This window comes from Oncorhynchus kisutch, unplaced genomic scaffold (genome assembly GCF_002021735.2).
Source record: "Oncorhynchus kisutch isolate 150728-3 unplaced genomic scaffold, Okis_V2 scaffold2951, whole genome shotgun sequence".
In the NCBI taxonomy this organism is placed as follows: Eukaryota; Metazoa; Chordata; class Actinopteri; order Salmoniformes; family Salmonidae; genus Oncorhynchus; species Oncorhynchus kisutch.
In genome coordinates this window covers 133238-205326 of record NW_022264896.1, presented here as the reverse complement: position 1 = coordinate 205326, position 72089 = coordinate 133238, and the positions used below count along the sequence as shown (strand labels likewise).

General features: G+C 44.4%; 2 protein-coding genes across 3 annotated transcripts; one reads left to right on the top strand and one right to left on the bottom strand.

Annotated features, from left to right (window-relative positions):
- The first annotated feature begins 13516 nt into the window (after positions 1-13516).
- On the top strand, positions 13517-50295 carry LOC109877569 (cadherin-related family member 5-like). Its single transcript, XM_031820047.1, has 13 exons — positions 13517-14206; positions 14615-15075; positions 15803-15892; positions 16977-17063; positions 17256-17360; positions 18735-18920; positions 30924-31014; positions 34032-34129; positions 42315-42521; positions 42824-42937; positions 44606-44672; positions 45530-45690; positions 48103-50295. Exons 2-13 carry the CDS (start codon positions 15010-15012, stop codon positions 48691-48693), a joined length of 1863 nt encoding a protein of 620 aa, XP_031675907.1. The 5' UTR covers positions 13517-14206; positions 14615-15009; the 3' UTR covers positions 48694-50295.
- Positions 50296-51264: 969 nt separating this feature from the next.
- LOC116371137 (cathepsin D-like) lies at positions 51265-66528 on the bottom strand. 2 transcript variants are annotated; one of them, XM_031820048.1, is made up of 9 exons: positions 66343-66528; positions 64425-64587; positions 57254-57377; positions 56155-56273; positions 55047-55246; positions 54619-54741; positions 54064-54208; positions 53135-53233; positions 51265-52011 (listed from the first exon to the last, which is right to left on the bottom strand). In XM_031820048.1, exons 1-9 carry the CDS (start codon positions 66402-66404, stop codon positions 51850-51852), a joined length of 1197 nt encoding a protein of 398 aa, XP_031675908.1. In that variant the 5' UTR covers positions 66405-66528; the 3' UTR covers positions 51265-51849. The 2 variants fall into 2 exon arrangements, with proteins under 2 accessions (XP_031675908.1, XP_031675909.1); XM_031820049.1 differs by lacking the exons at positions 51265-52011; positions 53135-53233 and adding an exon at positions 53857-53976 and having other exon boundaries at positions 54021-54208; positions 66343-66521.
- Positions 66529-72089: the final 5561 nt, after the last annotated feature.

The window sequence follows — 72089 nt, the reverse complement described above, 5'->3', positions numbered from 1 at the left end:
TGTGCTGTAGGCTACAGTCAGAGACAGCAGAAGGATTTTTTTTTAACAGGAGGCGCAGGATATTTTTTGTTGTTGCCTGATTTAGATATGTTTCTGCTTATAATTTCCAGCATGTTGGTAGGCTATTTGTTAGTCAACTTGTCTGTAATTAGATGCAGCTTCTCTTCTGTCATTTATAAATGGACCTAGAAGAATAAATAAACCCTTTTGCTCACCAGACTAATGTGATCGATAGATCGATAGAATGCATGCTTCAATACAGTTGACATCGGTAAAGTTTTCTCCGTCATCTCTGATTCTTTCTCGGAGCAAAGACCTTTAGGGACCAGCGATAAAATGCAATAATTCTTTTAAAAAACGGGAAAGTTTATCAGTTTCACCGGTTGTAAGGAAATAGAAATATGTGAAAACGACCCAACATGTTTCTGATAAGATTTCAGTTTGGTTTAGATGCATATTTTATGTGTTTGAAATAGTATGAGGTTTAATGATGCTGATAAAGACAGCACCTTCACCTTTAGAGACGGTCCCTAACCTCGCTATCAGGTTTTATGATGCTGATAAAGACAGCACCTTCACCTTTAGAGACGGTCCCTAACCACGCTATCAGGTTTAATGATGCTGATAAAGACAGCACCTTCACCTTTAGAGACGGTCCCTAACCTCGCTATCAGGTTTTATGATGCTAATAAAGACAGCACCTTCACCTTTAGAGACGGTCCCTAACCACGTTATCAGGTTTTATGATGCTGATAAAGACAGCACCTTCACCTTTAGAGACGGTCCCTAACCACGCTATCAGGTTTTATGATGCTGATAAAGACAGCACCTTCACCTTTAGAGACGGTCCCTAACCTCGCTATCAGGTTTTATGATGCTGATAAAGACAGCACCTTCACCTTTAGAGACGGTCCCTAACCTCGCTATCAGGTTTAATGATGCTGATAAAGACAGCACCTTCACCTTTAGAGACGGTCCCTAACCTCGCTATCAGGTTTTATGATGCTGATAAAGACAGCACCTTCACCTTTAGAGACGGTCCCTAACCTCGCTATCAGGTTTTATGATGCTGATAAAGACAGCACCTTCACCTTTAGAGACGGTCCCTAACCACGTTATCAGGTTTTATGATGCTGATAAAGACAGCACCTTCACCTTTAGAGACGGTCCCTAACCACGCTATCAGGTTTTATGATGCTGATAAAGACAGCACCTTCACCTTTAGAGACGGTCCCTAACCACGTTATCAGGTTTTACGATACTGATAAAGACAGCACCTTTTCCTTTAGAGATGGTCCCTAACCTCGCTATCAGGTTTTATGATGCTGAAAAAGACAGCACCTTCACCTTTAGAGACGGTCCCTAACCATGCTATCAGGTTTTATGATGCTGATAAAGACAGCATCTCTACAGATGTTCCACTGTATGGCCAAAGGTATGTGGACACCCCTTGAAATGACTGGATTTGGCTATTTCAGCCACACCCATTGCTGACAGTTGTATAAAATCGAACACACAGCCATGCAATCTCCATAGACAAACATTGGCAGTAGAATGGGCATTACTGAAGAGCTCAGTGACTTTCAACGTGGTACTGTCATACAAGTCAGTTCGTCAAATTTCTGCCATGCTAGAGCTGTTGTTGTTGTGAAGTGGAAATGTCTAGGAGCAACAACGGCTCAACCGTGAAGTGGTAGGCCACACGCGCTGACAGGACAGGACCGCCGAGTGCTGAAGCACCATAGCTCGTAAAAATCACCTGTCCTTGGTTGCAACACTCACCACCGACTGCCTCTGGAAGCAATGTCAGCACAATAACTGTTTGTCGAGAGCTTCATGAAAAGGGTTTCCATAGCTGAGCAGCCACACACAAGCCTAAGATCACCATGCGCAATGCCAAATGTTGGCTGGAGTGGTGTAAATCTTCACCATCATTGGACTCTGGAGCAGTGGAAACGCGCTCTGTGGAATGACGAATCTGGTAGTCCGATGGACGAATCAGGGTTTGGCGGATGCCAAGAGAACGCTACCTGCCCGAATGCATAGTGTCAACTGTAAAGTTTGGTGGACGAGGAATAATGGTTAGGGGCTGTTTTTCATGGTTCGAGCTAGCCCCCCCCCCCTCCCTCCCAGGATACAATGATATTATAGACGATTCTGTGCTTCCAACTTAGTGGCAACAGTTTGGGGAAGGCCGTGTCTTGTTTCAGCATGACAATACCCCCGTGCTTAAAGCGAGGGGAGTACAGACGTACAGAAATGGTTTGTTGAGTAGTGGCCATGTAGTTTATCTAACTATGTATTTGTATGCTGAGTTTTCACATACGGTCAAGATGCTGAAAGAAAGAAATCATATTTCTCCACTCCTCTTCCCAAGTCAAAATATAGCTTACATTTGGTGTAAGCCTCTCGTTTTACTGCAAGAAATGCTGCAGGAGTTAATATTCAGGCTATGCGAGAGTTTATAGACCTACAATCAGTGTCCAGATTTCAGTTTTTCATTTAACCCATCAGAACAGTAGACTACAGTTTCCTTGACACGCCATAGGCCTAATCGAAGTCCCCATCGTGTAACTGTCGAATTTGTATAGCGCCTCACAATCATCACACATAACACTGCCTCACAATCATCACACATAACACTGCCTCACAATCATCACACATAACACTGCCTCACAATCATCACACATAACACTGCCTCACAATCATCACACATAACACTGCCTCACAATCATCACACATAACACTGCTAGCTGGGAAAATAATGTACAATGTACGTAATAAACCCTTGGAATTGACTGATGTCTGGGGGACTTTCAGCAGCTTCTACAGCCGTCACCTCAGCTGCCTCAATATTATTTTCTTCATTAATATATTATTAGTAGTATTAGTATTATTATTATTATTATTATTATTATTATTAGTATTATTATTAGTATTATTATTATTATTAGTAGTAGTATTAGTAATATTAGTAGTATTAGTATTATTATTATTATTATTATTAGTATTATTATTAGTATTATTATTAGTATTATTATTATTATTATTATTATTAGTATTATTATTAGTATTATTAGTATTATTATTAGTATTATTATTATTATTATTATTATTATTATTATTATTTGTAGTATTATTAGTATTATTATTAGTATTATTAGTACTATTATTAGTATTATTATTATTATTATTATTATTATTATTAGTAGTATTATTAGTAGTATTATTAGTATTATTATTAGTATTATTATTAGTATTATTATTAGTATTATAATTAGTATTATTATTAGTATTATTATTATTAGTATTATTATTAGTATTATTAGTATTATTATTAGTATTAGTATTATTATTAGTATTATTATTATTATTATTAGTATTAGTATTATTATTAGTATTATTATTAGTATTATTATTAGTATTATAATTAGTATTATTATTAGTATTATTATTAGTATTATAATTAGTAGTATTATTAGTATTATTATTATTAGTATTATTATTAGTATTATTAGTATTATTATTAGTATTAGTATTATTATTAGTATTATTATTAGTAGTATTTGTTGTTTTTGCGTTGAATAATTCATTTTCTAACCTTGAATGTGAAGTTCATTCTGTTTCTTTTTGTTGTTGTCATTGAAGCTAATACCGGTAGACGGGAGGGGGGGGGGTGTTCCTGTGTTGGGGAGGGGGGGGGGTGTTCCTGTGTTGGGGAGGGAGGGGGGTGTTCCTGTGTTGGGGAGGGAGGGGGGTGTTCCTGTGTTGGGGAGGGAGGGGGGTGTTCCTGTGTTGGGAAGGGAGGGGGGTGTTCCTGTGTTGGGGAGGGAGGAGGGTGTTCCTGTGTTGGGGAGGGAGGGGGGTGTTCCTGTGTTGGGGAGGGAGGGGGGTGTTCCTGTGTTGGGGAGGGAGGGGGGTGTTCCTGTGTTGGGGAGGGAGGGGGGTGTTCCTGTGTTGGGGAGGGAGGGGGGTGTTCCTGTGTTGGGGAGGGAGGGGGGTGTTCCTGTGTTGGGAAGGGAGGGGGGTGTTCCTGTGTTGGGGAGGGAGGAGGGGTGTTCCTGTGTTGGGGAGGGAGGGGGGTGTTCCTGTGTTGGGGAGGGAGGGGGGTGTTCCTGTGTTGGGGAGGGAAGGGTTTTGTACGATGTGCTCCCATGTAGCATGCTGTTTTGTGTAGGTGGAAGGAATAACGGGGCATTATCTGTGTCATATTTTGCGGATTGTTAAATTGTAAAAAATGACAATAAATATATTGTAAAACTAAATTTAAAAAAAACATAGCTAGCTGTCACTGCTCTCATCCTCTTTTACCACCAAATCATTCCCAAACATTAGCCTACTTCTCTGGTCCTCTCTTCTATAACATTAGACTACAGTTCTGGTCCTCTCTTCTATAACATCAGACTACTTCTCTGGTCTTCTCTTCTATAACATCAGACTACTGTTCTGGTCCTCTCTTCTATAACATCAGACTACTTCTCTGGTCCTCTCTTCTATAACATCAGACTACTGTTCTGGTCCTCTCTTCTATAACATTAGACTACTGTTCTGGTCCTCTCTTCTATAACATTAGACTACTGTTCTGGTCCTCTCTTCTATAACATTAGACTACTGTTCTGGTCCTCTCTTCTATAACATTAGACTACTGTTCTGGTCCTCTCTTCTATAACATTAGACTACTGTTCTGGTCCTCTCTTCTATAACATTAGACTACTGTTCTGGTCCTTCTTCTATAACATTAGACTACTGTTCTGGTCCTCTCTTCTATAACATTAGACTACTGTTCTGGTCCTCTCTTCTATAACATCAGACTACTGTTCTGGTCCTCTCTTCTATAACATCAGACTACTGTTCTGATCCTCTCTTCTATAACATCAGACTACTGTTCTGGTCCTCTCTTCTATTACATCAGACTACTTCTCTGGTCCTCTCTTCTATAACATTAGACTACTGTTCTGGTCCTCTCTTCTATAACATTAGACTACTGTTCTGGTCCTCTCTTCTATAACATCAGACTACTTCTCTGGTCTTCTCTTCTATAACATCAGACTACTGTTCTGGTCCTCTCTTCTATAACATTAGACTACTGTTCTGGTCCTCTCTTCTATAGCATCAGACTACTGTTCTGGTCCTCTCTTCTATAGCATCAGACTACTGTTCTGGTCCTCTCTTCTATAACATTAGACTACTGTTCTGATCCTCTCTTCTATAGCATTAAATCAAATCAAATCAAATGTATTTATATAGCCCTTCGTACATCAGCTGATATCTCAAAGTGCTGTACAGAAACCCAGCCTAAAACCCCAAACAGCAAGCAATGCAGGTGTAGAAGCACGGTGGCTAGGAAAAACTCCCTAGAAAGGCCAAAACCTAGGAAGAAACCTAGAGAGGAACCAGGCTATGTGGGGTGGCCAGTCCTCTTCTGGCTGTGCCGGGTGGAGATTATAACAGAACATGGCCAAGATGTTCAAATGTTCATAAATGACCAGCATGGTCGTATAATAATAAGGCAGAACAGTTGAAACTGGAGCAGCAGCAAGGTCAGATGGACTGGGGACAGCAAGGAGTCATCATGTCAGGTAGTCCTGGGGCATGGTCCTAGGGCTCAGGTCCTCCGAGAGAGAGAAAAAAAAAGAGAATTAGAGAGAGCATATGTTGGGTGGCCAGTCCTCTTCTGACTGTGCCGGGTGGAGATTATAACAGAACATGGCCAAGATGTTCAAATGTTCATAAATGATCAGCATGTTCGAATAATAAGAAGGCAGAACAGTTGAAACTGGAGCAGCAGCACGGCCAGGTGGACTGGGGACAGCAAGGAGTAATCATGTCAGGTAATCCTGGGGCATGGTCCTAGGTCTCAGGTCCTCCGAGAGAGAGAAGGAGAGAATTAGAGAACGCACACTTAGATTCACACAGGACACCGAATAGAACAGGAGAAGTACTCCAGATATAACAAACTGACCCCAGCCTCCCGACACAAACTACTGCAGCATAAATACTGGAGGCTGAGACAGGAGGGGTCAGGAGACTACTGATCTGGTCCTCTCTTCTATAACATTAGACTACTGTTCTGGTCCTCTCTTCTATAACATTAGACTACTGTTCTGGTCCTCTCTTCTATAACATCAGACTACTGTTCTGGTCCTCTCTTCTATAACATCAGACTACTGTTCTGGTCCTCTCTTCTATAACATCAGACTACTGTTCTGGTCCTCTCTTCTATAACATCAGACTACTTCTCTGGTCCTCTCTTCTATAACATTAGACTACTGTTCTGGTCCTCTCTTCTATAACATTAGACTACTGTTCTGGACCTCTCTTCTATAACATCAGACTACTGTTCTGGTCCTCTCTTCTATAACCTTGGACTACTGTTCTGGTCCTCTCTTCTATAACATTAGACTACTGTTCTGGTCCTCTCTTCTATAACATTAGACTACTGTTCTGGTCCTCTCTTCTATAACATTAGATTACTGTTCTGGTCCTCTCTTCTATAACATTAGACTACTGTTCTGGTCCTCTCTTCTATAACATCAGACTACTGTTCTGGTCCTCTCTTCTATAACATCAGACTACTGTTCTGGTCCTCTCTTCTATAACATTAGACTTCTTCTCTGGGCCTCCCTACTCTTTATTTTTAACTCTCCGTTCCGCAGCTTTTCACTTATTTAATTAAACTCTGACATTGTTCTTTTAACCTCTGTGGTTCTACATTAACCATTTATTCCCGTCCCATAAGCATTTGTCAATAAGATATGTAGGCTATTTGGTGCGCTCTGAAGTTTAGGCTTAAAAAGGCTACTAATAATGCCTGTTAGCCTAAAATAAGCCTAAAATAAATAAACCTCAATGTAGCCTATAGATATAAATTGCACAATAATTCTAAATTTATGGATTTTTTAAAAGGTTTTGTTTTCTCTTTATTCAACCCGCTCGCCACCCACCCGGCCTTCATCCACACAATATTCCATAACCCTAAACACACCCGCGCCGCGGATAACGCGGAGACTGCGGGTTATGCGGTTATGAGTCAACCGCCGCATCACGCTTTTCCGTAGCTGATATTCAGACCTACCTTATGAAGGTGCGTAATTAACGGGGTTTTAGAGGTGTGGTTCCCTTGCGCTTGCTGAATAAATAAACGTAGACCTAAATTCAACAACTGAAAAGCCTCACAACTTGCTGGTCAACATATTTTCTCGTGGAGTTTTAATTCGATAAGGGTTTTCAGTACATTTATCTTAAGCCATCCCCTTAAAAAGTTATTTAACCCATGGTAATGTTGGACGCTTCGTGTATATACAATTAGAATAGGGAGAATAGTGAATAGTGTACAATAGTAGGCTATGCCGTCGTCTATTGCCTGCACTAACCATGTAACTGTGGGATTGCACAGCCAAGTATCGCCCAATGTGTGTCGGGCTCAAACTGTTACGTCTTGGTCTGCCCTCCGTTCCATAACGATTTAAATAGACTACATGCACTGGCATGACGCTGCTTCTCTCGTCCCCAGCAAGGTGTAGACTGCTGATCGCTGTCCATGGTGCTGAAATTGCGACATGTCTATGCGGCTGCGCAGCCTAATCGAATCGATTACAGGACTTGTTTGGTGCCAAGGCTTAGCTTCGTTTTAGCTAATGGGTAAATGTTTATTGGTAGACCTATTTGTTCGTCATTTTCTCTTAAAGCCTAACAGTTCACGAAGCTCTACAGGGTGTCCCAGTGCTGACATTGTTAGACTGTTGCCCGGTGACAGAGGTGGAACAAGTACTCAAATGGTCATACTTGAGTAAAGGTAAAGATACTTTAATATAAAATGACTCAAGTAAAAGTGAAAGTAACCTAGTAAAATACTACTTGACTAAAAGTCTAAAAGTATCAGATTTTAAATACTTGAGTAAAAGTATAAAGTAAAAGTCACTGCTATACATCAATTTCCTGATATTTAGCAAACCAGACGGCACAATTTCCTGATATTTAGCAAACCAGACGGCACAATTTCCTGATATTTAGCAAACCAGACGGCACAAATTCCTGATATTTAGCAAACCAGACGGCACAATTTCCTGATATTTAGCAAACCAGACGGCACAATTTCCTGATATTTAGCAAACCAGACGGCACAAATTCCTGATATTTAGCAAACCAGACGGCACAATTTCCTGATATTTAGCAAACCAGACGGCACAATTTCCTGATATTTAGCAAACCAGACGGCACAAATTCCTGATATTTAGCAAACCAGACGGCACAATTTCCTGATATTTAGCAAACCAGACGGCACAATTTCCTGATATTTAGCAAACCAGACGGCACAATTTCCTGATATTTAGCAAACCAGACGGCACAAATTCCTGATATTTAGCAAACCAGACGGCACAATTTCCTGATATTTAGCAAACCAGACGGCACAATTTCCTGATATTTAGCAAACCAGACGGCACAAATTCCTGATATTTAGCAAACCAGACGGCACAAATTCCTGATATTTAGCAAACCAGACGGCACAAATTCCTGATATTTAGCAAACCAGACGGCACAATTTCCTGATATTTAGCAAACCAGACGGCACAAATTCCTGATATTTAGCAAACCAGACGGCACAATTTCCTGATATTTAGCAAACCAGACGGCACAAATTCCTGATATTTAGCAAACCAGACGGCACAAATTCCTGATATTTAGCAAACCAGACGGCACAAATTCCTGATATTTAGCAAACCAGACGGCACAAATTCCTGATATTTAGCAAACCAGACGGCACAATTTCCTGATATTTAGCAAACCAGACGGCACAATTTCCTGATATTTAGCAAACCAGACGGCACAAATTCCTGATATTTAGCAAACCAGACGGCACAATTTCCTGATATTTAGCAAACCAGACGGCACAAATTCCTGATATTTAGCAAACCAGACGGCACAATTTCCTGATATTTAGCAAACCAGACGGCACAATTTCCTGATATTTAGCAAACCAGACGGCACAATTTCCTGATATTTAGCAAACCAGACGGCACAATTTCCTGATATTTAGCAAACCAGACGGCACAATTTCCTGATATTTAGCAAACCAGACGGCACAATTTCCTGATATTTAGCAAACCAGACGGCACAAATTCCTGATATTTAGCAAACCAGACGGCACAATTTCCTGATATTTAGCAAACCAGACGGCACAATTTCCTGATATTTAGCAAACCAGACGGCACAATTTCCTGATATTTAGCAAACCAGACGGCACAATTTCCTGATATTTAGCAAACCAGACGGCACAAATTCCTGATATTTAGCAAACCAGACGGCACAATTTCCTGATATTTAGCAAACCAGACGGCACAATTTCCTGATATTTAGCAAACCAGACGGCACAAATTCCTGATATTTAGCAAACCAGACGGCACAAATTCCTGATATTTAGCAAACCAGACGGCACAAATTCCTGATATTTAGCAAACCAGACGGCACAATTTCCTGATATTTAGCAAACCAGACGGCACAAATTCCTGATATTTAGCAAACCAGACGGCACAATTTCCTGATATTTAGCAAACCAGACGGCACAAATTCCTGATATTTAGCAAACCAGACGGCACAAATTCCTGATATTTAGCAAACCAGACGGCACAAATTCCTGATATTTAGCAAACCAGACGGCACAAATTCCTGATATTTAGCAAACCAGACGGCACAATTTCCTGATATTTAGCAAACCAGACGGCACAATTTCCTGATATTTAGCAAACCAGACGGCACAAATTCCTTTTTTTATATATTTTTGGCAGTCAGGGTCACACTTCAACACTCAGACATCATTTACAAAGGAAGCATTTATATTTAGTGAATTCACCAGATCAGAGGCAGTAGGGACGACCAGGGACGTTCTCTTGATGAGTGTGTGAATTTGACCGTTTTCCTGTCCTGCTAAGCACTCAAATTGTAACTCGTACTTTTGCGTGTCAGGGAAAATATATGGAGTAAAAAGTACATCATTTTCTTTAGGAATGTAATGAAGTAAACGCAAAAGTAGTCAAAAATATCAAAAATATTCAAGTAAAGTACAGATTCCCCAAAATACGACTTAAGTACTTTACACCACTACACAGTGGCAATAATGTAATTACTTGTTTAAATCAATAAAGTTCGGAATTGAAATATTGCAGATTATAAAATAAATGTTTGTTGCAGCAGCATACTGATCAGCTACCAATATATATATATATATATTTCATAGGATATACAACTGTCCTGTATAGGCTACCTGAACCTGCATGACATGAGCCGTCCTCGCGCTCTCTCCCATCTTGAATAGAACGTTGTTGTGCGTAAAACCAGTCAATTAATGGCAAAATAATACAGTCAGTCACCCTCAAAACACTAGTTTACTAGGGATTGTTTCATTATGCAGTGTACTATCTATAGCTATACAGTATTTATAAACTTCTTATCAAAATAACATCTCAAATAGCCTAACAATAAGGGGGGAAGTAGTCTGCTTGAGGATACTGTACTTTCAGACACTATTTGTGGTTGAACTCCACGGGTTTTGTCTGGCTAATAGCCTTAACAAATGGGCTAAATTCAATTGAATTAAATCACATTTAATCCACGACGGCCTGTAGGCCCAAGTTGCCGACCCAACTGTTTTCTATGCTGAGTATTGCAAACCCAGACATTCCTGAGACATTGGGCATTCTATGTCCATTGCGCTGCACATAATTAAAATGAATTGTTGGATGATGGATGCCAAGATATACCAGAGATAAGTGACCGTTGATATTATAACCACACAACTCAAACGCCGGTTCACCAGTAGCCTATGAACGAAATTGCAAACAACTTTGTTTTGTTCAAGCCCTCAAGAACACAACTTTTGTTGTTGTTGTTCAAAGCCTGTTGTCAAGAACTGTTGTCTGCTAAAGATGAGGGTCTGTTCGCATCTGCAAATGTATGGGCTTTCCAGTACCCAGACGACCTGTCCCAAGAGCTTCCTATAGAGTTAATCTCTTTCCGTAACGTGTTGAGAGCGGGAATTAAGGAGAATGCGAGGCTCAATTAAAGATGGTACAGAATAGAAGATTACTACTGTATTTGAAGAACAACTCCGTTCTGCCCATGTTCCCTGATGTTGCTATGGCAATCAAGCAGATTTTTGTTTACCTTCCCTCTATTTGTTGCTTCTGCGAAGAGATCGTTTTCTAACTTGAAACTCATTAAGAACTATCTATGAAGCATTAAGCTCTAGGTCTGATATGCGCTGTTGAACACCTGAGTAAACTCCGCTCATTACACTGGCGCCGTCGTAGTCTTGATCACGACCTATATTTTATTTTTCACCTTTTCAGTCACATTCCTGAAGCCCAATAAACAAACAATCACTTAGCGCTCTAGTACATATGGACAATAAAAACGTTAATGAATGACTTGTTGGAGGGTTACTCTCAAAATGATTTATTATACAAAATACAAAACATAGATATCGATGACAGGAGCGTGTGCACCCACACCTCGTGGGTCTCCCACCTTGCGGGTAACGCCTACGGGTCCTTCTTTTTGTGACGTCATCCTCCGTTACCAATGATCCTCGTTAACAACCACAAGGCCACGACGGCGTTCATTGAGGAGGCAAATGAAGGTAAACGAAACAATGGAATTAATAAATGGAATGATAATGTCGGCTATATACCAAATGAATGGAACTATCAGTTGAATTTTAGTGTGTTTATTACGCCTACAGACTGTCGATACTGATGATGGCTATAATTTAACGTGATAGAAATAGGAGATAGAGAAAGTCGGGGTAGTCTATAATTAAGACATTTCAGAGTGCCCATCCCCGCAAGTTAAAAGGTCATTTTAAAAGGTCATTTAAATTCTGCATAATGACACAGCCTTTCATAAACTTTATTGTGGGAAAGTTGATGGGTTGACATGCTTCAGTTTGTTGCCATATGACTGGTTTCACATTTGTCTCTTGCGATTATTAGGTCAAATAAATCTAAAGCTAAGTGTCATTTCTATTTACAATCCCCTTGTCCAAACGGATTACTCATTTACCTAGCTCTTATCAATAGCTCTTATCAATAGCTCTTATCAATAGCTCTGATCAATAGCTCTGATCAATAGCTCTGATCAATAGCTCTGATCAATAGCTCTGATCAGGTTGTAAATGACAGTGTGTGGAGAATGGTGCCATTTATATATAGAGAAAAAAAGTATATTATTTTTTCCACTTGGAACTGACAGGTTCGCTAGACCTTATTCACTATTAATACAGTATCTATAGACACAGGTTCGCTAGAACTTATTCATGGTTTCCTGGCGCATAAAGGTGGTGGAATTCTGAGGGAATTAAGTCGAGGTCAGAATACAATGTAGATACACCTCCTCCACCACACCTCCATTAATGCAGTATCTATAGACACACCTCCTCCACCACACCTCCATTAATACAGTGTATCTATAGACACACCTCCTCCACCACACCTCCATTAATACAGTGTATCTGTAGACACACCTCCTCCACCACACCTCCATTAATACAGTGTATCTATAGACACACCTCCTCCACCACACCTCCATTAATACAGTGTATCTATAGACACACCTCCTCCACCACACCTCCATTAATACAGTGTATCTGTAGACACACCTCCTCCACCACACCTTCATTAACACAGTGTATCTGTAGACACGCCTCCTCCACCACACCTCCATTAATACAGTGTATCTGTAGACACGCCTCCTCCACTACACCTTCATTAACACAGTGTATCTGTAGACACGCCTCCTCCACCACACCTCCATTAATACAGTGTATCTGTAGACACGCCTCCTCCACTACACCTCCATTAATACAGTGTATCTTTAGACACACCTCCATTAATACCGTGTATCTGTAGACACACCTCCTCCACAACACCTTCATTAATACAGTGTATCTGTAGACACACCTCCTCCACCACACCTCCATTAATACAGTGTATCTGTAGACACACCTCCATTAATACAGTGTATCTGTAGACACACCTCCTCCACCACACCTCCATTAATACAGTGTATCTGTAGACACACCTCCATTAATACAGTGTATCTGTAGACACACCTCCATTAATACAGTGTATCTGTAGACACACCTCCATTAATACAGTGTATCTATAGACACGCCTCCATTAATACAGTGTATCTATAGACACGCCTCCTCCACTACACCTCCATTAATACATTGTATCTGTAGACACGCCTCCTCCACTACACCTCCATTAATACAGTGTACCTGTAGACACACCTCCATTAATACAGTGTATCTGTAGACACACCTCCATTAATAGTGTATCTATAGACACACCTCCTCCACTACACCTCCATTAATACAGTGTATCTATAGACACGCCTCCTCCACCACACCTCCATTAATACAGTGTATCTGTAGACACACCTCCATTAATACAGTGTATCTGTAGACAAGCCTCCTCCACCATAGTTTGTTGTTGTTTGTGTGCATGTCTGAGGTCAATCCATTTTCAAATTCAGCCAATTCCAATGTCTTGTACTTTCTGAATGAACTGAATGTAAATGGAACCCCAACCCTTAATCTGTATCTGTTTCACCTCCTTTCTCATCTCTCAGGAGAAACTGTTTCACATCTCTCTCAGTCTGCACAGTTTCTCCTGACCCCTGTATCTGTGTCTGTTTCACATCTCTCTCAGTCTGTACAGTTTCTCCTGACCCCTGTATCTGTGTCTGTTTCACATCTCTCTCAGTCTGCACAGTTTCTCCTGACCCCTGTATCTGTGTCTGTTTCACATCTCTCTTAGTCTGTACAGTTTCTCCTGACCCCTGTATCTGTGTCTGTTTCACATCTCTCTCAGTCTGTACAGTTTCTCCTGACCCCTGTACCTGTGTCTGTTTCACATCTCTCTCAGTCTGTACAGTTTCTCCTGACCCCTGTATCTGTGTCTGTTTCACATCTCTCTCAGTCTGTACAGTTTCTCCTGACCCCTGTATCTGTGTCTGTTTCACATCTCTCTCAGTCTGTACAGTTTCTCCTGACCCTGTGTCTATAAAAGAGAACAGCACTGTGGACGTTCTAGTAGCCAGAATCACCTGTAGTGATGATGTTCAGCTGACCGTCACGGAGAACCCTGCGGAGGCTTTCTACCTGCGGGGGACGGACCTCATCGCCAAGAGAGGACTGGACTTTGAGGTGAGAGCTCAGGGGCAATGTATCAAGCTGATCTAGTTTTGCTTTGTAGAATACAAAGAATACAAGCTTGGGGGGGCTGATCCTGGATCAGAACTCGTACTCTGAGATACTTTATACGTACAGCATTCATAGCAATTTTTAACATGTCACAAAGCGCATTTATTTTAAAACTGTGTTTTCTTCCTGGACAAGTTCAGGTAGTGGTGTGAGATATGGCTTTCATGGCGACTGCAAAGTAGTTGGCCTGGAAAGTTGCCATGAACTGACTCAGTTACGGGGGTGAAGGTCATTTTTCCATTGACAAAAAAGAAAAGTTCAAAAGAAAGGTCAAAAGAAAGGTCGAGGGACAATGAGGCATTCTGTCTGTGGTGTGAAATAACAGCTGCTGCATTTGGGTTCGTTTCCTAGTCTCTGCCCCGTGTGGATGATGCTCTGTGGGTCCGGGTGCGCTGCAACAGAACTGGCTCCAGATCAGTGAGTAGTAGTGATGACATGTCTCATGGTCATGGGGCTGTGGGTCCGGGTGCGCTGCAACAGAACTGGCTCCAGATCAGTGAGTAGTAGTGATGACATGTCTCATGGTCATGGGGCTGTGGGTCCGGGTGCGCTGCAACAGAACTGGCTCCAGATCAGTGAGTAGTAGTGATGACATGTCTCATGGTCATGGGGCTGTGGGTCCGGGTGCGCTGCAACAGAACTGGCTCCAGATCAGTGAGTAGTAGTGATGACATGTCTCATGGTCATGGGGCTGTGGGTCCGGGTGCGCTGCAACAGAACTGGCTCCAGATCAGTGAGTAGTAGTGATGACATGTCTCATGGTCATGGGGCTGTGGGTCCGGGTGCGCTGCAACAGAACTGGCTCCAGATCAGTGAGTAGTAGTGACGACATGTCTCATAGTCATGGGTTATGTCCCAAATTGTACCTTATAGGGCTCTGGTCTATAGTAGTACCACTATGTAGGGAATAGGACTCTGGTCTATAGTAGTACCACTATATAGGGAATAGGGCCCTGGTCTGTAGTAGTACCACTATATAGGGAATAGGGCCCTGGTCTGTAGTAGTACCACTATATAGAGAATAGGGCCCTGGTCTGTAGTAGTACCACTATATAGGGAATAGGACTCTGGTCTGTAGTAGTACGACTATATAGGGAATAGGGCTCTGGTCTGTAGTAGTACGACTATATAGGGAATAGGGCTCTGGTCTATAGTAGTACCACTATATAGAGAATAGGGCCCTGGTCTGTAGTAGTACCACTATATAGAGAATAGGGCCCTGGTCTGTAGTAGTACCACTATATAGGGAATAGGGCTCTGGTCTATAGTAGTACCACTATTTCTGGGCTGTGCCTGTCAAAGGTCAAACCATATTTCTGCTCTCTATGGGTGAAGAACTTCAACGTGTAAAACATCAAGTTGTTTTCACATCAAGTTGTTTTCACATCAAGTTGTTTTCACATCAAGTTGTTTCCACATCAAGTTGTTTTCACATCATGTTGTTTTCACATCAAATCTTCAACTCTAAAAATAAGTAGGTTCTATAAAATGCTTTGCTGCTTTCAAATGCCAACTAATAACGATTCCCTCTTTTCTAAGGTGAACGTGTCTGTTGAAGTTTTCATTGAAAATGTGAATGATAATCCTCCAAACTTCGCTCAGAGTCATTACGTTCTCCAGGTGAACGAGGTGAGACCTTCTTCTATTTACTATGTACCTTACTTCGCTCAGAGTCATTACGTTCTCCAGGTGAACGAGGTGAGACCTTCTTCTATTTACTATGTACCTTACTTCGCTCAGAGTCATTACGTTCTCCAGGTGAACGAGGTGAGACCTTCTTCTATTTACTATGTACCTTACTTCGCTCAGAGTCATTACGTTCTCCAGGTGAACGAGGTGAGACCTTCTTCTATTTACTATGTACCTTACTTCGCTCAGAGTCATTACGTTCTCCAGGTGAACGAGGTGAGACCTTCTTCTATTTACTATGTACCTTACTTCGCTCAGAGTCATTACGTTCTCCAGGTGAACGAGGTGAGACCTTCTTCTATTTACTATGTACCTTACTTCGCTCAGAGTCATTACGTTCTCCAGGTGAACGAGGTGAGACCTTCTTCTATTTACTATGTACCTTACTTCGCTCAGAGTCATTACGTTCTCCAGGTGAACGAGGTGAGACCTTCTTCTATTTACTATGTACCTTACAGCCTTGGACACTTCTCCGTGGGCCCAACAATACCATGGTGATTATGTTATGATGACAATAGTAATGAACTACTTGCACCCTTCATACAAAACCACATCAGTTTTTATGAATAAACTTTCCATATCGGTACATTTCCATGAAGTAACATTTCTGTAATATAATATGTTGACTCTGAGCCCCCTCTCTCTCCCACAGCTGACTCCTGTGAACACCAGTGTTGGTCGGATAGGGGCCACAGACATTGACTCTGATCCCTCTCTCTCCCACAGCTGACTCCTGTGAACACCAGTGTTGGTCGGATAGGGGCCACAGACATTGACTCTGAGCCCTCTCTCTCCCACAGCTGACTCCTGTGAACACCAGTGTTGGTCGGATAGAGGCCACAGACATTGACTCTGATCCCTCTCTCTCCCACAGCTGACTCCTGTGAACACCAGTGTTGGTCGGATAGAGGCCACAGACATTGATTCTGAGCCCCCTCTCTCTCCCACAGCTGACTCCTGTGAACACCAGTGTTGGTCGGATAGAGGCCACAGACATTGACTCTGATCCCTCTCTCTCCCACAGCTGACTCCTGTGAACACCAGTGTTGGTCGGATAGAGGCCACAGACATTGACTCTGAGCCACTGTACTATCGTTTAGAGTCAGCCACGGTAAGACCTTCCCTCCATCACCGATGCTATCACTGATCTGTTGATGCTGCTGTCTTGGTCCAGGTCTCTCCTGAAAAATAGATAATTTTTTTTTTATCTCAACAAGACGAACCTGGTATAAATAAAGGTTCAGTCAAATCATTTCTCAGCAGTTAGATGATTAAACACGTTTGTCATTGTTGGTGTCACCAGAACAGGTATCTACGACTGGAGAATGCCAACACCCCCAACATACTGGTACAAAACATCATCGACTACGACTCCGTCCAAAAGATCTCCCTGGTCTTACATGTACAGGTATACTGTTGTTTACATTCTGCCCTACTGTTTATGTCAAATGGGATTACAAAGTATTCAATAAATATACTAGAATCTGTAAAGTATTCAATAAATATACTAGAATCTGTAAAGTGTTCTAGAAATATACTAGAATGTGTAAAGTATTCCAGAAATATACTAGAATCTGTAAAGTGTTCTAGAAATATACTAGAATCTGTAAAGTATTCCAGAAATATACTAGAATCTGTAAAGTGCTCTAGAAATATACTAGAATCTGTAAAGTCTTCAATTAGTATACTAGAATCTGTAAAGTATTCAAGAAATATACTATAATCTGTAAAATATTCAAGAAATATACTAGAATCTGTAAAATATTCAATTAATATACTACAATCTGTAAAGTATTAAAGAAATATACTATAATCTGTAAAGTATTCAATAAATATACTATAATCTGTAAAGTATTCAATAAATATACTAAAATCTGTAAAGTATTAAAGAAATATACCAGAATCTGTAAAATGTTCAATAAATATACTAGAATCTGTAAAGTATTAAAGAAATATATTATAATCTGTAAAGTATTCAATAAATATACTAGAATCTGTAAAGTATTCAATAAATATACTAAAATCTGTAAAGTATTAAAGAAATATACCAGAATCTGTAAAATGTTCAATAAATATACTAGAATCTGTAAAGTATTAAATAAATATATTATAATCTGTAAAGTATTCAATAAATATACTAGAATCTGTAAAGTATTCAATAAATATACTAGAATCTGTAAAGTATTCAATAAATATACTAGAATCTGTAAAGTATTCAAGAAATATACTAGAATCTGTAAAGTATTCAATAAATATACTCGTCTGTAAAGTATTCAAGAAATATACTAGAATCCTTAAAGTATTCAATAAATATACTAGAATGTGTAAAAAGTATTCAAGAAATATACTAGTCTGTAAAGTATTCAATAAATATACTAGAATCTTTAACGTATTCAAGAAATATCCTAGAGTCTGTAAAGTATTCAAGAAATATACTAGAATCTGTAAAGTATTCAATTAATATACCAGAATCTGTAAAGTATTCAAGAAATATACTAGAATCTGTAATGTATTAAAGAAATATACTAGAATCTGTAAAGTAATCAAAAAATATACTAGAATCTGTAAAGTATTCAAGAAATATACTAGAATCTGTAAAGTATTCCAGAAATATACTAGAATCTGTAAAGTATTCCAGAAATATACTCTAATCTGTAAAGTATTCCAGAAATATACTAGAATCTGTAAAATAACATAATCCTATAGTAGAGAACCAGGATCTGCTGTCCTCAGCTCAATGCCCTTTGACCTTCCTTGACAATCTATTAATACCATTTCCCAGGACACGTATAACGTTTCTGAGTCCGGCGAGCCTTCGTTCACTGCCGTGGTGACCATCACGGTTAACGTGAAGGACATTGACAACCGTCCACCGTGGTTCCAGCCCTGTGTCAGAACCAACCTGGGGATAGCCAAACTGTGTGTCAGCTCCGGCTACAGGGCAAAGGTCAACCTCACAGAGAAAGAGGTGTGTGATACAGTATATCTGTGTACCTGAACAGAGAGAGGTGTGTGTTACAGTATATCTGTCTACCTGAACAGAGAGAGGTGTGTTACAGTATATCTGTGTACCTGAACAGAGAGAGGTGTGATACAGTATATCTGTGTACCTGAACAGAGAGAGGTGTGATACAGTATATCTGTGTACCTGAACAGAGAGAGGTGTGTTACAGTATATCTGGGTACCTGAACAGAGAGGTGTGTGATACAGTATATCTGTGTACCTGAACAGAGAGATGTGTGATACAGTATATCTGTGTACCTGAACAGAGAGAGGTGTGTGATACAGTATATCTGTGTACCTTAACAGAGAGAGGTGTGTGATACAGTATATCTGTGTACCTGAACAGAGAGAGGTGTGTGATACAGTATATCTGTGTACCTGAACAGAGAGAGGTGTGTGATACAGTATATCTGTGTACCTGAACAGAGAGAGGTGTGTGATACAGTATATCTGTGTACCTGAACAGAGAGAGGTGTGTGATACAGTATATCTGTGTACCTGAACAGAGAGAGGTGTGATACAGTATATCTGTGTACCTGAACAAAGAGAGGTGTGATACAGTATATCTGTGTACCTGAACAGAGAGAGGTGTGATACAGTATATCTGTGTACCTGAACAGAGAGAGGTGTGTGATACAGTATATCTGTGTACCTGAACAGAGAGAGGTGTGATACAGTATATCTGTGTACCTGAACAGAGAGAGGTGTGATACAGTATATCTGTGTACCTGAACAGAGAGAGGTGTGATACAGTATATCTGTGTACCTGAACAGAGAGAGGTGTGATACAGTATATCTGTGTACCTGAACAGAGAGAGGTGTGATACAGTATATCTGTGTACCTGAACAGAGAGAGGTGTGATACAGTATATCTGTGTACCTGAACAGAGAGAGGTGTGATACAGTATATCTGTGTACCTGAACAGAGAGAGGTGTGATACAGTATATCTGTGTACCTGAACAGAGAGAGGTGTGATACAGTATATCTGTGTACCTGAACAGAGAGAGGTGTGATACAGTATATCTGTGTACCTGAACAGAGAGAGGTGTGATACAGTATATCTGTGTACCTGAACAGAGAGAGGTGTGTGATACAGTATATCTGTGTACCTGAACAGAGAGAGGTGTGATACAGTATATCTGTGTACCTGAACAGAGAGAGGTGTGATACAGTATATCTGTGTACCTGAACAGAGAGAGGTGTGATACAGTATATCTGTGTACCTGAACAGAGAGAGGTGTGATACAGTGTACCTGAACAGAGAGAGGTGTGATACAGTATATCTGTGTACCTGAAACAGAGAGAGGTGTGATACAGTATATCTGTGTACCTGAACAGAGAGAGGTGTGATACAGTATATCTGTGTACCTGAACAGAGAGAGGTGTGATACAGTATATCTGTGTACCTGAACAGAGAGAGGTGTGATACAGTATATCTGTGTACCTGAACAGAGAGAGGTGTGATACAGTATATCTGCGTACCTGAACAGAGAGAGGTGTGTGATACAGTATATCTGTGTACCTGAACAGAGAGAGGTGTGATACAGTATATCTGTGTACCTGAACAGAGAGAGGTGTGATACAGTATATCTGTGTACCTGAACAGAGAGAGGTGTGATACAGTATATCTGTGTACCTGAACAGAGAGAGGTGTGATACAGTGTACCTGAACAGAGAGAGGTGTGATACAGTATATCTGTGTACCTGAACAGAGAGAGGTGTGATACAGTATATCTGTGTACCTGAACAGAGAGAGGTGTGATACAGTATATCTGTGTACCTGAACAGAGAGAGGTGTGATACAGTATATCTGTGTACCTGAACAGAGAGAGGTGTGTTACAGTATATCTGGGTACCTGAACAGAGAGGTGTGTGATACAGTATATCTGTGTACCTGAACAGAGAGATGTGTGATACAGTATATCTGTGTACCTGAACAGAGAGAGGTGTGTGATACAGTATATCTGTGTACCTTAACAGAGAGAGGTGTGTGATACAGTATATCTGTGTACCTGAACAGAGAGAGGTGTGTGATACAGTATATCTGTGTACCTGAACAGAGAGAGGTGTGTGATACAGTATATCTGTGTACCTGAACAGAGAGAGGTGTGTGTTACAGTATATCTGTCTACCTGAACAGAGAGAGGTGTGTTACAGTATATCTGTGTACCTGAACAGAGAGAGGTGTGATACAGTATATCTGTGTACCTGAACAGAGAGAGGTGTGATACAGTATATCTGTGTACCTGAACAGAGAGAGGTGTGTTACAGTATATCTGGGTACCTGAACAGAGAGGTGTGTGATACAGTATATCTGTGTACCTGAACAGAGAGATGTGTGATACAGTATATCTGTGTACCTGAACAGAGAGAGGTGTGTGATACAGTATATCTGTGTACCTTAACAGAGAGAGGTGTGTGATACAGTATATCTGTGTACCTGAACAGAGAGAGGTGTGTGATACAGTATATCTGTGTACCTGAACAGAGAGAGGTGTGTGATACAGTATATCTGTGTACCTGAACAGAGAGAGGTGTGTGATACAGTATATCTGTGTACCTGAACAGAGAGAGGTGTGTGATACAGTATATCTGTGTACCTGAACAGAGAGAGGTGTGATACAGTATATCTGTGTACCTGAACAGAGAGAGGTGTGATACAGTATATCTGTGTACCTGAACAGAGAGAGGTGTGATACAGTATATCTGTGTACCTGAACAGAGAGAGGTGTGTGATACAGTATATCTGTGTACCTGAACAGAGAGAGGTGTGATACAGTATATCTGTGGTACCTGAACAGAGAGAGGTGTGATACAGTATATCTGTGTACCTGAACAGAGAGAGGTGTGAACAGAGAGAGGTGTGATACAGTATATCTGTGTACCTGAACAGAGAGAGGTGTGATACAGTATATCTGTGTACCTGAACAGAGAGAGGTGTGATACAGTATATCTGTGTACCTGAACAGAGAGAGGTGTGATACAGTATATCTGTGTACCTGAACAGAGAGAGGTGTGATACAGTGTACCTGAACAGAGAGAGGTGTGATACAGTATATCTGTGTACCTGAACAGAGAGAGGTGTGATACAGTATATCTGTGTACCTGAACAGAGAGAGGTGTGATACAGTATATCTGTGTACCTGAACAGAGAGAGGTGTGATACAGTATATCTGTGTACCTGAACAGAGAGAGGTGTGATACAGTATATCTGTGTACCTGAACAGAGAGAGGTGTGATACAGTATATCTGCGTACCTGAACAGAGAGAGGTGTGTGATACAGTATATCTGTGTACCTGAACAGAGAGAGGTGTGATACAGTATATCTGTGTACCTGAACAGAGAGAGGTGTGATACAGTATATCTGTGTACCTGAACAGAGAGAGGTGTGATACAGTATATCTGTGTACCTGAACAGAGAGAGGTGTGATACAGTGTACCTGAACAGAGAGAGGTGTGATACAGTATATCTGTGTACCTGAACAGAGAGAGGTGTGATACAGTATATCTGTGTACCTGAACAGAGAGAGGTGTGATACAGTATATCTGTGTACCTGAACAGAGAGAGGTGTGATACAGTATATCTGTGTACCTGAACAGAGAGAGGTGTGATACAGTGTACCTGAACAGAGAGAGGTGTGATACAGTATATCTGGTACCTGAACAGAGAGAGGTGTGATACAGTATATCTGTGTACCTGAACAGAGAGAGGTGTGATACAGTATATCTGTGTACCTGAACAGAGAGAGGTGTGATACAGTATATCTGTGTACCTGAACAGAGAGAGGTGTGTTACAGTATATCTGGGTACCTGAACAGAGAGGTGTGTGATACAGTATATCTGTGTACCTGAACAGAGAGATGTGTGATACAGTATATCTGTGTACCTGAACAGAGAGAGGTGTGTGATACAGTATATCTGTGTACCTTAACAGAGAGAGGTGTGTGATACAGTATATCTGTGTACCTGAACAGAGAGAGGTGTGTGATACAGTATATCTGTGTACCTGAACAGAGAGAGGTGTGTGATACAGTATATCTGTGTACCTGAACAGAGAGAGGTGTGTGTTACAGTATATCTGTCTACCTGAACAGAGAGAGGTGTGTTACAGTATATCTGTGTACCTGAACAGAGAGAGGTGTGATACAGTATATCTGTGTACCTGAACAGAGAGAGGTGTGATACAGTATATCTGTGTACCTGAACAGAGAGAGGTGTGTTACAGTATATCTGGGTACCTGAACAGAGAGGTGTGTGATACAGTATATCTGTGTACCTGAACAGAGAGATGTGTGATACAGTATATCTGTGTACCTGAACAGAGAGAGGTGTGTGATACAGTATATCTGTGTACCTTAACAGAGAGAGGTGTGTGATACAGTATATCTGTGTACCTGAACAGAGAGAGGTGTGTGATACAGTATATCTGTGTACCTGAACAGAGAGAGGTGTGTGATACAGTATATCTGTGTACCTGAACAGAGAGAGGTGTGTGATACAGTATATCTGTGTACCTGAACAGAGAGAGGTGTGTGATACAGTATATCTGTGTACCTGAACAGAGAGAGGTGTGATACAGTATATCTGTGTACCTGAACAGAGAGAGGTGTGATACAGTATATCTGTGTACCTGAACAGAGAGAGGTGTGATACAGTATATCTGTGTACCTGAACAGAGAGAGGTGTGTGATACAGTATATCTGTGTACCTGAACAGAGAGAGGTGTGATACAGTATATCTGTGTACCTGAACAGAGAGAGGTGTGATACAGTATATCTGTGTACCTGAACAGAGAGAGGTGTGTGATACAGTATATCTGTGTACCTGAACAGAGAGAGGTGTGATACAGTATATCTGTGTACCTGAACAGAGAGAGGTGTGATACAGTATATCTGTGTACCTGAACAGAGAGAGGTGTGATACAGTATATCTGTGTACCTGAACAGAGAGAGGTGTGTGATACAGTATATCTGTGTACCTGAACAGAGAGAGGTGTGATACAGTATACCTGAACAGAGAGAGGTGTGTGATACAGTATATCTGTGTACCTGAACAGAGAGAGGTGTGATACAGTATATCTGTGTACCTGAACAGAGAGAGGTGTGATACAGTATATCTGTGTACCTGAACAGAGAGAGGTGTGATACAGTATATCTGTGTACCTGAACAGAGAGAGGTGTGATACAGTATATCTGTGTACCTGAACAGAGAGAGGTGTGATACAGTATATCTGTGTACCTGAACAGAGAGAGGTGTGATACAGTATATCTGTGTACCTGAACAGAGAGAGGTGTGATACAGTATATCTGTGTACCTGAACAGAGAGAGGTGTGATACAGTATATCTGTGTACCTGAACAGAGAGAGGTGTGTGATACAGTATATCTGTGTACCTGAACAGAGAGAGGTGTGTTACAGTATATCTGTGTACCTGAACAAGAGAGAGGTGTGATACAGTATATCAGTGTACCTGAACAGAGAGAGGGTGTGATACAGTATATCTGTGTACCTGAACAGAGAGAGGTGTGATACAGTATATCTGTGTACCTGAACAGAGAGAGGTGTGATACAGTATATCAGTGTACCTGAACAGAGAGAGGTGTGATACAGTATATCTGTGTACCTGAACAGAGAGAGGTGTGTGATACAGTATATCTGTGTACCTGAACAGAGAGAGGTGTGATACAGTATACCTGAAACAGAGAGAGGGTGTGTGATACAGTATTATCTGTGTACCTGAACAGAGAGAGGTGTGATACAGTATATCTGTGTACCTGAACAGAGAGAGGTGTGATACAGTATATCTGTGTACCTGAACAGAGAGAGGTGTGATACAGTATATCTGTGTACCTGAACAGAGAGAGGTGTGATACAGTATATCTGTGTACCTGAACAGAGAGAGGTGTGATACAGTATATCTGTGTACCTGAACAGAGAGAGGTGTGATACAGTATATCTGTGTACCTGAACAGAGAGAGGTGTGATACAGTATATCTGTGTACCTGAACAGAGAGAGGTGTGATACAGTATATCTGTGTACCTGAACAGAGAGAGGTGTGATACAGTATATCTGTGTACCTGAACAGAGAGAGGTGTGATACAGTATATCTGCGTACCTGAACAGAGAGAGGTGTGTGATACAGTATATCTGTGTACCTGAACAGAGAGAGGTGTGATACAGTATATCTGTGTACCTGAACAGAGAGAGGTGTGATACAGTATATCTGTGTACCTGAACAGAGAGAGGTGTGATACAGTATATCTGTGTACCTGAACAGAGAGAGGTGTGATACAGTGTACCTGAACAGAGAGAGGTGTGATACAGTATATCTGTGTACCTGAACAGAGAGAGGTGTGATACAGTATATCTGTGTACCTGAACAGAGAGAGGTGTGATACAGTATATCTGTGTACCTGAACAGAGAGAGGTGTGATACAGTATATCTGTGTACCTGAACAGAGAGAGGTGTGTTACAGTATATCTGGGTACCTGAACAGAGAGGTGTGTGATACAGTATATCTGTGTACCTGAACAGAGAGATGTGTGATACAGTATATCTGTGTACCTGAACAGAGAGAGGTGTGTGATACAGTATATCTGTGTACCTTAACAGAGAGAGGTGTGTGATACAGTATATCTGTGTACCTGAACAGAGAGAGGTGTGTGATACAGTATATCTGTGTACCTGAACAGAGAGAGGTGTGTGATACAGTATATCTGTGTACCTGAACAGAGAGAGGTGTGTGTTACAGTATATCTGTCTACCTGAACAGAGAGAGGTGTGTTACAGTATATCTGTGTACCTGACAGAGAGAGGTGTGATACAGTATATCTGTGTACCTGAACAGAGAGAGGTGTGATACAGTATATCTGTGTACCTGAACAGAGAGAGGTGTGTTACAGTATATCTGGGTACCTGAACAGAGAGGTGTGTGATACAGTATATCTGTGTACCTGAACAGAGAGATGTGTGATACAGTATATCTGTGTACCTGAACAGAGAGAGGTGTGTGATACAGTATATCTGTGTACCTTAACAGAGAGAGGTGTGTGATACCGTATATCTGTGTACCTGAACAGAGAGAGGTGTGTGATACAGTATATCTGTGTACCTGAACAGAGAGAGGTGTGTGATACAGTATATCTGTGTACCTGAACAGAGAGAGGTGTGTGATACAGTATATCTGTGTACCTGAACAGAGAGAGGTGTGTGTGATACAGTATATCTGTGTACCTGAACAGAGAGAGGTGTGATACAGTATATCTGTGTACCTGAACAGAGAGAGGTGTGATACAGTATATCTGTGTACCTGAACAGAGAGAGGTGTGATACAGTATATCTGTGTACCTGAACAGAGAGAGGTGTGTGATACAGTATATCTGTGTACCTGAACAGAGAGAGGTGTGATACAGTATATCTGTGTACCTGAACAGAGAGAGGTGTGATACAGTATATCTGTGTACCTGAACAGAGAGAGGTGTGATACAGTATATCTGTGTACCTGAACAGAGAGAGGTGTGATACAGTATATCTGTGTACCTGAACAGAGAGAGGTGTGATACAGTATATCTGTGTACCTGAACAGAGAGAGGTGTGATACAGTATATCTGTGTACCTGAACAGAGAGAGGTGTGATACAGTGTACCTGAACAGAGAGAGGTGTGATACAGTATATCTGTGTACCTGAACAGAGAGAGGTGTGATACAGTATATCTGTGTACCTGAACAGAGAGAGGTGTGATACAGTATATCTGTGTACCTGAACAGAGAGAGGTGTGATACAGTATATCTGTGTACCTGAACAGAGAGAGGTGTGATACAGTATATCTGTGTACCTGAACAGAGAGAGGTGTGATACAGTATATCTGCGTACCTGAACAGAGAGAGGTGTGTGATACAGTATATCTGTGTACCTGAACAGAGAGAGGTGTGATACAGTATATCTGTGTACCTGAACAGAGAGAGGTGTGATACAGTATATCTGTGTACCTGAACAGAGAGAGGTGTGATACAGTATATCTGTGTACCTGAACAGAGAGAGGTGTGATACAGTGTACCTGAACAGAGAGAGGTGTGATACAGTATATCTGTGTACCTGAACAGAGAGAGGTGTGATACAGTATATCTGTGTACCTGAACAGAGAGAGGTGTGATACAGTATATCTGTGTACCTGAACAGAGAGAGGTGTGATACAGTATATCTGTGTACCTGAACAGAGAGAGGTGTGTTACAGTATATCTGGGTACCTGAACAGAGAGGTGTGTGATACAGTATATCTGTGTACCTGAACAGAGAGATGTGTGATACAGTATATCTGTGTACCTGAACAGAGAGAGGTGTGTGATACAGTATATCTGTGTACCTTAACAGAGAGAGGTGTGTGATACAGTATATCTGTGTACCTGAACAGAGAGAGGTGTGTGATACAGTATATCTGTGTACCTGAACAGAGAGAGGTGTGTGATACAGTATATCTGTGTACCTGAACAGAGAGAGGTGTGTGTTACAGTATATCTGTCTACCTGAACAGAGAGAGGTGTGTTACAGTATATCTGTGTACCTGAACAGAGAGAGGTTGTGATACAGTATATCTGTGTACCTGAACAGAGAGAGGTGTGATACAGTATATCTGTGTACCTGAACAGAGAGAGGTGTGTTACAGTATATCTGGGTACCTGAACAGAGAGGTGTGTGATACAGTATATCTGTGTACCTGAACAGAGAGATGTGTGATACAGTATATCTGTGTACCTGAACAGAGAGAGGTGTGTGATACAGTATATCTGTGTACCTTAACAGAGAGAGGTGTGTGATACAGTATATCTGTGTACCTGAACAGAGAGAGGTGTGTGATACAGTATATCTGTGTACCTGAACAGAGAGAGGTGTGTGATACAGTATATCTGTGTACCTGAACAGAGAGAGGTGTGTGATACAGTATATCTGTGTACCTGAACAGAGAGAGGTGTGTGATACAGTATATCTGTGTACCTGAACAGAGAGAGGTGTGATACAGTATATCTGTGTACCTGAACAGAGAGAGGTGTGATACAGTATATCTGTGTACCTGAACAGAGAGAGGTGTGATACAGTATATCTGTGTACCTGAACAGAGAGAGGTGTGTGATACAGTATATCTGTGTACCTGAACAGAGAGAGGTTGTGATACAGTATATCTGTGTACCTGAACAGAGAGAGGTGTGATACAGTATATCTGTGTACCTGAACAGAGAGAGGTGTGATACAGTATATCTGTGTACCTGAACAGAGAGAGGGTGTGATACAGTATATCTGTGTACCTGAACAGAGAGAGGTGTGATACAGTATATCTGTGTACCTGAACAGAGAGAGGTGTGATACAGTATATCTGTGTACCTGAACAGAGAGAGGTGTGTGATACAGTATATCTGTGTACCTGAACAGAGAGAGGTGTGATACAGTATACCTGAACAGAGAGAGGTGTGTGATACAGTATATCTGTGTACCTGAACAGAGAGAGGTGTGATACAGTATATCTGTGTACCTGAACAGAGAGAGGTGTGATACAGTATATCTGTGTACCTGAACAGAGAGAGGTGTGATACAGTATATCTGTGTACCTGAACAGAGAGAGGTGTGATACAGTATATCTGTGTACCTGAACAGAGAGAGGTGTGATACAGTATATCTGTGTACCTGAACAGAGAGAGGTGTGATACAGTATATCTGTGTACCTGAACAGAGAGAGGTGTGATACAGTATATCTGTGTACCTGAACAGAGAGAGGTGTGATACAGTATATCTGTGTACCTGAACAGAGAGAGGTGTGTGATACAGTATATCTGTGTACCTGAACAGAGAGAGGTGTGTTACAGTATATCTGGTGTACCTGAACAGAGAGAGGTGTGATACAGTATATCAGTGTACCTGAACAGAGAGAGGTGTGATACAGTATATCTGTGTACCTGAACAGAGAGAGGTGTGATACAGTATATCTGTGTACCTGAACAGAGAGAGGTGTGATACAGTATATCAGTGTACCTGAACAGAGAGAGGTGTGATACAGTATATCTGTGTACCTGAACAGAGAGAGGTGTGTGATACAGTATATCTGTGTACTGAACAGAGAGAGGTGTGATACAGTATACCTGAACAGAGAGAGGTGTGTGATACAGTATATCTGTGTACCTGAACAGAGAGAGGTGTGATACAGTATATCTGTGTACCTGAACAGAGAGAGGTGTGATACAGTATATCTGTGTACCTGAACAGAGAGAGGTGTGATACAGTATATCTGTGTACCTGAACAGAGAGAGGTGTGATACAGTATATCTGTGTACCTGAACAGAGAGAGGTGTGATACAGTATATCTGTGTACCTGAACAGAGAGAGGTGTGATACAGTATATCTGTGTACCTGAACAGAGAGAGGTGTGATACAGTATATCTGTGTACCTGAACAGAGAGAGGTGTGATACAGTATATCTGTGTACCTGAACAGAGAGAGGTGTGATACAGTATATCTGTGTACCTGAACAGAGAGAGGTGTGATACAGTATATCTGTGTACCTGAACAGAGAGAGGTGTGATACAGTATATCTGTGTACCTGAACAGAGAGAGGTGTGATACAGGTACCTGAACAGAGAGAGGTGTGATACAGTATATCTGTGTACCTGAACAGAGAGAGGTGTGATACAGTATATCTGTGTACCTGAACAGAGAGAGGTGTGATACAGTATATCTGTGTACCTGAACAGAGAGAGGTGTGATACAGTATATCTGTGTACCTGAACAGAGAGAGGTGTGATACAGTATATCTGTGTACCTGAACAGAGAGAGGTGTGATACAGTGTACCTGAACAGAGAGAGTGTACCTGAACAGAGAGAGGTGTGATACAGTGTACCTGAACAGAGAGAGGTGTGATACAGTGTACCTGAACAGAGAGAGGTGTGATACAGTGTACCTGAACAGAGAGAGGTGTGATACAGTGTACCTGAACAGAGAGAGGTGTGATACAGTGTACCTGAACAGAGAGAGGGTGTGATACAGTATATCTGTGTACCTGAACAGAGAGAGGTGTGATACAGTATATCTGTGTACCTGAACAGAGAGAGGTGTGTGATACAGTATATCTGTGTACCTGAACAGAGAGAGGTGTGATACAGTATATCTGTGTACCTGAACAGAGAGAGGTGTGATACAGTATATCTGTGTACCTGAACAGAGAGAGGTGTGATACAGTATATCTGTGTACCTGAACAGAGAGAGGTGTGTTACAGTATATCTGTGTACCTGAACAGAGAGAGGTGTGATACAGTATATCTGTGTACCTGAACAGAGAGAGGTGTGATACAGTATATCTGTGTACCTGAACAGAGAGAGGTGTGATACAGTATATCTGTGTACCTGAACAGAGAGAGGTGTGATACAGTATATCTGTGTACCTGAACAGAGAGAGGTGTGTGATACAGTATATCTGTGTACCTGAACAGAGAGAGGTGTGTGATACAGTATATCTGTGTACCTGAACAGAGAGAGGTGTGATACAGTATATCTGTGTACCTGAACAGAGAGAGGTGTGATACAGTATATCTGTGTACCTGAACAGAGAGAGGTGTGATACAGTATATCTGTGTACCTGAACAGAGAGAGGTGTGATACAGTATATCTGTGTACCTGAACAGAGAGAGGTGTGATACAGTATATCTGTGTACCTGAACAGAGAGAGGTGTACTTATAGTGTATTTTCGTAATCGTGGTGCGTTTGATTTAACTTAAGAGTTTTCACTTTTGGGACTATTCAATTGGTTCCATTAAACAGGGCAAACTCAACCAAGTGCAGCTCAGGTATTTCACATCCAGTATGTATTGGACCCTGGTCTGTTGTTGTCCACAGGACGGTGCTTTATCTCTGAACCCTGGTCTGTTGTTGTCCACAGGACGGTGTTTTATCTCTGAACCCTGGTCTGTTGTTGTCCACAGGACGGTGCCTTATCTCTGGAGCCTGGTCCGTTATACGCCAAGGATGGAGACAGAAACAGGAGTGAGATGATCAACTACAGGATCATTAGAGGTACAACAGGTCTTTATGTTCTCCTCACAGTTATCTAGTGTTGATGTTCTCCTCACAGTTATCTAGTGTTGATGTTCTCCTCACAGTAATCTAGTTTTAATGTTCTCTCCACAGTAATCTAGTGTTGATGTTCTCCTCACAGTAATCTAGTTTTAATGTTCTCTCCACAGTAATCTAGTTTTAATGTTCTCCTCACAGTAATCTAGTTTTAATGTTCTCTCCACAGTAATCTAGTGTTGATGTTCTCCTCACAGTAATCTAGTGTTGATGTTCTCCTCACAGTAATCTAGTTTTAATGTTCTCTCCACAGTAATCTAGTGTTGATGTTCTCTCCACAGTAATCTAGTTTTAATGTTCTCCTCACAGTAATCTAGTGTTAATGTTCTCCCCACAGTAATCTAGTTTTAATGTTCTCCTCACAGTAATCTAGTGTTAATGTTCTCCCCACAGTAATCTAGTTTTAATGTTCTCCTCACAGTAATCTAGTTTTAATGTTCTCCTCACAGTAATCTAGTGTTAATGTTCTCCCCACAGTAATCTAGTTTTAATGTTCTCCTCACAGTAATCTAGTTTTAATGTTCTCCTCACAGTAATCTAGTTTTAATGTTCTCCTCACAGTAATCTAGTTTTAATGTTCTCCTCACAGTAATCTAGTTTTAATGTTCTCCCCACAGTAATCTAGTTTTAATGTTCTCCTCACAGTAATCTAGTTTTAATGTTCTCTCCACAGTAATCTAGTGTTGATGTTCTCCTCACAGTAAGATTTATTTTACCTTATGAAGATGGAGACGCTGCCAGTAAAGGTGGTAATTGGGAGCATATACAATGTCAGGGACTTCCTGTTCTCTTCCTGTTCTCTTTACATTATCAGCTGAGCATCAACGTGTTTTATAAGGATGTTTTATAAGGATGTGTGTTTATAAGGGAGTTTTCTATATTATAAAAATATATCATAATTGATCAGATATCATCATACTGGTTTCTCCTCTGTATCTCATAGCAGACTGATCTGGACTTCACGGTTTCTCCTCTGTATCTCATAGCAGACTGATCTGGACTTCACGGTTTCTCCTCTGTATCTCATAGCAGACTGATCTGGACTTCACGGTTTCTCCTCTGTATCTCATAGCAGACTGATCTTGACTTCAGGGTTTCTCCTCTGTATCTCATAGCAGACTGATCTTGACTTCACGGTTTCTCCTCTGTATCTCATAGCAGACTGATCTTGACTTCACGGTTTCTCCTCTGTATCTCATAGCAGACTGATCTGGACTTCACGGTTTCTCCTCTGTATCTCATAGCAGACTGATCTTGAATTCACAGTTCTCCTCTGTATCTCATAGCAGACTGATCTTGACTTCACGGTTCCTCCTCTGTATCTCATAGCAGACTGATCTGGACTTCACGGTTTCTCCTCTGTATCTCATAGCAGACTGACCTGGACTTCACGGTTTCTCCTCTGTATCTCATAGCAGACTGATCTGGACTTCACGGTTTCTCCTCTGTATCTCATATCAGACTGATCTGGACTTCACGGTTTCTCCTCTGTATCTCATAGCAGACTGATCTGGACTTCACGGTTTCTCCTCTGTATCTCATTGCAGACTGATCTGGACTTCACGGTTTCTCCTCTGTATCTCATAGCAGACTGATCTGGACTTCACGGTTTCTCCTCTGTATCTCATAGCAGACTGATCTTGAATTCACAGTTCTCCTCTGTATCTCATAGCAGACTGATCTTGACTTCACGGTTCCTCCTCTGTATCTCATAGTAGACTGATCTTGACTTCACGGTTTCTCCTCTGTATCTCATAGCAGACTGATCTGGACTTCACGGTTTCTCCTCTGTATCTCATAGCAGACTGATCTGGACTTCACGGTTTCTCCTCTGTATCTCATAGCAGACTGATCTGGACTTCAGGGTTTCTCCTCTGTATCTCATAGTAGACTGATCTTGACTTCACGGTTCCTCCTCTGTATCTCATAGCAGACTGATCTGGACTTCACGGTTTCTCCTCTGTATCTCATAGCAGACTGATCTGGACTTCACGGTTTCTCCTCTGTATCTCATAGTAGACTGATCTTGACTTCACAGTTTCTCCTCTGTATCTCATAGCAGACTGATCTTGACTTCACGGTTTCTCCTCTGTATCTCATAGCAGACTGATCTGGACTTCACGGTTTCTCCTCTGTATCTCATAGCAGACTGATCTGGACTTCACGGTTTCTCCTCTGTATCTCATAGCAGACTGATCTGGACTTCACGGTTTCTCCTCTGTATCTCATAGCAGACTGATCTGGACTTCACGGTTTCTCCTCTGTATCTCATAGCAGACTGATCTGGACTTCACGGTTTCTCCTCTGTATCTCATAGCAGACTGATCTGGACTTCACGGTTTCTCCTCTGTATCTCATAGCAGACTGATCTGGACTTCACGGTTTCTCCTCTGTATCTCATAGCAGACTGATCTGGACTTCACGGTTTCTCCTCTGTATCTCATAGCAGACTGATCTGGACTTCACGGTTTCTCCTCTGTATCTCATAGCAGACTGATCTGGACTTCACGGTTTCTCCTCTGTATCTCATAGTAGACTGATCTTGACTTCACAGTTTATCCTCTGTATCTCATAGCAGACTGATCTTGACTTCACGGTTTCTCCTCTGTATCTCATAGCAGACTGATCTTGACTTCACGGTTTCTCCTCTGTATCTCATAGCAGACTGATCTTGACTTCACGGTTTCTCCTCTGTATCTCATAGCAGACTGATATTGACTTCATGGTTTCTCCTCTGTATCTCATAGCAGACTGATCTTGACTTCACGGTTTATCCTCTGTATCTCATAGCAGACTGATCTTGACTTCACGGTTTCTCCTCTGTATATCATAGCAGACTGATCTTGACTTCACGGTTTCTCTGTATCTCATAGCAGACTGATCTTGACTTCACGGTTTCTCTTCTGTATCTCATAGCAGACGGATCTTGACTTCACGGTTTGTGTATCTTTCCCTCCCAGGGAATGAAGGCAGCATCTTCCAGATCGATGAGGAGACGGGGAACATCTCCATGGCCAAAGCGGCAGACATAGCAGGCCCAATAACCCTCACTGTCCTGGTAAGAGATGTCTTTTCAATCAGTATTTCCATCTGTGCCTCAATTACTTATTTTGGCATAACATCGATTGAAAGCTATGATTGTGTTCAACATTGAAATTGATCTTCAGATCATGGATCTTTTCAAATGATGATGAATGAGATCATCTTACTAGAACATAATTTCGTGTTTCAGACTACATTTTTTATAAACATATAGTTCATAAAGTAGCTATAAACTTTCTAAAATATATTTCTAAAAGTCACTAATATAAAATACATTGTGGTGACTTGATCTGATCTTATTTGGGTTTGAGAAGAATTCTAGTTTATGACATAGTTTATCTAGTTTATGACATAGTTTATCTAGTTTATGACATAGTTTATCTAGTTTATGACATAGTTCATCTAGTCTATGACATAGTTCATCTAGTTTATGACATAGTTCATCTAGTTTATGACATAGTTTATCTAGTTTATGACATAGTTTATCTAGTTTATGACATAGTAATCTGGAAACCCAGAACTAAATCTGGTGTGTGCTGGTCATGCTATTTGATGTTTATCTGAACAGTCTGTCACAGGAGACTACAGACAGTCAGCAGCATAACACCCTGGATACCACTCTGGATACCACCCAGCATACCACCCAGCATACCACCCTGTATACCACCCAGCATACCACCCAGCATACCACCCTGCATCCCACCCTGCATACCACCCTGCATACCACCCAGCATACCACCCTGCATACCACCCTGCATACCACCCAGCATACCACCCAGCATACCACCCAGCATACCACCCAGCATACCACCCAGCATACCACCATGCATCCCACCCTGCATCCCACCCTGCATACCACCCAGCATACCACCCAGCATACCACCCAGCATACCACCCTGCATACCACTCTGCATACCACCCTGCATACCACCTGGCATACCACCCTGCATACCACCCTGTATACCACCCTGCATACCACCCTGCATACCACCCTGTTTACCACCATGCATCCCACCCTGCATCCCACCCTGCATACCACCCAGCATACCACCCAGCATACCACCCTGTATACCACCCTGCATACCACCCTGCATACCACCCAGCATACCACCCTGCATACCACCCAGCATACCACCCAGCATACCACCCTGCATACCACCCTGCATACCACCTGGCATACCACCATGCATCCCACCCTGCATCCCACCCTGCATACCACCCAGCATACCACCCAGCTAAGCAGGGTTGGTCGTGGTCGGTCCCTGGATGAGAGACCAGATGCTGCTGGCTTGCTTCTGAAGCTAAGCAGGGTTGGTCCCTGGATAGGATTCCAGATGCTGCTGGAAGTGGTGCTGGAGGGCCAGTAGGAGGCACTCTTTCCTCTGGTCTAAACAAATATATCCCTATACCCCAGGGCAGTGATTGGGGACACTGCCCTGTGTAGGGTGCTGTCTTTCAGATGGGATGTTAAACAGGTGTCCTGACGCTCTGTGGTCACTAAAGATCCCATGGCACTTATCATAAGAGTAGGCGTGTTAACCCCGGTGTCCTGACTAAATTCCCAATGGCCTTCATACCATCATGGTCACCTAATCATCCCCAGCTCACAATTGGTTCATTCATCTCCTCTTCTCTCCCCTGTAACTATTCCCCAGGTTGTTGTTGTAAATGAGAATGTGTTCTCAGTCAACTTACCTGGTAAAATAACAGAAAAATACAAGGACTAGACTACCTCCCCCTCTCTAGTAGATAGACCACCTCCCTCTCTCTACTAGATAGACTACCTCCCTCTCTCTACTAGATAGACCACCTCCCTCTACTAGATAGACTACCTCCCTCTCTCTAGTAGATAGACCACCTCCCTCTCTCTACTAGATAGACCACCTCCCTCTCTCTACTAGATAGACCACCTCCCTCTCTCTACTAGATAGACCACCTCCCTCTCTCTAGTAGATAGACCACCTCCCTCTCTCTACTAGATAGACTACCTCCCTCTCTCTACTAGATAGACTACCTCCCTCTCTCTACTAGATAGACTACCTCCCTCTCTCTACTAGATAGACCACCTCCCTCTCTCTAGTAGATAGACCACCTCCCTCTCTCTAGTAGATAGACCACCTCCCTCTCTCTAGTAGATAGACCACCTCCCCTCTCTAGTAGATAGACCACCTCCCTCTCTCTACTAGATAGACTACCTCCCTCTCTCTACTAGATAGACCACCTCCCTCTACTAGATAGACTACCTCCCTCTCTCTAGTAGATAGACCACCTCCCTCTCTCTACTAGATAGACCACCTCCCTCTCTCTACTAGATAGACCACCTCCCTCTCTCTACTAGATAGACCACCTCCCTCTCTCTAGTAGATAGACCACCTCCCTCTCTCTACTAGATAGACTACCTCCCTCTCTCTACTAGATAGACTACCTCCCTCTCTCTACTAGATAGACTACCTCCCTCTCTCTACTAGATAGACCACCTCCCTCTCTCTAGTAGATAGACCACCTCCCTCTCTCTAGTAGATAGACCACCTCCCTCTCTCTAGTAGATAGACCACCTCCCTCTCTCTAGTAGATAGACCACCTCCCTCTCTCTACTAGATAGACCACCTCCCGCTCTCTACTAGATAGACTACCTCCCTCTCTCTAGTAGATAGACCACCTCCCTCTCTCTAGTAGATAGACTACCTCCCTCTCTCTACTAGATAGACTACCTCCCTCTCTCTAGTAGATAGACCACCTCCCTCTCTCTAGTAGATAGACCACCTCCCTCTCTCTAGTAGATAGACCACCTCCCTCTCTCTAGTAGATAGACCACCTCCCTCTCTCTAGTAGATAGACCACCTCCCTCTCTCTACTAGACAGACCACCTCCCTCTCTCTAGTAGATAGACCACCTCCCTCTCTCTACTAGACAGACCACCTCCCTCTCTCTAGTAGATAGACCACCTCCCTCTCTCTACTAGATAGACCACCTCCCTCTCTCTACTAGATAGACTACCTCCCTCTCTCTAGTAGATAGACTACCTCCCTCTCTCTACTAGACAGACCCCCTCCCTCTCTCTACTAGATAGACCACCTCCCTCTCTCTACTAGATAGACTACCTCCCTCTCTCTACTAGATAGACTACCTCCCTCTCTCTACTAGATAGACTACCTCCCTCTCTCTACTAGATAGACTACCTCCCTCTGTCTACTAGACAGACCACCTCCCTCTACTAGATAGACTACCTCCCTCTCTCTACTAGATAGACAACCTCCCTCTACTAGATAGACTACCTCCCTCTCTCTACTAGATAGACCACCTCCCTCTACTAGGTAGACCACCTCCCTCTACTAGATAGACCATCTCCCTCTACTAGATAGACCACACCCCTCTACTAGATAGACCACACCCCTCTACTAGATAGACCACACCCCTCTACTAGATAGACCACACCCCTCTCTCTACTAGATAGACCACACCCCTTTACTAGATAGACCACACCCCTCTACTAGATAGACCACACCCCTCTACTAGACTTAATTACCTTAATCACAAGGTGGGAGTTAAAACAAATGTCCAATTACGACCTCGTCAACTGGGTCAATATACTATGGTGATGATCTACTCCTACCAACAGTAGGATCTGTACTCTCCATATTAAAGCCTGTATTAATATACTATGGTGATGATCTACTCCTACCAACAGTAGGATCTGTACTCTCCATATTAAAGCCTGTATTAATATACTATGGTGATGATCTACTCCTACCAACAGTAGGATCTGTACTCTCCATATTAAAGCCTGTATTAATATACTATGGTGATGATCTACTCCTACCAACAGTAGGATCTGTACTCTCCATATTAAAGCCTGTATTAATATACTATGGTGATGATCTACTCCTACCAACAGTAGGATCTGTACTCTCCATATTAAAGCCTGTATTAATATACTATGGTGATGATCTACTCCTACCAACAGTAGGATCTGTACTCTCCATATTAAAGCCTGTATTAATATACTATGGTGATGATCTACTCCTACCAACAGTAGGATCTGTACTCTCCATATCAAAGCCTGTATTAATATACTATGGTGATGATCTACTCCTACCAACAGTAGGATCTGTACTCTCCATATTAACGCCTGTATTAATATACTATGGTGATGATCTACTCCTACCAACAGTAGGATCTGTACCCTCCATATTAAAACCTGTATTAATATACTATGGTGATGATCTACTCCTACCAACAGTAGGATCTGTACTCTCCATATTAAAGCCTGTATTAATATACTATGGTGATGATCTACTCCTACCAACAGTAGGATCTGTACTCTCCATATCAAAGCCTGTATTAATATACTATGGTGATGATCTACTCCTACCAACAGTAGGATCTGTACTCTCCATATTAAAGCCTGTATTATTATACTAGTCAACCCGGGTTAGGGGAGTTTGGTAGAAAATTACAAGATTATGTTTTAATACTGTTTATTCATGGAATAAGGTTTCTCAGTACTCTCTCTTCTGTGTCTGTGTGGACTGAGTTGTGCCTCTGGGGCTTGGCGCTGGCAGTTTGGACTGAGTTGGGCCTCTGGGGCTTGGCGCTGGCAGTTTGGACTGAGTTGGGCCTCTGGGGCTTGGCGCTGGCAGTTTGGACTGAGTTGGGCCTCTGGGGCTTGGCGCTGGCAGTTTGGACTGAGCTGGGCCTTTGGGGCTTGGCGTTGGCAGTTTGGACTGAGCTGGGCCTCTGGGGCTTGGCGCTGGCAGTTTGATTTATGATGGCTTGGCGCTGGCAGTTTGATTTATGATGGCTCGGTGCTGGCAGTTTGATTTATGATGGCTCGGCACTGGCAGTATGATTTATAATGGCTCGGCGCTGGCAGTATGATTTATAATGGCTTGGCGCTGGCAGTTTGATTTATGATGGCTCGGGGCTGGCAGTTTGATTTATGATGGCTCGGGGCTGGCAGTTTGATTTATGATGGCTCGGGGCTGGCAGTTTGATTTATGATGGCTCGGGGCTGGCAGTTTGATTTATGATGGCTCGGGGCTGGCAGTTTGATTCATGATGGCTCGGCGATAGAACCTATAGCCTGCGTTACATAGAAGGAGCTGGTGTTTCTGTACTGTGAGGTACCAGGAAGGAGATGTCTCTATGGCTGATGAGAAGAACTATAGGTTTGTTTTGTTTCCATTCAAAAATATCAACATTCCCTGTCTTTTTCTCCTCACTTTGAAAACATCTACAGTCCTATTGATCTGATTGGTTACTGATCTGATTGGTTAGTAATAATATCATTTAAAATCCCTCAAATTGTGTCCCATATGTGTTTAGACACGGTGACCATTTACGGTCTTAGGGGCCAAACCCTGCTTTCTATATGATTGGAACAGTCCTCCCCCCAGCCAGATAGCGTTTGTTGTGAAGACTGTTCCAATTGTATAGAACGCAGGGTATGGCCCCTAAGACCAGGTTCTTCTCATCATGTCCCTGCTGAATGGAGAGGAGGAACCCTCTGATCCTGAGAGGGAATCTGATCCTCATCTATTTGGCCTACGTATATGCATAACCAAATGACATTTTGATGATAATGATGATACTCAGGAACTAGAGCAAGTTTTGTGGGCAGCAGGTAGACTAGTGGTTAGATTGTTGGACAAGTAACCAAAAGGTTGCTAGATTGAATCCCTGAGCTGACAAGGTAAAAATCTGTTGTTCTGCCCCTGAACAAGGCAGTTAACCCACTGTTCCTAGTATCTCCTTGTATCTCGGCAGCACACTTCAGAGTGTTGGGATCGACCACCTACATTATTGCAATTGGGGCGGCAGGGTAGCCTAGTGGTTAGAGCGTTGGGCTAGTAACCGGAAGGTTGCAAGTTCAAACCCCCGAGCTGACTAGGTAACAAATCTGTCGTTCTGCCCCTGAACAGGCAGTTAACCCACTGTTCCTAGGCCGTCATTGAAAATAAGAATTTGTTCATAACTGACTTGCCTGGTTAAATAAAGGTTAAATAAAAAATTCTTAGTAAATAAAAAAATAATTTTTAAATAAAGGTAAAATTAAAAATTAAAAAATCGTATTAAATAAAGGTAAAATTAAACATTTTAAAATCTTATTCAATAAAGGTAAACTGTTTGAAGAATTAACAAAGTCTTTCTCACTTGGTTAGAATTTCCACAACAGGAGTTCCTAACCAATCAATGACCTTAATCACAAGGGGGCGGAGTGATAACCTGCAGACACTAGGCCCTCGGGGACTGGAGATGGACAATACTCTCTCCCATCTCGCCATCTCTTCCATCTTTCCCATCTCTCACTCTCTCCCATCTCTCCATCTCTTCCCTCTCTCTCCATCTCTCCAATCTCTCCAATCTCTCCCTCTCCCATCTCTCCCTCTCTCCATCTCTCCAATCTCTCCAATCTCTCCAATCTCTCCAATCTCTCCCTCTCCCATCTCTCCAATCTCTCCCATCTCTCCATCTGTCCAATCTCTCCCATCTCTCCCTCTCCCATCTCTCCCTCTCTCCATCTCTCCAATCTCTTCCATCTCTCCCTCTCCCATCTCTCCCTCTCCCATCTCTCCCTCTCTCCATCTCTCCAATCTCTCCCATCTCTCCCTCTCCCATCTCTCCCTCTCTCCATCTCTCCAATCTCTTCCATCTCTCCCATCTCTCCAATCTCTCCCATCTCTCCATCTGTCCAATCTCTCCCTCTCCCATCTCTCCCTCTCCCATCTCTCCCTCTCTCCAATCTCTCCCATCTCTCCCTCTCCCATCTCTCCCTCTCTCCATCTCTCCAATCTCTTCCATCTCTCCCATCTCTCCCATCTCTCCATCTCTCCAATCTCTTCCATATCTCCCATCTCTCCAATCTCTCCCATCTCTCCATCTCTCCCATCTCTCCCATCTCTCCCTCTCCCATCTCTCCCTCTCCCATCTCTCCCTATCTCCATCTCTCCAATCTCTCCCTCTCCCATCTCTCCCTCTCCCATCTCTCCCTCTCCCATCTCTCCCCCTCTCCATCTCTCCAATCTCTCCCTCTCCCATCTCTCCCTCTCCAATCTCTCCCTCTCCCATCTCTCCCTCTCCCATCTCTCCCTCTCCCATCTCTCCCTCTCTCCATCTCTCCAATCTCTCCCTCTCCCATCTCTCCCTCTCCAATCTCTCCCTCTCCCATCTCTCCCTCTCCCATCTCTCCCTCTCCCATCTCTCCCTCTCTCCATCTCTCCAATCTCTCCCTCTCCCATCTCTCCCTCTCCCATCTCTCCCTCTCTCCATCTCTCCCATCTCTCCATCTGTCCAATCTCTCCCATCTCTCCCTCTCCAATCTCTCCATCTCTCCCATCTCTCCCTCTCCAATCTCTCCCTCTCCCATCTCTCCCTCTCCCATCTCTCCCTCTCCCATCTCTCCCATCTCTCCCTCTCTCCATCTCTCCAATCTCTCCAATCTCTCCCATCTCTCCCTCTCCAATCTCTCCCTCTCCCATCTCTCCCTCTCCAATCTCTCCCTCTCCCATCTCTCCCTCTCCAATCTCTCCCTCTCTCCATCTCTCCAATCTCTCCCTCTCCCATCTCTCCCTCTCCAATCTCTCCCTCTCTCCATCTCTCCAATCTCTCCCATCTCTCCATCTGTCCAATCTCTCCAATCTCTCCCTCTCCAATCTCTCCCTCTCCCATCTCTCCCTCTCTCCCATCTCTCCCTCTCCCATCTCTCCCTCTCTCCCATCTCACCCTCTCCCTCTCTCCCTCTCTCCATCTCTCCAATCTCTTCCATCTCTCCCATCTCTCCAATCTCTTCCATCTCTCCAATCTCTCCCTCTCCCATCTCTCCCTCTCCCATCTCTCCATCTCTCCAATCTCTCCCATCTCTCCATCTGTCCAATCTCTCCAATCTTTCCAATCTCTCCCTCTCCCATCTCTCCCTCTCCAATCTCTCCCTCTCTCCATCTCTCCAATCTCTTCCATCTCTTCCATCTCTCCAATCTCTCCCTCTCCCATCTCTCCCTCTCCCATCTCTCTCTCTCTCCATCTCTCCCTCTCTCCATCTCTCCAATCTCTTCCATCTCTCCAATCTCTCCCATCTCTCCCTCTCTCCAATCTCTCCAATCTCTCCCTCTCTCCAATCTCTCCCATCTCTCCCTCTGTCCCATCTCTCCATCTCTCCATCTCTCCAATCTCTCCCATCTCTCCATCTCTCCAATCTCTCCCAGGCCTCCCAGGTCACCAACAGGGACCAGTTTGCGGTGACTCAAGTCACCATCGAGGTGCTGAGGAAGAGCAGGAACCCTCCGCGGTTTGAGAAGGAGCGTTATGAAGGTTACATCTACAGTAACTCAGTCCCAGAGACCATGATTCTACGAGACAGAACCTCCAACAGACCCTTCAGGGTCAGGGCCAGAGACGAGGACTTTGCCACCGTAAGAGTCAAAAGAGATCAACATTTAACATTTGAATCCTTTTAGCAGACACTTGTCTTACAATCTCAGTCTGTGTTTGTTCATGGGACCTCTAAATGTAATGTCACGTCTCATATACAGTAGAGACACACTCGTCTGGCACTGTGAAAGTCCTAGAAATGACACAATTACCTGCAATTCTGGGTAGCTATGCTTCTGTTCTGTGTGGGATTTGAAACACTGGCACACAACTTTAATCAGCTTGTTTGTGTGTGGGTGTTTATGTGTGTGTGTGTGGGTGTTTATGTGTGTGTGTGTTTTAGGGTGTAAACCCAGACATGAGATATGAGGTGCAGTACAGCAGTTATGTCAACGTGACAAACGAAGGGTTTGTTCTTCTGAAGAGGATTGTGAAGACAGAGTCCTTCGCTCTGCAGGTGAGTGGTTACCTGCCTCATTGTTCTTCTGAAGAGGGTTGTGAAGGCAGAGTCCTTCGCTCTGCAGGTGAGTGGTTACCTGTCTCATTGTTCTTCTCAAGAGGATTGTGAAGACAGTCCTTCGCTCTCCAGGTGAGTGGTTACCTGCCTCATTGTTCTTCTGAAGAGGGTTGTGAAGACAGAGTCCTTCGCTCTGCAGGTGAGTGGTTACCTGCCTCATTGTTCTTCTGAAGAGGGTTGTGAAGATGGAGTCCTTCGCTCTGCAAGTGAGTGGTTACCTGTCTCATTGTTCTTCTGAAGAGGGTTGTGAAGATGGAGTCCTTCGCTCTGCAAGTGAGTGGTTACCTGTCTCATTGTTCTTCTGGAGAGGGTTGTGAAGACAGAGTCCTTCGCTCTGCAGGTGAGTGGTTACCTGCCTCATTGTTCTTCTGAAGAGGGTTGTGAAGGCAGAGTCCTTCGCTCTGCAGGTGAGTGGTTACCTGTCTCATTGTTCTTCTGGAGAGGGTTGTGAAGGCAGAGTCCTGCGCTCTGCAGGTGAGTGGTTACCTGTCTCATTGTTCTTCTGGAGAGGGTTGTGAAGGCAGAGTCCTGCGCTCTGCAGGTGAGTGGTTACCTGTCTCATTGTTGTTCTGAAGAGGGTTGTGAAGGCAGAGTCCTGCGCTCTGCAGGTGAGTGGTTACCTGTCTCATTGTTCTTCTGAAGAGGGTTGAGAAGGCAGAGTCCTGCGTTCTGCAGGTGAGTGGTTCCCTGCCTCATTGTTCTTCTGAAGAGGGTTGTGAAGGCAGAGTCCTTCGCTCTCCAGGTGAGTGGTTACCTGCCTCATTGTTCTTCTCAAGAGGGTTGTGAAGGCAGAGTCCTTCGCTCTGCAGGTGAGTGGTTCCCTGCCTCATTGTTCTTCTGAAGATGGTTGTGAAGGCAGAGTCCTTCGCTCTGCAGGTGAGTGGTTCCCTGCCTCATTGTTCTTCTGAAGAGGGTTGTGAAGGCAGAGTCCTTCGCTCTGCAGCTGAGTGGTTACCTATCTCATTGTTCTTCTGAAGAGGGTTGTGAAGGCAGAGTCCTTCGCTCTGCAGCTGAGTGGTTACCTATCTCATTGTTCTTCTGAAGAGGGTTGTGAAGGCAGAGTCCTTCGCTCTGCAGGTGAGTGGTTCCCTGCCTCATTGTTCTTCTGAAGATGGTTGTGAAGGCAGAGTCCTTCGCTCTGCAGGTGAGTGGTTCCCTGCCTCATTGTTCTTCTGAAGAGGGTTGTGAAGGCAGAGTCCTTCGCTCTGCAGCTGAGTGGTTACCTATCTCATTGTTCTTCTGAAGAGGGTTGTGAAGGCAGAGTCCTTCGCTCTGCAGGTGAGTGGTTCCCTGCCTCATTGTTCTTCTGAAGAGGGTTGTGAAGGCAGAGTCCTTCGCTCTGCAGCTGAGTGGTTACCTATCTCATTGTTCTTCTGAAGAGGGTTGTGAAGGCAGAGTCCTTCGCTCTGCAGGTGAGTGGTTCCCTGCCTCATTGTTCTTCTGAAGAGGGTTGTGAAGGCAGAGTCCTTCGCTCTGCAGCTGAGTGGTTACCTGCCTTTTACTAGATTACTATAATTGATTTGACGAATGTTTTGGTTAATGCTGGGGGGTTACAGAGACATTCAGAGAAATTATAATATTGTATTTTTCCTTGTGATGTGTGTGTAGATTCGTGCTATGGACCTGTCTACAGGGGAGTTTGGTACAGCGGCCCTCTCTGTCCTGGTTATACCAGGTAAGACTTTCACACAGCACCACAAGGGAAGGTTAACTCACAGCAAAGGGAAATGAGCCCTTGATGACTGATTGTTCAGATGATCTACTCCTACCAACAGTAGGATCTGTACTCTCCATATTAAAGCCTGTATTAATATACTATGGTGATGATCTACTCCTACCAACAGTAGGATCTGTACTCTCCATATTAAAGCCTGTATTAATATACTATGGTGATGATCTACCCCTACCAACAGTAGGATCTGTACTCTCCATATTAAAGCCTGTATTAATATACTATGGTGATGATCTACTCCTACCAACAGTAGGATCTGTACTCTCCATATCAAAGCCTGTATTAATATACTATGGTGATGATCTACTCCTACCAACAGTAGGATCTGTACTCTCCATATCAAAGCCTGTATTATTGGTGGGGTTCAAGGTAGAAGTGAAGTGGAATAGAGTTTAGGTACATCTCAAAGGCCATTGTCTGCTGTAACGGCTGGATTGATTGATTAATAAATTGATTGGTTGGTTGATAACTTGATTGATTAATATATTGATTGGTTGGTTGGTTGATAACTTGATTCATTGATTAATATATTGATTGGTTGGTTGGTTGATAACTTGATTCATTGATTAATATATTGATTGGTTGGTTGATAACTTGATTGATTAATATATTGATTGGTTGGTTGATAACTCGATTGATTGGTTGGTTGGTTGATAACTTGATTCATTGATTAATATATTGATTGGTTGGTTGATAACTTGATTGATTAATATATTGATTGGTTGGTTGATAACTCGATTGATTGATATCTTGACTGGTTGCCTTGACTATTATTTTCCCTGACCTCTGACCCTCTACAGCTGTGGCGGTTCCTTTGCCCTCGGGGGCAGGGTACCGGGCGGGGGACATGGCTCTTCTGGGATTGATCATGGCAGCCATCTTGGTTCTCTGCTTCATCGTGATTGGTTTCCTGATCTCCCGCCTGAAGAAAGGAGGCGCCAACCTGGATAAGATAACTGAGGTCAGCACCATTCTGTGAGTTCAGCTCAGAACTGATGCTGCGTTCATGACAAGTGGGAAACTCCGATAATACTACTTGTAGCCTGGGATCAACGAGTTGTATGAGTTGATGTGCTGTAAACAAGTTCAGCATGCTGATTGGCTAATGGCAAACAAGCAGCGTCAACCATACACTAACAGCACAGCTTTCAGACACAACTAATTACAGTGTTCAAAAAAACATATTAATAGATTATTTATTTTCATGAATAATGTTTTATTGTTGTATTTAACTGCCAAAATTGTTATGAGGTCATTTCCTTTTGTATGTGACATCAGAGGTCAGTATGTGGGAGGAGTCAGAGATGATAGATGAGTTTCCCCCACTAGTAATCACCAGTAGGAAGGTCCTTCATGTGGGTTTCTCCCAGTGGAATGTGACATCAGAGGTCAGTATGTGGGAGGAGTCAGAGACGATAGATGAGTTTCCCCCACTAGTAAACACCAGTAGGAAGGTCCTTCATGTGGGTTTCTCCCAGTGGAATGTGACATCAGAGGTCAGTATGTGGGAGGAGTCAGAGATGATAGATGAGTTTCCCCCACTAGTAATCACCAGTAGGAAGGCCCTTCATGTGGGTTTCTCCCAGTGGAATGCTGGTATTGAGGAGGTTCCGCAGCATGACACTTAGTGAAAGTCCTGTCCTGCGAGTGTTTTTGAGACAGCCTTAGCCCTAACAGGAAGGTTACCTAGTGTCAGAACTGTTTGTGTTGTCTTGTCAACACCTTGGCAGGACTTAACAAACAGATCTGGGATCAGGTTAGCAGGCTATCCAGGGCTGTTGGATGGAGTAGTGATGGCTGGTTGAATAACCCTGGATAGGATTAGATCTGGGATCAGGTTAGCAGGCTAGCCGGGGCTGTTGGATGGAGTAGTGATGGCTGGTTGAATAACCCTGGATAGGATTAGACGCTGATTAGAAGGCCTGTGAACAAGGCATTTATCCTGATTGAATTGAACAGCTTCACTGAATATTTATGAGTAGTGCTTCACAGAAGGGCTCTGTGTGTTAAAGCAGAATAAATGAACCTAACGCTATGGGAAGGCAGAAGCATCTGTGACATTGAACTATGCCTAGAGATCAATGGTTCATTAACTTGTGTGTAAATGACAGCTTTCTCTCTCTCTCTACTCCTCTCTCTCTCTACTCCTCTCTCTACTCCTCTCTCTCTCTCTCTCTCTCTCTACTCCTCTCTCTCTCTCTCTACTCCTCTCTCTCTCTCTCTACTCCTCTCTCTCTCTCTACTCCTCTCTCTCTGTCTCTACTCCTCTCTCTCTCTCTCTCTCTACTCCTCTCTCTCTCTCTCTACTCTTCTCTCTCTCTCTAACTCCTCTCTCTCTCTCTCTCTCTACTCCTCTCTCTACTCCTCTCCCTACTCCTCTCTCTCTCTACTCCTCTCTCTCTCTACTCCTCTCTCTCTCTCTCTCTCTCTCTCTCTCTACTCCTCTCTCTCTCTACTCCTCTCTCTCTCTACTCCTCTCTCTCTCTCTCTACTCCTCTCTCTCTCTCTCCTCTACTCCTCTCTCTCTCTCTCTCTCTCCTCTCTCTCTCTCTCTCTCTACTCCTCTCTCTCTCTCTCTCGCTACTCCTCCTCCTCTCTCTCTCTATCTCTCTCTCTCTTCTCTCTCCTCTCTCTACTCGCTCTCTCCTACTCCTCTCTCTTCTCTACCTCCTCCTACTCCTCTTCTCTACTCTCTCTCTCTAACTACCTCTACTCTTCGCTACTCCTCTCTCTCTCTCTCTCTCTACTCCTTCTCCTCTCTTACCTCTCTCTCTTCTCACTCCCTACTCCTCTCTCTCTCTACTCCTCTCTCTCTACCTCTCTCTCTCTCTCTCTCCTTCTCTTCTCTCTCTCTCTCTTCATACTCTCTCCTCTCTCTCTCTTCTTTCTCTCTTTTTTAACCTTCCTCTCTCTACTCCTCTCTCTCTCTCTCTCTCTACTCCTCTTCTCTCTCTACTCCTCTCTCTCTCTCTCTCTCTACTCCTCTCTCTACTACTCTCTCTCTCTCTTCTCTCTCTCTTCTCTCTCTCACTCTCTCTACTCCTCTCTCTCTACTCCTCTCTCTCTCTACTCCTCTCTCTACTCCTCTCTCCTTACTCCTCTCTCTCTCTCTCTCTCTCTCTCTCTCTCTCTCTCTCTCTCTCTCTACTCCTCTCTCTCTCTCTCTCTACTCCTCTCTCTAGTGCTTCAGTTTTTAACTCGTAGGACAACTTTATTGCTATTATTTATGACTATTTATCTACTTGTATTATTTATTTAGTTACTATTTATTCAACCAAATGATATACACACAACACATGCATCTCGTATCCTGTGATCCTTGTACTTGACACATTTAACATGGTTGCTGTCCTGTCTTCTATCCTGTCTGTAGTGTCTGGCTCCATGTCTGAAGATGACAAGGCCCCAAGGGAGACCCAAGGACACCCTGCAGTACACCAACGATGGCTACCAGGGTACCGAGGGTGATGCCCTGCGCTGCAGACCCAGACGCCCAGAGCCGGTAGACAAGAGGGGCCGAGGTGCTACTGTCCCTGGGGACAGAGGCAGAGCCATCCCCCTGGAGCGACGCCGGAGCGACCGCCACTGTGGCTTCTGCGGCCTGTACGCCAACCACAACGCCAAGCCCGGCCCGGCCTGCAGCCCTGCTATGGGGGGTGGGAGAGGAGAAGGAGGAGACAAGGACGGGGTGAGGTCCATCCTCGCCAAGGGGGGGAGGAAGGAAGGAGGGAAGTCAGTGTGGTTTAAGGAGAACGAGGATGCGTCTGGGATCGAGGTGGAGATCATCCCGGATACTCTGGGTCAGGAGGAGGAGACTGAGGAGGAGGTGTTGGACATGGAGGAGGTGGAGGAGGGAGACAGGAGCATGTCTAGTCAGACAGAGATCGATGGTGGGCATGGGGACCAGGAGAGCCGTGGAGAGTCTGATTCAGCTGCTAAAGAGGAAAAAGAGAAGGAGGGTTGAGAGGATATCTGGGTGAATTCAATAGGGAGATGATAGCTAGGTTATATTCTATAGGGAGAGTATATCTGGGTTATATTCTATAGGGAGAGGATATCTGGGTTATATTCTATAGGGAGAGGATATCTGGGTTACATTCTATAGGGAGATGATATCTGGGTTATAGTCTATAGGGAGATGATATCTGGGTTATATTCTATAGGGAGATGATATCTGGGTTATATTCTATAGGGAGAGGATATCTGGGTTATATTCTATAAGTAGAGGATATCTAGGTTATATTCTATAAGGAGAGGATATCTGGGTTATATTCTATGGGGAGAGGATATCTGGGTTATAGTCTATAGGGAGAGGATATCTGGGTTATATTCTATAAGTAGAGGATATCTAGGTTATATTCTATAAGGAGAGGATATCTGGGTTATATTCTATGGGGAGAGGATATCTGGGTTATATTCTATAGGGAGAGGATATCTGGGTTATATTCTATAGGGAGAGGATATCTGGGTTATAGTCTATAGGGAGAGGATATCTGGGTTATATTCTATAGGGAGAGGATATCTGGGTTATATTCTATAGGGAGAGGATATCTGGGTTATATTCTATAGGGAGAGGATATCTGGGTTATATTCTACAAGGAGAGGATATCTGGGTTATATTCTACAGGGAGATGATATCTGGGTTATATTCAATAGGGAGATGATATCTGGGTTATATTCTATAGGGAGATGATATCTGGGTTATATTCTATAGGGAGAGGATATCTGGGTTATATTCTACAAGGAGAGGATATCTGGGTTAAAGGCACAAAACAGAAGAAAACAGAGTAAAACAGGAAGGTGTCTGAAGATGTACAGTACGAACAGACCGCTCTAAAGAACATACCCCAGCCGTAAGAGAAATGGAGTTTCCATCATCATGGGAAAACCTGACTATTATACTATGGACATCCCAGAGTGGGATTCTGGAACATGGACATTAGTTCACACAGATTGGAGGGAATTACCCTTTTTGGATAAGTGTGTGTCTACATCATGTGGCTTCCATCGCACTATGGTGAGAGATTCCTTTCAATATATGGGGAGACATTCCTTTCAATATATGGGGAGATATTCCTTTCAATATATGGGGAGCTATTCCTTTCAATATATGGTGAGACATTCCTTTCAATATATGGGGAGCTATTCCTTTCAATATATGGTGAGACATTCCTTTCAATATATGGGGAGACATTCCTTTCAATATATGGGGAGACATTCCTTTCAATATATGGGGAGACATTCCTTTCAATATATGGGGAGACATTCCTTTCAATATATGGGGAGCTATTCCTTTCAATATATGGGGAGCTATTCCTTTCAATATATGGAGAGCTATTCCTTTAAATATATTGTGATTTATTCAATATATAAAAGACAATTTCCATGAAGTACCACAAGAAGGGGATCAAGTTGGATACAATTTCTTTTTAACTTGGTATCTTTTAATGATCGTTCTGAGAGCGAATCCATCAAGTCCTTGGGAAAGATTTTATGAGTATTACTAATGAGGGAAAAAAACAAATCCTATTTAAAATGTGGACTTTTTTTTTTTTTTTTTTTTTTTACCACAGAAAAAAAGTTTGGACGGAGAACATGAATACTAAATACTAAACAAATGGAGGACGTGTGTTTTTATTGATGTTGTTAGAAAATGAACAAATAAACAAGTATGAAATGTAATAACCTTATTACAACATGTAAAGTATGTGGATACAAATTCGGACATTTTATACTATTTATGAGTTACTAAGCAGGCTTGTGGTCAATTCAGGAAGTACACAGACATTCCAATTCTCTTCAATGCATTTTAAAAAAGGGGAACATTCCTAATTTCGTTTACTCTATGAATTGACTGGACCCCAAACCCTGGTTATTAAGAGATATTTGATAAAATAATAAAAGTTTGATTGAAGTGCCTCATGTGGGAAAATGTACAAGGTTCAATTTAAAAATGTGGTTGTGCTTGAGCAGTTTCTTCCCTCTTGTTATGGCATTCAGACAGATCTTATGGAGCTGTTTATAACCTGTCTGAAATGTCCAGTTGATCAACTACTTGTCATGTTATCTAGATAGCTGGTTAGCCTAACTTACCCATCTGAAACCTTGTCATCTAGATCACATGACCAGAGGCCTCAACCCCAGTGCCCCCCCCCCCCGCCCATTAATTTTGTTGAGTCACTCAGGTATCATATGAACACAAGGCATGTCAAAATGTGTAGAATGGCAGGAAATTAGCTTTTAAAACAGAAGAAAAGTCTCCATTAACAAGACCAGTTGGGGGGGGGGGTCACATGGGTCGCTCGGTGGGGTTTTTGTTACTACGCTGATAAATTACAATATCTATCCTGACCTTTGACATTAGTGTGAGCTGATCTTCTGAAACAGGAGTAGAGTACCCCTACTCTACAGCATCTATTAGAAGGGGGACTGACAGTGACATTAGTGTGAGCTGATCTTCTGAAACAGGAGTAGAGTACCTCTACAGCATCTATTAGAAGGGGGACTGACAGTGACATTCAAAGAAATGGGGCACTTCACTTTTTACAATTATTTTATTGAATCCAATCATTTGAAGATACATCTTAAAAGTCATTGACAAGAGGTCCATTGCCTCAAAACGCAAATTAAAAATGTTATATTGTTCGGTTGCTTTAAAAAACAAACAAGTCCCTGATTTAAAACGTACAGCAGATCACTCAGATGGTAAAACTCAAAAGGTTCCGTTCTGATCGTCATCTTTGACTCCCGATCCTGTTCCTCCAACACCACCACCATGTTTTCTGTTTCACTTTCACAGCAAATAACTCAAGACATTAAATGCTTATTTAGATCAGTGCATTTGAACTCTACACAAAAGTTTAGTTTAAAAGATGTCAGAAAAGCAAATGGAAACTTGTGCAACTTTTACAAGTAGTGTCTTTCCCCACACGTGGATTTTGCCTGTCTAAAATCATAACATCTCGATCCACTTTTAAATGTACCGCAAAACACCCTAAAACATTGACTGCTTCCCAATTCTCCAAATCCACGACAAGTAGTGTGCAGAACAAGTGTACACTTCAGGAAAAGGGTAGATGATGGATAGTGGAAAATGAGGACATAGCCAATGGTTGTAGTTCTACTTGGACTTAGCGAAGCCCACCCTGTTGTTGTCACGGTCGAACACAGTGTAGTATTGGCCAATGAATACATCTCCCAGGATCCACAGCGGCCCGGCGGGGGGCGGGATGTCCAGGCCCATGAAGCCACTCAGGCAGATGGTCTTACCAGCCTGGCTCTCCTGGAGTGGGGGAAGGAATACAGAGACGCACACAGTCAGACCCAGAGCAGAAGGGGGAAGGAATACAGAGACGCACACAGTCAGACGCAGAGCAGAAGGGGGAAGGAATACAGAGACGCACACAGTCCCAGATCGTGTCCAGTAAGCACCAAACCGTTTGAAACAGAGGGGTACTAACTTGTTCATTGCTGAAATGCTCATTTTTATTTTCTGTTGCACAATGTTTTGCTACGGTGTGCACTAATGAACAAGAGCCCGATATGTAAATGACCCAAACGACAGAAATACTAACATCGCAGCCAACAGAGGGACAGTTTGTAAGGAAAGTTCAATAGGCCATTATTACGCAGTAATAATTGTTGAAATAACAACTACATTTCTGAGACCAACATTCAAATCAATGTACGTTGTCTCCCAAGGTTCTGAGAATGGCTTAGTGACCTAAACAATGCCCTGTTTGTGTGGTATAATGACTGACTGAGCGGACACTGTTCCTATGATTGTTGAATTAGACTCTACCGCCCTCTGCTGGATATCTGCCTCCCCCCCCCCTCCCCGCCTGGATATCTGCCTCCCCCCCCCTCCCGCCTGGATATCTGCCTCCCCCCCCCTCCCCGCCTGGATATCTGCCTCCCCGCCTGGATATCTGCCTCCCCCCCTGGATATCTGCCTCCCCCCTGGATATCTGCCTCCCCCCCTGGATATCTGCCTCCCCCCCTGGATATCTGCCTCCCCCCCTGGATATCTGCCTCCCCCCCTGGATATCTGCCTCCCCCCCTGGATATCTGCCTCCCCCCCTGGATATCTGCCTCCCCCCCTGGATATCTGCCTCCCCCCCTGGATATCTGCCTCCCCCCCTGGATATCTGCCTCCCCCCCTGGATATCTGCCTCCCCCCCTGGATATCTGCCTCGCCTCCCCCCCTGGATATCTGCCTCCCCCCCTGGATATCTGCCTCCCCCCCTGGATATCTGCCTCCCCCCCTGGATATCTGCCTCCCCCCCTGGATATCTGCCTCCCCCCCTGGATATCTGCCTCTACATTGTTTTGCTCAAAGTAAGATGTCCAGTAGATTCTCCAGAGAGAGACCGAGAAGAGAGAAAAAAATAAAGACAGAGACTCACCTTGAGGACGTACTGCTCTGCAGTCAGACTGTAGGACTGTCCTCCCAGGTTGAATGTGATGACAGGCATGGTGGGAATCTTATCACAGTTCACCATGTACTGAAACACAAGCGGAAACAGTCAGTGAAGGTGCTACTATATTCAGGAAATGAAGTGGAGTACAGTTCTCTAAGTAATAGGAGACAGGCCAGGTCAAGTGGGACTTCATTTAGCTGTAGTCGGGGACCACAGTGTTGAACTAGGAGGAGGAGGAACGTAGCTGTAGTCGGGGACCAGTGTTGAACTAGAGGAGGAGGAACGTAGCTGTAGTCGGGGACCACAGTGTTGAACTAGAGGAGGAGGAATAGTCGGGGAGCACAGTGTTGAACTAGAGGAGGAGGAGGAACGTAGCTGTAGTCGGGGACCACAGTGTTGAACTAGAGGAGGAGGAACAACGTAGCTGTAGTCGGGGACCACAGTGTTGAACTAGAGGAGGAGGAGGAACGTAGCTGTAGTCGGGGACCACAGTGTTGAACTAGAGGAGGAGGAGGAACGTAGCTGTAGTCGGGGACCACAGTGTTGAACTAGAGGAGGAGGAGGAACGTAGCTGTAGTCGGGGACCACAGTGTTGAACTAGAGGAGGAGGAGGAACGTAGCTGTAGTCGGGGACCACAGTGTTGAACTAGAGGAGGAGGAGGAACGTAGCTGTAGTCGGGGACCACAGTGTTGAACTAGAGGAGGAGGAGGAACGTAGCTGTAGTCGGGGACCACAGTGTTGAACTAGAGGAGGAGGAGGAACGTAGCTGTAGTCGGGGACCACAGTGTTGAACTAGAGGAGGAGGAACGTAGCTGTAGTCGGGGACCACAGTGTTGAACTAGGAGGAGGAACGTAGCTGTAGTCGGGGACCACAGTGTTGAACTAGAGGAGTGGGGTTGATCCTGTGTCTTACCTCTCCCTGGATGAGTGGTGTTGCTCCGATGGCCCTCTGCAGGGCCTTGACCTCGGCCGCAGGGCCGGTGATGAGGGACGTGCCGGTGTCCACGATGGCCTCACAGCCTCCCTTACACAGACTCAGCTGGCTCCCCACACCCATCCTGTACAAACACACAGGTTTGAATCCAGCTCTCTTGGTGGAAGGAGGTTACACAAGGTAACAATAGATCTGTCTTTTCACAGGCTTCTCTATTTAAAACACTAAACCAATAACTCATTTAGGTTTACAGATCCCTCCCGACATAGTTAAAAAGGCGTTGATTTCATTCATGCTCGCAGTCCACAAAACTGAATTTTGCGTCCATTTCACCTGCTCAAAAAGTCATTAAAAAAAAAAGTTGTAAACTGAATAATTCTGACACAGAACTGACCACAGACATACTAATATAGTGTCCACCAACAACAGATGGTTAATGTAGGAAGGAGATAGTTACTCTAACTCCACCATAACTAACACAAGCAGAGGCAGAAGTGGCAGCACATAAACAACAGGAGAAGGAAGAGCACTCACCCGTCCATGTGGATCTGCCAGTAGGCCTGGCGGCTGACATCGAGGTACTGGAAGTCTCCACTGTAGTACTTAGGGTCAGTTCCTCCCAGCAGGAGCTCCCCGCCGGGCTCAGAGTCTGGGTTCCTGACACACAAACAAGACCAAACAGTCCTTTTACTATTTTTATAATTTAACTCAGACTTGTTGAGCTAGTTTCCTGGATACAGATTAAACCTGGTACTTTGAGGCGTTTTGGTAGGCAGTCATTGTAAATAATATATTTTTCTTAACTGACTTACCTAGTTAAATAAAAATAACCAGTTATTTCAATAGACTTGGGACTTTTTAGTTACAGTATAGGCTTATCTTATACATGTCCAGGAAACCAGGCCTAAATCTCCAAAAAGGACTCCGGAGCCAAATCGGTGAGGCACTCCTCTCCGTCTCACCTGTTGAGGTAGAAGGAGAACACGTTCTGCTCTACTTTCTTCTGGCTCATGATGTTGTCGAACGGCGGAGCGACCCCGTCCACAGAGATACGGGGGTAGGCCATGCCCAGGATGCCGTCAAACTTCGCAGCGATGAAGGCTACGCCAGGCTGCTTGATGGCCTCACCGAACCCCTGGTCCTCTATGGACAGGCCTCCAATCTACCAGAGAGATGAGCAGCACAGCCATTATAAACACACCTATAGACCGTCAGGTCTCCAAACTGACACCTAAACACTCCTCTTATGGACAGGCCTCCAATCTACCAGAGAGATGAGCAGCACAGCCATTATAAACACTCCTCTATGGACAGGCCTCCAATCTACCAGAGAGATGAGCAGCACAGCCATTATAAACACTCCTCTATGGACAGGCCTCCAATCTACCAGAGAGATGAGCAGCACAGCCATTATAAACACTCCTCTATGGACAGGCCTCCAATCTACCAGAGAGATGAGCAGCACAGCCATTATAAACACTCCTCTATGGACAGGCCTCCAATCTATCAGAGAGATGAGCAGCACAGCCATTATAAACACACCTATAGACCGTCAGGTCTCCAAACTGACACCTAAACACTCCTCTATGGACAGGCCTCCAATCTACCAGAGAGATGAGCAGCACAGCCATTATAAACACTCCTCTATGGACAGGCCTCCAATCTACCAGAGAGATGAGCAGCACAGCCATTATAAACACTCCTCTATGGACAGGCCTCCAATCTACCAGAGAGATGAGCAGCACAGCCATTATAAACACTCCTCTATGGACAGGCCTCCAATCTACCAGAGAGATGAGCAGCACAGCCATTATAAACACACCTATAGACCGTCAGGTCTCCAAACTGACACCTAAACACAGAGAGATTGTATTTTTTACATCGTCAAATAAAATCTAATTTCAGGCAGAAAAGTAGAAACGCTGTTTAAAATCATTAACACAAAAATAAATAAACTGCCTTAAAAAAAAAAAAGGGAATTGCTTTGGAGAATAGTACAAGTGACAATGGATTTGATTTATACAGTACCGTTTCAGTCTATTTAAACAAGAGTGTAACCTTGGAACCTACCGTGCATGTGTCTTGGCTGAGGTACCCAGACAGACTGCCAGACCCATACTGGATGGCGAAGGCCGTTCCGTTCTTCACATACGTACTGGACTTGGCACCATTATACTTGTGGTGAAGCACTGACAGACAGAGAGAAGGGAAGTGTCACTTTTAAATCTGTCCAACATGGCCAATATCAGTAGTTATATAACCTAGAAGCAAGAACACATTGAAGCATTTTGGAGAGGACATTTTTCTCCTTTTCACCGCATTATTTTTCTCTCTACTTTGCACATTCTTCCATTGCAAAACTACCATTCCAGTGTTTTACTTGCTATATTGTATTTACTTTGCCACCATGGCCTTTTTTGCCTTTACCTCCCTTATCTCACCTCATTTGCTCACATTGTATATAGACTTGTTTATACTGTATTATTGACTGTATGTTTGTTTTACTCCATGTGTAACACTCCTGTGTGTGTGTGTGTGTGTGTGTGTGTGTGTATGTTTTGTTCATTCTTTGTGTAACTCTGTGTTGTTGTATGTGTCGAACTGCTTTGCTTTATCTTGGCCAGGTCAGAGTTGTAAATGAGAACTTGTTCTCAACTAGCCTACCTGGTTAAATAAAGGTGATCTGGCCTACCTGGTTAAATAAAGGTGATCTGGCCTACCTGGTTAAATAAAGGTGATCTGGCCTACCTGGTTAAATAAAGGTGATCTGGCCTACCTGGTTAAATAAAGGTGATCTGGCCTACCTGGTTAAATAAAGGTGATCTGGCCTACCTGGTTAAATAAAAGGTGAAATAAACAAATAAAATAATTTAACTAAATGGAGGAACGGCATTCGGCAGAAAGAACAAACAAAGAATAAAACAGAGGATTCTTAGAAACAGATTAATCCTAGAATTGGACTAATAGGCACATGCAGCTCATTAATATTCATTCTGCTTATAAAAACCAGTGTTCTAGAAGTGAGTAGGTCCTTCTAGCTCCAGTCACGTGTGTACGAGTCAACGACCCATTCCCCCAAAATGCAACCCTAGACCACTACGGACTTGTGGAGGATCTGAGAGGACTGTATCGATACATGTGGGATTGAGTCAGTGTAGTGTCGACTTACAGCAGGCGATGTCTGTGAAGGAGCAGTGGATGGAAGGGACCCACAAGTTAGAGGAGCCTGTATCAAACACCACAGTGAATGTCTGGACGGGAGTCCCCAGGCCGATCTCACCGTAGTACTGAGCCTGGAAAACACACACACACACACACACGGCTGTATGAAATAAAATCGCTGGTTTCAAGGAGTCAATCAAACGGCTCCCGGACTAGAAAGCAGGAAGAAGGATCTTCACATTAAAGTGGACTCCAAACTGGGAGGACAGAGGCCCAGTTTCAGCTGGTTCTTCATATACACCTTTTCCCTCAGAAGAACAAGCTCCTCTATGCTTTGGTCACGTTGTAGGGATACAGTGAAGGCAATCCCTTCCAACAGGTTGAGCTGGCCTGAACACATCTGGCAAGATCTACCTAAACTTGTCTGTTCATGCACGTCATGGTGATTAGTTCAGTCCATTCTACATCCAAGACTGATAGAGAAGTTGGCTCTGCCAAGTGTCAGAAACGGTTTGTCTGAAGTAAAACAGGTCAGAGTGATCTCTTCTCCTAGTCACGCTGTTGAACATACAAGTCAGCTAACCTTCTGTTCAAGAGCAAATAATAACTACAGTTTAATATTTACACAGAGTCAACTTCCCTCTTTCTAGGACTCCAATCTACCATTTTATATCTTAAATAATAACTACACAGTTTAAACGATGAGTCAACTTCCCTCTTTCTAGGACTCCAATCTACCATTTTATATCTTTGGTCAAATCAATAGGTCTCAGTGATTTATCTTCTCCTAGTCACGTTCTAACAGCCAGCGAACCTTCTGTTGCAAGCAGAGAATGAACGATTACTCAACATTGTTTTTCAATACGATGACTCAACTTCCTTTTTTTCCTAGGACTCATGGGAAATGAAACTCTTCAGTCAATTCAATCCTCTTGAGAGACTGCTTGATCACTTCATTGTGATTATATTAGTAGTCTTAGTGTGTGTGTACCAAAAAGGCTCTACTCCCTATATAGTGCACTACTTTTGACCAGAGCCTTGTTGGGGAATAGGGAGTCATTTTTGGACACAAACCTTTCTCTTATTAAAGAGCTGACTATTGAAGGGACAACGGGTTCATTCATTCACTGTGGTTGTATTGTGGTTGGTTGATATCGAAGTGGTTTGATGTGAAAGTTTCAATTACTCTGCAAGATGTTATGAAGTGTCTGAAACCATTCCATGTTGAAAACTGTATTCATTCACAGTTCCAACTTTTCAAGCTTCATAGGAAGATTTGCATTACATTTTATATGGTAGATGTGTGTGTGTGTGTGTAACCTTGTACCTACCGTTGGATTAATCTACATACCGCAACTCACTTTCTGTGAGAGTCTAGGAAACCGTGTAAACCACAACCTTTTCCTGTGTGTGCGCATCCCTCAGCTCAGTGGAAGGAACTATCAGAGTCCCGGACAAAACACTCAGAAACCCGAACGATTACTGTACCGTGTAGGAATCTTTATCCAATGCTGATATCATGAACACTCATTGGCCAGTTTATTGGTACACCCCTCCATTCACAGAAATGGTTCACTCCTACAGACAGTGAGTCAGGTGGCCGTGGCTTCCTATATAAAGCAGGCAGACAGGCATCGAGCCATTCAGTTACTGTTCCATGGAACGTTAGAAATGAGCAGAATGAGAGACCTAAGCGACTGAGCGTGGTATGAGTCAGTGCCAGCCACGCCGATTCCAGTATCTCAGAAACATCCGGCCTCCTGGGATTATTACGCACGACGGTGTCTAGGGCAGGGCTAGCCAACCCGGTTCTTGGAGTGCCACAGGTACTGCAACAAGGCACCACACCTGGTCTTCCAGGTCTGTTAAATCAAAAACAGGAAGTGCCCGCGGCATTCCAGGACCAGGGTTTGCCTCGCCTGGGTCTAAGGTTTCCAGAGAATGGTGCGACAAACAAACAAACATCCAGTCAGCAGCAGTCCTGTGGGGATGAAATCAGCTCGTTGATGAGAGGTCAAAGGAGAATGACAAATCGTGCCAGTTAACAGGCGTGCCACTGTAACGGATGTGAAATGGCTAGCTAGTTAGCGGTAGTGCGCGCTAATAGTATTTCAATCGGTGACGTCACTCGCTCTGAGAGCTTGAAGTAGTAGTTCCCCTTGCTCTGCAAGGGCCACGGCTTTTGTGGAGCGATGGGTAACGATGCTTCGTGGGTGTCAGTTGTTGATGTGTGCAGAGGGGTCCCTGGTTCGAGCCTGAGTAGGGGCGAGGGGACGAACTAAAGTCAAACTGTTACACCACAAACAGAAAAAGAACGGCGCAGCACAACAGTGGTGTGCAGAACGGCATCTCGGGACGCAGGACGACACAGGATTCCACTCCCATCAGCAGACGACCACACCGGATTGCACTCCCATCATCAGCAGACGACCACACCGGATTCCACTCCCATCAGCAGACGACCACACCGGATTGCACTCCCATCAGCAGACGGCCACACCGGATTCCACTCCCATCAGCAGACGGCCACACCGGATTCCACTCCCATCAGCAGACGGCCACACCGGATTCCACTCCCATCAGCAGACGGCAACACCGGATTCCACTCCCATCAGCAGACGGCCACACCGGATTCCACTCCCATCAGCAGACGGCCACACCGGATTCCACTCCCATCAGCAGACGGCCACAACGGATTCCACTCCCATCAGCAGACGACCACACCGGATTCCACTCCCATCAGCAGACGACCACACCGGATTCCACTCCCATCAGCAGACGGCCACACCGGATTCCACTCCCATCAGCAGACGGCCACACCGGATTCCACTCCCATCAGCAGACGGCCACACCGGATTCCACTCCCATCAGATAAAAGCAAGAAGCAGCTCCAGAGGGGAAGCGCATTAACCAACACTGGACAATTGAGAGGAAAAGCAGCCCTTGATGGCAGAGTCAGGATTTGGCGTAAGCAGCAGTCCATAGCCCCGTCGCCTGGTATCAACAGTACAGGCTGGTGGCGTTGGTATAATGTCTGGCCCCGTCGCCTGGTATCAACAGTACAGGCTGGTGGCGTAAGCAGCAGTCCATGGCCCCGTCGCCTGGTGTCAACAGTACAGGCTAGTGGCGTTGGTATAATGTCTGGCCCCGTCGCCTGGTATCAACAGTACAGGCTGGTGGCGTAAGCAGCAGTCCATGGCCCCGTCGCCTGGTATCAACAGTACAGGCTGGTGGCGTAAGCAGCAGTCCATGGCCCCGTCGCCTGGTGTCAACAGTACAGGCTGGTGGCGTAAGCAGCAGTCCATGGCCCCGTCGCCTGGTATCAACAGTACAGGCTGGTGTCGTAAGCAGCAGTCCATGGCCCCGTCGCCTGGTATCAACAGTACAGGCTGGTGGCGTAAGCAGCAGTCCATGGCCCCGTCGCCTGGTGTCAACAGTACAGGCTGGTGGCGTAAGCAGCAGTCCATGGCCCCGTCGCCTGGTATCAACAGTACAGGCTGGTGGCGTAAGCAGCAGTCCATGGCCCCGTCGCCTGGTGTCAACAGTACAGGCTGGTGGCGTAAGCAGCAGTCCATGGCCCCGTCACCTGGTATCAACAGTACAGGCTGGTGGCGTTGGTATAATGGTCTGGCCCCGTCGCCTGGTGTCAACAGTACAGGCTGGTGGCGTAAGCATCAGTCCATGGCCCCGTCGCCTGGTATCAACAGTACAGGCTGGTGGCGTAAGCAGCAGTCCATGGCCCTGTCGCCTGGTATCAACAGTACAGGCTGGTGGGGTGGGTATAATGGTCTGGCCCCGTCGCCTGGTATCAACAGTACAGGCTGGTGGCGTAAGCATCAGTCCATGGCCCCGTCGCCTGGTGTCAACAGTACAGGCTGGTGGCGTTGGTATAATGGTCTGGCCTGGTGTCAACAGTACAGGCTGGTGGCGTTGGTATAATGGTCTGGCCCCGTCGCCTGGTATCAACAGTACAGGCTGGTGGCGTTGGTATAATGGTCTGGCCTGGTGTCAACAGTACAGGCTGGTGGCGTTGGTATAATGGTCTGGCCTGGTGTCAACAGTACAGGCTGGTGGCGTTGGCCTGGTGTCAACAGTACAGGCTGGTGGCGTTGGTATAATGGTCTGGCCTGGTGTCAACAGTATAGGCTGGTGGCATTGGTATAATGGTCTGGCCCCGTCGCCTGGTGTCAACAGTACAGGCTGGTGGCGTTGGTATAATGGTCTGGCCCCGTCGCCTGGTATCAACAGTACAGGCTGGTGGCGTTGGTATAATGGTCTGGCCCCGTCTCGCCTGGTGTCAACAGTACAGGCTGGTGGCGTTGGTATAATGGCCCCGTCGCCTGGTGTCAACAGTACAGGCTGGTGGTGTTGGTATAATGGTCTGGCCCCGTCTCGCCTGGTGTCAACAGTACAGGCTGGTGGCGTTGGTATAATGGTCTGGCCCCGTCGCCTGGTGTCAACAGTACAGGCTGGTGGCGTTGGTATAATGGTCTGGCCCCGTCGCCTGGTGTCAACAGTACAGGCTGGTGGCGTTGGTATAATGGTCTGGCCTGGTGTCAACAGTACAGGCTGGTGGCGTTGGTATAATGGTCTGGCCTGGTGTCAACAGTATAGGCTGGTGGCGTTGGTATAATGGTCTGGCCCCGTCGCCTGGTGTCAACAGTACAGGCTGGTGGCGTAAGCAGCAGTCCATGGCCCCGTCGCCTGGTATCAACAGTACAGGCTGGTGGCGTTGGTATAATGGTCTGGCACCGTCGCCTGGTATCAACAGTACAGGCTGGTGGCGTTGGTATAATGGTCTGGCCCCGTCTCGCCTGGTGTCAACAGTACAGGCTGGTGGCGTTGGTATAATGGCCCCGTCGCCTGGTATCAACAGTACAGGCTGGTGGCATTGGTATAATGGTCTGGCCCCGTCGCCTGGTGTCAACAGTACAGGCTGGTGGCGTTGGTATAATGGTCTGGCCCCGTCTCGCCTGGTGTCAACAGTACAGGCTGGTGGCGTTGGTATAATGGTCTGGCCCCGTCGCCTGGTGTCAACAGTACAGGCTGGTGGCGTTGGTATAATGGTCTAGACCCGTCGCCTGGTGTCAACAGTACAGGCTGGTGGCGTTGGTATAATGGTCTGGCCCCGTCGCCTGGTGTCAACAGTACAGGCTGGTGGCGTTGGTATAATGGTCTAGACCCGTCGCCTGGTGTCAACAGTACAGGCTGGTGGCGTTGGTATAATGGTCTGGCCCCGTCTCGCCTGGTGTCAACAGTACAGGCTGGTGGCGTTGGTATAATGGTCTGGCCCCGTCTCGCCTGGTGTCAACAGTACAGGCTGGTGGCGTTGGTATAATGGTCTGGCCCCGTCGCCTGGTGTCAACAGTACAGGCTGGTGGCGTTGGTATAATGGTCTGGCCCCGTCTCGCCTGGTGTCAACAGTACAGGCTGGTGGCGTTGGTATAATGGCCCCGTCGCCTGGTGTCAACAGTACAGGCTGGTGGCATTGGTATAATGGTCTGGCCCCGTCGCCTGGTGTCAACAGTACAGGCTGGTGGCGTTGGTATAATGGTCTGGCCCAGTCTCGCCTGGTGTCAACAGTACAGGCTGGTGGCGTTGGTATAATGGTCTGGCCCCGTCGCCTGGTGTCAACAGTACAGGCTGGTGGCGTTGGTATAATGGTCTGGCCCCGTCGCCTGGTGTCAACAGTACAGGCTGGTGGCGTTGGTATAATGGTCTAGACCCGTCGCCTGGTGTCAACAGTACAGGCTGGTGGCGTTGGTATAATGGTCTGGCCCCGTCGCCTGGTGTCAACAGTACAGGCTGGTGGCGTTGGTATAATGGTCTGGCCCCGTCTCGCCTGGTGTCAACAGTACAGGCTGGTGGCGTTGGTATAATGGTCTGGCCCCGTCTCGCCTGGTGTCAACAGTACAGGCTGGTGGCGTTGGTATAATGGTCTGGCCTGGTGTCAACAGTACAGGCTGGTGGCGTTGGTATAATGGTCTGGCCCCGTCGCCTGGTGTCAACAGTACAGGCTGGTGGCGTTGGTATAATGGTCTGGCCTGGTGTCAACAGTACAGGCTGGTGGCGTTGGTATAATGGTCTGGCCCCGTCTCGCCTGGTGTCAACAGTACAGGCTGGTGGCGTAATGTGGTGGGGAATGTTTTCATGGCACACGTTAGGTCCCTTGATACCAATTGAGCTACATGCTATGCCCCAAAGAATTTGAGTTGTTCTGGATGCAAGGTGTGTGTGTGGGGGGCGGGGGGGGGGGGGGGTCTGACCCAGTACTAGATGGTGACCTAAAAAAAACTAGAGTACAAGGCCTTATTTTTTTCTGGTGTTCAGATTCATCTACATAAACACAAAGCCTAGTGGATTTGCCGAGGATAAACCGTACATTATGTCTACAAATTGTCAGCTGAACAGGCTCAGGGAGCTTAGAAGATCAGTCCTTCCTTGTTCTCAGTCAGTCATATGACCGACTATTCCTAGTTCCTGTTCGGTCACACAGAGAAAAGACCCAACACTGATGGGAAGCTGAGTTACTCGTCATATGACCAACTATTCCTAGTTCCTGTTCGGTCACACAGAGAAAAGACCCAACACTGATGGGAAGCGGAGTTACTCGTCATATGACCAACTATTCCTAGTTCCTGTTCGGTCACACAGAGAAAAGACCCAACACTGATGGGAAGCGGAGTTACTCGTCATATGACAAACGTTCTTGTTCCGTCACACATAAACTAACAAATATGATTACCCAACTTTAAAATGGGACATGTGAAATCAGAAGGGATCGTCCATCTTCCCTTCAGGACAGAGAGGGGGATTGGGCTTTGCCTTGAAAACGCTACTAATCCAGCTAGCTAGGAGGACTAGAAGGAAAGGTCGGACTGGCGACAACAGATTCTTTGTTGGATTTTTTCCTGGCCTGCCTGCCTGCTTGGCTTTTAGCTTGTGCTACAGTGCATTAGGGAAGTCAAGGGTGACCACTCCATTGGCACAGGTCACCTACGTCCCAAATGGCACCCTACTTTCTATTAAAGTGCACTACTTTTGACCAGGGCCCATAGCACAGCTCTGATCAAATGTAGTGCACTACGTAGGGAATAGGGTACCATCTGGGACGCAGCCCAAGGGTAACTACTCCACTCCCAGGTCTCTGGTTAGTAGCGACTAGAGGATCTTCTTACATCCATAAAGTTCTTCAGGGTTTCTGGAGTGGGTCCATTACTGGAGGAGGGGAAGCCCAGGTTGTTGTACTTAGTGTGTTCCTGCCCGGCCAACAGCTCTTCTGCTGCCCTGCCCGAGTCAGTCAGTGTGCGCCTGATGGAACGGAACTTCCTCAACGGAATTCTGTGGGAGAGAGAGAAGAAGGAGAGGACGGGGAAGAGAGAGATACAGGGGGAGGGAAAGAGAGGGAGACATAGCAAGAGAGAATTTATTACAGAACTCCTTTGAAATGGTTAGCCAGCCCTGAACAGTTGGTAGGTCAAGCAGAATCTCAGCATGTCTAATGGTCAGCCCTTTCTAGTATCTACTCAACCTAGTTCCTGCTGGGAAAGAACTTCTGAATAGTTACAGGTCTCCTAATCTCAGACAGACACAGTGAAGAACACTGGTGCCAACATCCTTTGCAAGCTAGAACAAGTGCTGCATGTGGCAACCTAGCTATGTGTAATATCTATTTTACAAGGACACTGCCGAACGGGAAACATGAACAATGTAACAGTCAATGAGGCATACACTAATCATGACTATTGTTATCAGACAGGTTAAGGCCAGTTTATTACTTGGTCTAACGACATGTCTGTAGACATTATAATGCGACAAGTGTCACTGGTATGAACGACACTTAAAAGAAAGTTATCGGCAACTGTCGCAACGTCCGTTGTCGTGGTTACCGGACAGCCACAGCAACCAGACCAAATCTTACTGTGACAAATTGATGCAGGAGTTATAAAATCCTCCGATTTAATGACATACTTTTATCCCACCATTTTCTGTAAGTTCACCACTACCTTGTAAATAATGTTGTAGGTTTAGTTTCCTGTAGTAATGAATAAAAAGGTAGCTAAAGTTAAGACGTCGGCTGTACTAAAGGTCATTAACGTTATTTGAATTAGCTAGCTAACGGTAATTAACTAGCTAGCAACGAACCAAAACATTGTTTAGAAAATAGCTTTTAGTTGCCTGGCTTGCTAGGTTTCCATTAATTCACTTTTGAACGGATGGGTTTATTTGAGTTAAAATAGAGAAAGTCTACAATTTGGAGCACCGGGCTGCTGTGCTGATTTAATGCTACAAGTTTGATGTCGGACGACAATATCATGTTCATGATCTCGCTACGACAGTTGTGTTACTACATGACACAGGTCAGACGGTCTATAAACCAGCCTTAATCTAATTTACTACTACTGCATGGACACAGGTCAGACGGTCTATAAACCAGCCTTAATCTAATTTACTACAACTGCATGGACACAGGTCAGACTGTCTATAAACCAGCCTTAATCTAATTTACTACTACTGCATGGACACAGGTCAGACGGTCTATAAACCAGCCTTAATCTAATTTACTACTACTGCATGGACACAGGTCAGACGCTCTGTAAACCAGCCTTAATCTAATTTACTACTACTGCATGGACACAGGTCAGACGGTCTATAAACCAGCCTTAATCTAATTTACTACTACTGCATGGACACAGGTCAGACGGTTTATAAACCAGCCTTAATCTAATTTACTACTACTGCATGGACACAGGTCAGACGGTCTATAAACCAGCCTTAAAATCGCGTTTGGGATATTGACCTTAGCTATTCTATTTTGACATTGTCAGAACACGTTTGCCTGGGCGAGAAACTTAACACTTGCTAATGGAAACAACAAACACCTTGCTAAAGTGCGACTTGATAAAATGTAATTAACGTCACTTTGTAGCCCAAGTTCGTCTTCACTATTCATTCAGCAAAGTAAATATTCACAAACCTAGCTAAGCCTATCTATTTTGTAATACTAGCTAGCTATTTGACTGAGGACGTAACTGGTGGCTCAACTGTTTTCTAGCTGACAAGCTAGCTCGGCTAATATAACTTGACTTTACTTACCGGACGAGTGCATCAGATGCCAAAGCAAGTGCCGCGAAAAGACACAGGTATAAAACCTTCATTTTACAGCTGCAGAATAACTTCAGCTACAACCTGATCCGCCAGCACAATGACTGGACAATTTGACTTGAGATAACAACAACAGAATTTTATCACCTGACTGAGTCGACGTCGAGTCAAAATCATGTGATGATGGGTGCGTTCCAGGAGTTAAGTTAGCTGCGCATGCGCATTGCCAATTGGTGCGTTCCAGAAACACACATTTGGCGCAGACCTGCGCTGAATAGCATAGATTTACAACGTCTGCAAAAGCGTTTACGGTCTTCAAATGTGTATTTCTTGAACACACCCAATCCGTGCTGGCATGCTGTCAGAGATGTGTGTCTCTGTCAAATTGTGGGTAACCTGTCCAGGGACTACAGTTGAAAATGGCTTAAACCAGCACTTTTACTGAAATGTTGATTAATGTGCACCAGTGGAGGCTGCTGAGGGGAGGACGACTCATAATAATGTCTGGAACTGAGCGAATGTAATTCCACTGATTCAGCTCCAGCCATTACCGCCAACCTCCTGTCATGTGCTCTGTCCCTGCAAAAATAAACTCAATAAAGTAAAGTGTAAAACCAAGACACAATGTATCATTAATGCAGACCAGAATTTGACATAAATATATTTGATATTTGACACTGTTTGCAGACAATAAAATGGTCTTGATGGCTTTGTACTGCATAGGCTGCAAGTCATGTATACTGTGGGACAAGATAGGAAATATCAGGATAGGATATATCAGGGTAGGATAGGAAATATCAGGATAGGATATATCAGGGTAGGAAAGGATATATCAGGATAGGATAGATATATCATGATAGGATATATACGGATAGGAGAGGATATATCAGGGTAGGAAAGGATAGGATATATCAGGATAGAGTAGATATATCAGGATATGATAGAATAGATATATCAGGATAGAGTAGATATATCAGAAGCACAAGCATTTCGCTACACTCGCATTAACATCTGCTAACCATGTGTATGTGACAAATAAAAATTGATTTGATTTGATATCAGGATATGATATAATAGATATATCAGGATAGGCTATATCAGGATAGAGTAGATATATCAGGATAGGATAGGATATATCAGGATAGGAACCACATTGTTGATCTGTGTTTTCCCTGGGCCTCTAATGTGAAATGGTATAAAAACTCACCCCTTACACCTGCTCAGATGAGAGCTTTTCTTTTAGTTCCTGATGTGCTGCATTGTGCTGTAGGGACCTAATTTATTTGTGAGAGCAACTACTTTGTGTTTAGGATGTGGTTGAGAGTTTTCTGAGAATATATGTTTATTCATTCCATCCTCAGCCCTGCCTATGTGAAGGCACTGTTGTGTTGTAGGAAGTGATAGGACCTCAGCCCTGCCTATGTGAAGGCACTGTTGTGTTGTAGGAAGTGATAGGACCTCAGCCCTGCCTATGTGAAGGCACTGTTGTGTTGTAGGAAGTGATAGGACCTCAGCCCTGCCTATGTGAAGGCACTGTTGTGTTGTAGGAAGTGATAGGACCTTAGCCCTGCCTATGTGAAGGCACTGTTGTGTTGTAGGAAGTGATAGGACCTCAGCCCTGCCTATGTGAAGGCACTGTTGTGTTGTAGGAAGTGATAGGACCTCAGCCCTGCCTATGTGAAGGCACTGTTGTGTTGTAGGAAGTATAGGACCTCAGCCCTGCCTATGTGAAGGCACTGTTGTGTTGTAGGAAGTATAGGACCTCAGCCCTGCCTATGTGAAGGCACTGTTGTGTTGTAGGAAGTGATAGGACCTCAGCCCTGCCTATGTGAAGGCACTGTTGTGTTGTAGGAAGTGATAGGACCTCAGCCCTGCCTATGTGAAGGCACTGTTGTGTTGTAGGAAGTGATAGGACCTCAGCCCTGCCTATGTGAAGGCACTGTTGTGTTGTAGGAAGTGATAGGACCTCAGCCCTGCCTATGTGAAGGCACTGTTGTGTTGTAGGAAGTGATAGGACCTCAGCCCTGCCTATGTGAAGGCACTGTTGTGTTGTAGGAAGTGATAGGACCTCAGCCCTGCCTATGTGAAGGCACTGTTGTGTTGTAGGAAGTATAGGACCTCAGCCCTGCCTATGTGAAGGCACTGTTGTGTTGTAGGAAGTGATAGGACCTCAGCCCTGCATATGTGAAGGCACTGTTGTGTTGTAGGAAGTATAGGACCTTAGCCCTGCCTATGTGAAGGCACTGTTGTGTTGTAGGAAGTGATAGGACCTCAGCCCTGCCTATGTGAAGGCACTGTTGTGTTGTAGGAAGTGATAGGACCTCAGCCCTGCCTATGTGAAGGCACTGTTGTGTTGTAGGAAGTGATAGGACCTCAGCCCTGCCTATGTGAAGGCACTGTTGTGTTGTAGGAAGTGATAGGACCTCAGCCCTGCATATGTGAAGGCACTGTTGTGCTGTAGGAAGTGATAGGACCTCAGCCCTGCCTATGTGAAGGCACTGTTGTGTTGTAGGAAGTGATAGGACCTCAGCCCTGCCTATGTGAAGGCACTGTTGTGTTGTAGGAAGTGATAGGACCTCAGCCCTGCCTATGTGAAGGCATTGTTGTGCTGTAGGAAGTGATAGGACCTCAGCCCTGCCTATGTGAAGGCACTGTTGTGTTGTAGGAAGTGATAGGACCTCAGCCCTGCCTATGTGAAGGCACTGTTGTGTTGTAGGAAGTGATAGGACCTCAGCCCTGCCTATGTGAAGGCACTGTTGTGTTGTAGGAAGTGATAGGCTAACCTACAAAGCATTACATGGGCTTGCTCCTACCTATCTCTCTGATTTGGTCCTGCCGTACATACCTATACGTACGCTACGGTCACAAGACGCAGGCCTCCTAATTGTCCCTAGAATTTCTAAGCAAACAGCTGGAGGCAGGGCTTTCTCCTATAGAGCTCCATTTTTATGGAACGGTCTGCCTACCCATGTCAGAGACGCAAACTCGGTCTCAACCTTTAAGTCTTTACTGAAGACTCATCTCTTCAGTGGGTCATATGATTGAGTGTAGTCTGGCCCAGGAGTGGGAAGGTGAACGGAAAGGCTCTGGAGCAACGAACCGCCCTTGCTGTCTCTGCCTGGCCGGTTCCCCTCTTTCCACTGGGATTCTCTGCCTCTAACCCTATTACAGGGGCTGAGTCACTGGCTTGCTGGGGCTCTCTCATGCCGTCCCTGGAGGGGGTGCGTCACCTGAGTGGGTTGATTCACTGTTGTGGTCATCCTGTCTGGGTTGGCGCCCCCCCCCCCCCTTGGGTTGTGCCGTGGCGGAGATCTTTGTGGGCTATACTCAGCCTTGTCTCAGGACGGTAAGTTGGTGGTTGAAGATATCCCTCTAGTGGTGTGGGGGCTGTGCTTTGGCAAAGTGGGTGGGGTTATATCCTTCCTGTTTGGCCCTGTCCGGGGGTGTCCTCGGATGGGGCCACAGTGTCTCCTGACCCCTCCTGTCTCAGCCTCCAGTATTTATGCTGCAGTAGTTTATGTGTCGGGGGGCTGGGGTCAGTTTGTTATATCTGGAGTACTTCTCCTGTCCTATTCGGTGTCCTGTGTGAATCTAAGTGTGCGTTCTCTAATTCTCTCCTTCTCTCTTTCTTTCTCTCTCTCGGAGGACCTGAGCCCTAGGACCATGCCCCAGGACTACCTGACATGATGACTCCTTGCTGTCCCCAGTCCACCTGGCCATGCTGCTGTTCCAGTTTCAACTGACCTGAGCCCTAGGACCATGCCCCAGGACTACCTGACATGATGACTCCTTGCTGTCCCCAGTCTACCTGGCCATGCTGCTGCTCCAGTTTCAACTTCCACCTGACTGTGCTGCTGCTCTAGTTTCAACTGTTCTGCCTTATTATTATTCGACCATGCTGGTCATTTATGAACATTGAACATCTTGACCATGTTCTGTTATAATCTCCACCCGGCACAGCCAGAAGAGGACTGGCCACCCCACATAGCCTGGTTCCTTTCTAGGTTTCTTCCTAGGTATTGGCCTTTCTAGGGAGTTTTTCCTAGCCACCGTGCTTCTCCACCTGCATTGCTTGCTGTTTGGGGTTTTAGGCTGGGTTTCTGTACAGCACTTTGAGATATCAGCTGATGTACGAAGGGCTATATAAATAAATTTGATTTGATTTTTGACAATGTGATTTTCAGGATTTTTTCCCCCTCATTTTGTCTGTCAGAGTTGAAGTGTACCTATGATGAAAACTACAGGCCTCTCTCATCCTTTTAAGTGGGAGAACTTGCACAATTGGTGGCTGACTAAATACTTTTTTTGCCCCACTGTACATGAACCTAGAACCTGTGGTTTGAATAGATGTTACATAATCAATAGCTAAATCATGTGGGGACATTATGTCTTGTAACCTATTAGCCTCAATGACTCAACAAACGTGACTCACTTCTCTAAAAAAGCCTTTATTTCACTCTGACTTCGCAAATATTTAGAGAAGAAAGCAAGTATGCCTTTTGAGCAATGAAGTCAGTATACTGATGGTTACTCGTGACAGACAGCTGAGATTTGGTCATGGGTGACGAGATTATATGCTGACCAATGAAGTCCCTATATGCTGACCAATCAAGTCTATAGTGTTAGACCTGTGATACTGCTGATTCATTGATGTGAATGTGGAACATGGGTTAACTGTTGCTGTTCGTAGGTAGACATGTTCCACTCTCCTATCTATTATAGGATGTTGTTTATTATTCAGAGAGAAAATTAATAGACCCTTGACATTTGGATGGATGCTTGATTGAACTCCATTGCTCTTTCGCCCGGCTAAGACACTTCTAAAAAGAATGGGTAGGTTTTTAAAGAAATATGGTGGACATGCCACCAAGCTGACCAGAGGACAATGTGGAGCTACCACCGTATTGAGTAGGCTAGTTTTAACAAATGATTTCAGATCACATGAAGTGCTGAGAGATTGTTACTGGACAAGAGGATCAAACCATTGATCAAGGTGCTGTTCTCTCTTCTGCCAGCAGTCAGCACTATAGAGCACCTGTCTTCTGCCAGCAGTCAGCACTATAGAGTACCTGTCTTCTGCCAGCAGTCAGCACTATAGAGCACCTGTCTTCTGCCAGCAGTCAGCACTATAGAGCACCTGTCTTCTGCCAGCAGTCAGAACTATAGAGCACCTGTCTTCTGCCAGCAGTCAGCACTATAGAGCACCTGTCTTCTGCCAGCAGTCAGCACTATAGAGCACCTGTCTTCTGCCAGCAGTCAGAACTATAGAGCACCTGTCTTCTGCCAGCAGTCAGCATTATAGAGCACCTGTCTTCTGCCAGCAGTCAGAACTATAGAGCACCTGTCTTCTGCCAGCAGTCAGCACTATAGAGCACCTGTCTTCTGCCAGCAGTCAGCACTATAGAGCACCTGTCTCCTGCCAGCAGTCAGCACTATAGAGCACCTGTCTTCTGCCAGCAGTCAGCATTATAGAGCACCTGTCTTCTGCCAGCAGTCAGCATTATAGAGCACCTGTCTTCTGCCAGCAGTCAGCATTATAGAGCACCTGTCTTCTGCCAGCAGTCAGAACTATAGAGCACCTGTCTTCTGCCAGCAGTCAGAACTATAGAGCACCTGTCTTCTGCCAGCAGTCAGAACTATAGAGCACCTGTCTTCTGCCAGCAGTCAGCACTATAGAGCACCTGTCTTCTGGCAGCAGTCAGAACTATAGAGCACCTGTCTTCTGCCAGCAGTCAGCA

Coding starts and splice junctions, on each gene's coding strand:
- LOC109877569 (XM_031820047.1), top strand. CDS start 15,010: ATGACATGTCTCATGGTCATGGGGCTGTGGGTCCGGGTGCGCTGCAAC. Junction 17,361..18,734: donor CCCTGGTCTTACATGTACAG/GTATACTGTTGT, acceptor ACCATTTCCCAG/GACACGTATAACGTTTCTGA. Junction 44,673..45,529: donor CTCTGTCCTGGTTATACCAG/GTAAGACTTTCA, acceptor GACCCTCTACAG/CTGTGGCGGTTCCTTTGCCC.
- LOC116371137 (XM_031820048.1), bottom strand. CDS start 66,404: ATGAAGGTTTTATACCTGTGTCTTTTCGCGGCACTTGCTTTGGCATCT. Junction 55,247..56,154: donor TCAGCCAAGACACATGCACG/GTAGGTTCCAAG, acceptor TCTCTCTGGTAG/ATTGGAGGCCTGTCCATAGA. Junction 54,209..54,618: donor TGGCAGATCCACATGGACGG/GTGAGTGCTCTT, acceptor GTGTTTGTACAG/GATGGGTGTGGGGAGCCAGC.